This window comes from Echinops telfairi, unplaced genomic scaffold (genome assembly GCF_000313985.2).
Source record: "Echinops telfairi isolate 266 unplaced genomic scaffold, ASM31398v2 ScPeMD7_25;HRSCAF=90, whole genome shotgun sequence".
NCBI classification, from domain to species: Eukaryota; Metazoa; Chordata; class Mammalia; order Afrosoricida; family Tenrecidae; genus Echinops; species Echinops telfairi.
In genome coordinates, this window is record NW_022103922.1 from 24,271,307 (window position 1) to 24,343,395 (window position 72,089).

General features: G+C 38.2%; 1 pseudogene; it reads left to right on the plus strand.

The window, feature by feature from the left end:
• Positions 1 to 19,577: 19,577 nt before the first annotated feature.
• LOC115869386 lies at positions 19,578 to 56,455 on the plus strand (annotated as a pseudogene).
• The last annotated feature ends 15,634 nt before the right edge of the window (positions 56,456 to 72,089 follow it).

Genomic DNA, 72,089 nt, shown 5'->3' on the forward strand with positions numbered 1-72,089 from the left:
ATGTATCCATGTTCTTAACACCATTATGGAAAAGACTGGATATATCCATGTGCTTAACACGATTATGGAAAAGAGTGAATATATCCATGTTCTTAACACCATTATGGAAAGAGTTAAAGTTCAGAACAAAAAGTAGAAAATCCTGAGGGAAAAACTTGAAAGCCCACAGAATATAGAAAGTATCTGAATGTAAGTCTTAAGAGAAAATGTAGGAGTGACAATGTTAGGTTCTATGGAAGTATAAGCCCCTGCTAAAATATTATTCCATTAAAACAAATTCTTAAAGTCATTAATCTGTCCATCAACATTTAACTACAAAACCTTTAGTAAATACAGTCTTTTAAATAGACACACTTAACACAAATAACATTTTTGCTTTTGTATCAAATTGATATTCCTGGTTGTGGTACATAAAAAAGGAACCAGACATTATAATCAACCAAATTAACATTAACCAAAATGGATGAACCTTTCAGGTTTTCGTCTTAAAGCAAAGTGTCGACTGCAATATTATTTCATACATATTTTAGGCCAGAAGTTTTCTACATATACAAAAACATTTACTATTTATCTACATCACAGTAGTTCACAGTAGCTTATTAGTAGTAATCTCAAACTCAGAGATATGATCACCGAGTTCATTGATTGTTAATTGCAAACTATCAGTAGGGTCAATCAACGCAAGCTATCTGAAATGCTAGTGTGGAAGACCACATGCATCTTCCTTGCATGTGTTTATTGCATTCTAGAATAGCATTGTTTTTAAGGTTCATTTTTACCACAAGGTGGAGGAACATCCAATAAAACAAACAAAAAGCAATATTGTAAAAAACTAACAACAACAAAAATGACCAGGTCAAAATGTAGCAATGCCTGTGCTCAGACCATTAAGAGACGAATGCAAGGAGTGATGACCTCGTGGAGTCTGTTGGTGATGAGGTCATAAAATGTGACAAAAAGAGATTGCAGTTTTTATTGTTTCATTGATTTCACCTTTTCCCTTTCGATATGAAGTTGGCTAAAGTACTTTTTATTTTGTTACTCACTGAGTCTAGGGAGTGTGCCTTCTCACAGTGCTAATTATGTTTAGAAATAGTCAAGCAAGCTTTAGCCTGGTGAGAGCTAACCTGAGCTTTGCTTCTTGCAGTAAATCTGGGTTGTAAATAAAAAGTAAAGCATTAATTTCATTAGATAATATATAAACATTAAGAACAGATGGGTGTTCACAAACCAAAGATTCTATTTTCATGAAATTGTCTTTTAAAATATAACATGAAAAGCAAGGCAAATATAGAACATTATTAGGGCCATAGAAATCAAACCGCTTTGAGATTAATTTTCACAAAATTTCCATTTTGTTACATCTGTTCAGGGGTTCTGAGTTTAATCTGTACTCAACCGAAGACATATTCGTGATGTCATGTATTTTATGATGGAAAGGTCGTCATTACAGGCTTTATTGTTTGCTCTTACAAATATTCTAACAAAGAAACAATATTTTCTGTAGCACAGCGTTTATGACGTTTCAGTTCCAGCAGACCGTCACTCGAGATAGTGTGGGGAGGTGAAGACCTGGCGGCAGTGCATGTGGCCTGCTCCCAGCACTCGTGAGCACAGGGCTTGGTGCGCCAGCCCTGGCGTGAGGTCTGCCTCCACAGTGGGAAACATGGGGAAAGCGCTGTAGTGCATGTACCCCAGGAAGTATTTTTCTCCACGTCACATCTAATCCCCAGAACTGCTAATGTAAAGCGGTCTCATCTAGAACCTCACATAGCAGTTGAAAGTTGCTTATCTCTAAGAGCATACCCTCCCTTCACCTCTTATTCTTAAGGAGCGATTTGCACCTCTTGGCCCTTGCTTGCCTGGTACTCCCTTTAAAGTATTCCTCTTGAGAGCTTGGAAGACCCAAGTTTAGTACATTGCCAATTTATTTGATGTGAGCCCTTCATGCAGCAAGAGCTATATAACAATGGAGCTGAGTCCCTGCGTCCCCCACCCTTACCCCTAACTCCTCGGTCTGTCTTCTTTAATTGCACAAGTGGTTCCCCAGGACCTTTCAACTGTGGGGCTGGGCTCCTTGAGATAGAGTCTAAATTTTCAAATATTTTCCCTCCCATTGTTAACTTACACTAAAGTGTATATTTTTAAACTGAGTTAAGATAAAATAGGTATGCAGAGGGCTCTATATGCTTTCCTATACTGAAATCACTGATGAAATATTCTGCCTATTTAATCATGAGAATCATGAGAAAGTCCTTTAATTTTTATGACACGTATTCTTGTGTAAAATGAGAGGAATGGATTTTCCTTCAGATCATACATATTATGCTACTATGATACATGATTCGCTCTTGAAAGAAACTCTGGGGGTGGGGTGTAAAAAAAATGAAAGAAACTCTGTTAAAAAGTTTTAAAACCATCTAAGTAAAATAATCTAATTCAACTGTCAAGGAAAATATACAAATGGAACACTAACCTCATCTTCAGCCTCTGCTGAAAAAGGCAAATGACAAAACAAATGAAGACTTTGGGATAGTACTTCCAAGGCAATTAGACACAGGACAAATGATAGATAATAGATAGATAGATAGATAGATAGATAGATAGATAGATAGATAGATAGATAGATAGATAGATAGATATAGATAGATAGATGATAGATAGATAGATCCCCATAGATATATGATCCATGAAGATGTAGTGGCTGTTAAGCCCAAGGTAAGCCATTCTAAACCACCAGTCTTTTCTCTGTGGGAGAAAGAGGAGCCATTCTCATCCAGTAGAGTTACAGTCTCGAAAACCCATAGGTGCAATTCTATGTTGTCCTATAGGATCACTAAGAGTCAGCATCAACTCAAGGGGGCGAGTGGACACGCGCGCGCGCGCACACACACACACATGCATATATATAATGCACAGTGTATAAAGAAGAGAAATTAGATTCATCTAGGTTAAGTATCATAGAAAGGTCTAAGGATATTAAGATCGAGTATCAATGTTTTGCATCTTGCTATTTTAAAAGGGATGCGTCCTTTTTTAATATTGAGACTGGACATTATTTAAATGATGAAGATGATTAGATACATTACATTTTTATTGCAAATTTATTTTTAATGGATTGTCTAGACATTACTTCTCAATGAACTGAAATGAAAAGCTGCTGGTCACAATCTTGAAGAGCTCTCTGGGCCAAAAATTGAATGACACAAATGAAGTCAAAGAATATGAAAAGGATACATAGGGTCACTGTACCGAATTCATTGGCTGACATTCAAGTACTTCAAGAGGTAATATTTGATCAAGAGATGACAATAATTGATGGTATGAAATAAAGAAGTGCACGTCAAGCTGAAGTCAATGGTGAAAAATGGCTTCCAAGAATTGATGGAAGTAAAATTAAGATGCTTCAATAAACAGATGCAATGCTGGAAAGCCTATTCATCCATGTCAAGAAGTGACAGGAAGTGATCCTTATTCATTCCCATTGGAAAGAAAGGTAATAAAACAGAATTTGGAAAATTTCAAAGTATATCACACATTAGCAAAATTTTGCTGAAGATAATTTTAAAATGGCTGCAGCTCTTTTTCAGGAAACTGCCAAAAGTTCAAACTGCATTCAGAAGAGGATATGGAACAGGCGCTATCATTGCTGGTATCAGATGAATGTTGGCTGAATGTAGAGAATACCAGAAAGATGTTTACCTGTGCTTTGTTTACAACTTAGGAACATTTTAACTATGCAGAAAATAATAAAATACAGACAATGCTGCAATGAATGGCAATTTTAGAAGATATAATTATGCTTAAACAAAGTCAGTATATGAATTAAAATGCAGCTGATTCAACAGAACCGAGGGGTATTGTGTGGTTTAAAATGGAAACAAAATTGAGACAGAAATGTATAATTTTCATCTTACTTATTCAATCTATATGCCGAGGAAAGAATCAAGCACTGCACTCCGTGCAGAAGATTGAGCCCTCAGGACTGGAGGGAGACTGAGGCATGCAAAAGACATAAGCTTGTGGACCAAAGTTGAAGACTATTTGAGGTACTGACTGATGAGGTAAAAGGCTACCATATGGATTGCACTTTCATATGGTTTCTACCCCAACATAAATAGGAATGAAAATCCTTACAATTGAAACATAAATGTCATAATAAATGGTGAAAAAAATGTGAGTTGTCAAAGATTTCCTTCTTTTTAGATCAACCATCAATGGCTTGTAAAGGTGGTCATTTTAATTGCCTCCTACACAGGCAGAAGCTGATGATAAAATAAGGAAGACAAAGGACAGGTGCATTTAACTTGTGGTGTGGGGGAAATATTGGCTATACTCGGGATCATTGTAAGTCAGAATAGATTTGATAGTAGTTTGTTTTGTTTTGAATGAACTGCAGAAGAAAGAATACATCTGTCTTAGGGAAGTACAACTAGAATGATCCTTAGTGGTGGGGACGAGAAAACTTTGAACCATCATTTGGGGCGGATCATCGGGCAGGACCAGTTTCTGGAGAAAGGCATCGTGATTGGTAAATCATTCGGGCAGTGGAAAGAAAGGGAGAAATGGAGATGCTTTGACACAGTGGCTGCAACAATGGTCTCAAATACACTAATGATGCTGAGCATGATATAGGACCAGATTTCTGTTCTGTTACACATCAAATAAATCATAAAATCATGAGTCCGAACTAACTTGAAGGCACCTAGCAACAATAGATATGGTCTCCATCGTACGATTATTAATCTCATGTTACATGTGAAAAACTTCTCATTAAATTTAAAATTGTAGAATTTAAAATATTCCATCTGGAAGTGACCACAGTGATTATCTCATCCTTTTCCCCAACTATTCACTTTATAGACTTACCAACAAAAATAATAGTAATAAAAGTAAACTGTCTAATTATGAATTTAACTGACATTTTTAAGGTCACATGGCTTTATATAGAAATTGTAGCATAGAGCAAATTCCACAATTTAAAATTTTAAACTAAGAAGTCTTAATTTGACTATCTTAAATATTAAACCATAGTTATAAATCTATATTATAGAAAAATTCAACAGCATTAATGCATACCCTAATGCCATTTACATTAAACATTTTAATCTATTTCCCATTAAGTCAGTTGTCCTGAAACTGTAAAAATTTTGATTAAATCAACTGTGTGATGGCTGCCTAAAAAAAAAGAAGAGCTGATACCAGGGGCTCAGGTGGAAATCAAATGTTTTGAGAATGATGATGCCAACAAATGTACAAATGCACTTGACACAATAGATATATGTATGGATTGTAATGAGTTGTATGATCCCTCAATAAAATAATTTTTAAAAATTCATGAACAAGTATAAAGATGAGTACTTCATTACTTGAAAACAAAATTTCTTACCATGAAAATCTAGCTGTCCATATTTATAAAACATTTTTATTTGTATTTTGAATACCTATAATCTACACCCAATCAACCTTTCCCATCATATTTTATGACCTCTCTGGCAATTTCAGCTGCAACCAAACCTGACACCTTCTCTTACTAAATGTAGATCCCAGGCTTTGTCAGCTGAGACCACCAGGCATTCCTGTGGGTTAGAGTTCTCTCTACGATGCTTTCTTGAAGTCATATTTTCCTTGGAGGAGTTCTGGTGATGCAGTGGTTAAAGCACTTAGCTTTAAAGGTTGTCTGAGGTTCGAACTCACCAGTTGTTCAAGAGGAGAAAGGTGTGCCAGTCTGCCAAGATTGATAGCCTTGGAAACCCCCGAGGTCAGGTCTCCTCTGTCCTGTGAGGTCATTATCTGTTGGCTCCACCTGGCAGCAGTGGGTGTGTTTATTTGTTTGTATTTTATTTTTCTGTCTTGACATCTCTCCTTCAAATGTCTCCTCGTGTGTATAAATAATCTTCTCTAAGCAGTTTTGACTAGTCACCCCTAACTGCAATTTCCACATTCTATGAGTTCTTACATGGACTTCCTGATTTATATCACGTTTCTGTGTTGTTGTTTCTTATCACTCATGCCCATGGTATTTTGGCGGGATTCCAATTATCAACAGTCACCAAATATTTCAAGTATATTCTTATCTAGCTTCAATTGCTAGGAGTGCTAATTATCCTGAATTATTGCTTCAGGTCAGTTAAACTCCATGAGATTCAATTGTCCCTTAGGTAGAAAAATAAATGAGGGAACGAATGAATTTAACTACATACAAAATAGTAGGCCCCTTGTAAGCCCACTGCCATTGGATAGATTCTGGTACATAGGAATCCTATTGGACAGAGTAGAACTGCTTCTTAGGATTTCTGAGACTCTAAATCTTCAATGGAGCAGACAGCTTCATCTTTCTCCTGCAGAGCTGCTAGTGGTTTTGAACTGTTGACCTTGCCATTAGCAGACCAATACTGAATACACTATTCCACCAGTGCTCCTTGCCTACACTAACAAAACTGTTAGTTGAATGAAGTTCTTCCTTACTTCTTATCCTGTGACTTTCCCTACATATTAACAGGAAACCCTGTTACACTGCTACACGGTTTTATGTTATTCATTACCAACTCTAATATTGGAGTCTAAACCCTATTCTTTCTTGGTGGAAGTAAATGGTGAATAGAAATATCCAAAAAAATTTAACTTGTTAATTTCAAGAAAGAGACTGTTCAATGTCTGTAAAAGATAGGCAATTTGTGAATTTGAAGCAACAGTAGCAGCTATACATGTTCAAGCATATGAGGCGGACTGGAGCCCTGCCGGGGGTAGTGGACACCTAACCCCAATGAAGGACTAAGGATTTGACTGCTCCCCAAAGGCCTGGGGTTTGAACCAGCCAGTAGCTCAGACAAAGGAAAGACTACAGCATAGGAAACGCTATGGGATAGAAGTACCCTGCCCGATATGGTCCTTATGAGTCTTCACGGATGTGATGAGACACACTAAGATAACTGTCGGGCTAATTCTTTCACCTCCTAGAACTGATAATGATCAATGAAATTGTTTCTAACTTCTCTACATAAAATACAACTGCCCTTTCACATAACACGCATACATAACACACACGCAAATCAATAATTCAATATCTCTTTTCCTTGCTTTATTCTTTTTCTCAGTACTCAGTAACCTCTAAAGTACTCAATATCCCCTAACCTGAAAAACAAATGGACTGTCAATGAGTTGATTCTAACTCATCGTGATGCTATAGGGCAGAGTAGAATTTCCCTTTGGGGTTTCTGAGAGTTTTGCATCTTTACTGGACTATACGCCCTCATTCTTTCTCTCGTCTGGCTACTGATAGGTTCAAACCACTGAGCCTGAGGTTAGTTGCTTAATTTGGGTTTCAAGATCAGCACTCCTTAGTACCCTATAAAGTATCATATTATTAATTAATTCATTTATTATTTTTCTCTCATCAAAATGATGGAGATTTTTCATGGTTTTTTTCTGACCTTCCCTGGTGGGGCACAGTACGTGCACACACAAAACTCTTCTTTAATAAGTGAATTATCAAGGCAATAGTTTCTTCTACATGAGCAATTTCCATGCCGGGGTCCTGCCATTTCCTAGACCATGTTTCCGTGTGTTGTGACTAAGAAAACTCTTTGGAAATGCTTTTGTCCAATGAGAAAGCACTCATTTCCTTGACAGGAAATTTTTCCATAGAAGATTATGCATTTCATGTTTTAGGGTATGTTGGGTAACAGGAGGGTTAGACAAGTGAGGTTAGTTTCATAATAGGCATTGATATTCGCAGGAATGATAATGGTAGAAGCTAGTTGCCATCAGGTTGACCCAGCCTCATGGCTCCGGCCTGTGTGTCCAACGAGGAATGGTCGGTCCATCAGCGTTCAGTGGCTGACTTACTTCTCAGAAGTAACTAGGCAGGCCTTTCCTTGGAAGCAACTCTAGGTAGAATTGAACTGCCGACCTTTCTGTTAACTTCTTAGTTCTTTAACCATATGCACCACTCAGGGTTTGTTCATGGGCACAGACAGAAGCAATTTTCACAGTCGGCCTTATTTTAACTAATTACTCTCGTACTGAAATAGTTAAAAATGGGCCGATCCGTTTTGCTTTTTTTAAAAATTAAGAGATCATTTTATTGACCCTTACAACTCTTTTAAAAAAATTATTTTATTAGGGGCTTATACAACTCTTATCACAATCCATACTTACATCAATTGTGTAAAGCACATTTGTACATTCATTGCCCTCGTCATTCTCAAAACATTTGCTCTCCACTTAAGCCCTGGCATCAGGTCCTCATTTTTTCCCCTCCCTGTTCCCCCCTCCCTCATGTACACCGGTACAGATAGGAACTGGAAACACAGGGAATCCAGGGCAGACAATCCCTTCAGGACCAGTGGTGTGAGTGGTGATACTGGGAGGGTAGAGGGAGAGTGGGTTGGAAAGAGGGAACCGATTACAAGGAACTATATGTGACCTCCTCCCTGGGGGACAGACAACCGAAAGTGAATGGAGGGAGACCGGACAGGGCAAGATATGACAAAATAATTTATAAATTATCTAGTTTTGCTTCTTTTGTCAATGTTAGTCATTTTTTTTCAGGGATGGGCAAAAAATGGCTACTTGATTTTCACTGCTTTCTGTTTTGTTTATTTTGTTTTGCTGTCTATCTTGTGAGCTAAACATGCTTTTGTTTGTTTGTGGTCACAGTTTACATGATTATATACCATAAAACTTGTGTGACTCAGAACCTGTGTAAGGAAGAAAACTGCCAGGGAAGGAAACTCAAATTTCCACTAAAATGAGTGATAGAAAAGTGGAAAGACTGGCCCGTGTGAAAGGTGGAACATTTGTAAGATCCAGAAAAGCAAGATAATTCTGTCAAGTTCCAGTAATCTCAGGTGTGTTGTGTAAATATCTGCATAACATACTTACTGTATATACTGTATAAGCCAAGTTTTTCAGCACATTTTTAATGCAGTTCTTGTGGTAAAATTAGGTGTCTTGACTGATATTCGGGTTGGCTGATACTCAAGTATAAACGGTAATTTTGTACCTTTGTTCATGAAAGTTAAAGTATTTTTTATCTAGCCCTTTAAGAAAAAGATTCAGAGCCCCTGTTGTAGCTATTTGGTGTTAAAAATTCATGTAAGCCCCATTGATAAAATAATATGATGGTGGGGGAGAGTACCAAGCCCCGGGTGGGGGGGTGGGGGCTAGGTAAAAGAAAGACGCAGGCAAGGAGATCAGGAAGTAAAAGTATGTTGGGAAACTGATTATGGAAGCAATTGTACAATTCTATTTGACGAGCTTGAACTATGGAATGGTTAGCATATGCATTAACCCCAAGTAATAACAAATTAAAAGGAAAATCAAACAAACAAACATATATCCAGAAATGGGTTTTGGGCTCACACTAAATCCTAGCTCCAATTTAAGACCAATTCCTTCTTTCATCATGACCCTGCTCAGTACTTGCCCTCAGGAAGAAAACACCGACGACATGGGTGCTCTAGCGAAATGTGGTAGATGGTGCCTGGCTAGTAGATAAAATAGCATCCGGCATCTTAAAGGCTTGTTTCCAAACAAGCAGCCATCTAAGTGAGATGCCAACTAAGTCCACATGGAAAAAGCACACCATCATCAGTCACCAAAGGATATTAAACCATACAATCCAAAGTCAAAGGTGGGACTAGTATCAGAGCCGAAATTGTGAGACCCCTGTACACGGCAGGCTACAGTTGTCAGTGGGAGCCCAAGATTCATGTGTGGAACTGCATAGGAGATAAGTCTATGGAGAACTCCCCTTATCTACAGTTGAGGTATGGGAGGAAAGTGGTTATGAAACAGAGAGATCTGGAGAAAGGAGTAGAGAAGATAAAAGTCATAAATCTGACTTCAACAGTTAAAACTTTGTCAGTAGGTTCCCCTGCAATGCATGCTGGGCCTGTTCTGGTTTCATAAATTGTCTGCATCTTTGCTTTATATCAGTCTGTGTGGATTTTGCTTGTCCATATGAGAATGTATCTCAGAGGTGTCATGTCACCCTCTTGAAGTAGTGTTATATGTTTTTATGTTTTAAGGTATATGAAACCCAGGACTGCAGAACCTATCAAGACAGCAGTAGAATAAGGGTGTCAGGGGAAGAGGGCTCAGTGGGTGGGTGGGTGGGTGGTGTTTGAAGGGGAGAAGATGTCAAGGAGTCCCTATAGTAGAAGAAGTCTTGGAAACTGATGGTGGGAGAAATTGTACAGTTCTGCTTGACATTATTGATCTATGGAATGATATGTTATACATATTTAGAAAGAAAGATAATATTAGTAGCTTCGGTTTCCATTGTACAACACTGAACAAGTAGAACTCTTGTATGCTTTGTACTGTGTGGCACACTTTCCACATGTTATTTTAAATCCTTATAACATTCATTTGAATAATATAATTGTGGCAGTTACCTCATCTGTTGTCAAATTGAGACTCTTAAGAGTGAAGGGGTGGAGTTTAGCCTGTCAATCAGGTCACAGCGTGATGACCTCATTTGGAGACACTAAGCAGATAAATAGCTCTCTAGAAGCAGGACACAAGGTCACTCCCTGGGAGACATTCCTGCTGACAAGACACATGGAGTTAGGCTAGAGCCCTGGAGCTGGATGAACCACATGGAGATCCATGCCAGTGCAGAGATGTCTCCATTACCACTGGGTCCACAAGACTTTCTACCCACTGGCCTGTGATCTTCCTACATTTGGTGTCATTGTATGTATTGCATGAGTCTGATGAGGAATTTATAGATTTGGTATTGGACAGAGGGGCTAATATTGGATTTATGGACTTGAACTGCACTGGGCTAGGATGTTTCTCAATATACAATTGCTCTTTTATATAAAGCTCTTTCTCATACACACATGAGTGTCTATGAATTTGTTTTTCTAGTCTACCCAGACTGATACAATAAATATCACTTGCAAGTGATTATGCCTAAGATAATTTTTTAAGTGTTGTAGCAGAATATCTACATGGACCAATTAGATATTCAAACTGGATTCAGAAGAGGTCTTGGCATGTGGGATATCATTGCAGATATGTCTTGACTGAATGAAAACATCAAAGAATTGTTTATTTGGGCTTTATTAACTCTGCAAAGACATTTGACTATGCAGATCGCAAGGGATTATGGGTAACTTTGCATAAAATGGGAATACCCAAACACATAATTGTAGTCATATGGAATGTGTAACACACCAAGAGACAGCCATTCAAACAGAACAAGGGAATATTTAGGGTTTAAAATTAGGAAAGGTGTGCATCAGAGATGTGTCCTTTCTTTTTTTTTTTTATCAATTTATTGGGGCTCATACAATTCATCACAATACATAGATTAATTGTGTAAAGCACATCTATACATTTGTTGCCCTCATTATTCCCAAAATTCACTTGCCTCTTGGCTTCCCAGAATCAGCTCATTTTCCTTTTTCCCCCCTTCCCTTCCCTTCCTCCTCCCCTCTCCCCCATGCACCCTTAATAATTGATAAATTATTATTGTATCTTATATTACACTGTCCAGCGTCTCCCTTCACCACCCTTTTGCTGCCCGTCCCCCAGAGAGGAGGTTATATGTAAAGGTGGGGAGGGGGAATCATATCCTCGTCAATGAGGGTGGCGCGTGATGGAGACCCAATGCCCATCTCTAGACAACTGGACATACCTTGCAGAGGGGTAGTGGGGAGATGAGTCACTTAGGGTATAGTATAGCAATAATGAAACCCACAACCTTCCTCTAGTTCTTAAACGCTTCCTCCCCCCAACTACCAGGACCCCAATTTTGCCTTGTAGACCTGGTTAGACCAGATGATGCACAGCGGTACAGATGGGAATTGGAAACGCAGGGAATCTAGGACAGATGAACCTCTCAGGACCAGGGGTGACAGTGGCGATACCAGGAGATGTGTCCTTTCAATCTACCTATTCAATCTGTATTCTGAGTAAATTATATACACTGCGTTATTTAAAGAACTGGGCATTAGGATTGGAGGACCACTTAATACAAACCTTAGATATTCATATGACCCAACCTTGAATTGTTCACTAACAAAGACAAAGGAATACAGCCTTTAGTAAGAATTATGCTTCAATATAAAGAACTGGAAAATTCTCACAACCTTAGCTTTTTATTATCTTTACCTATTTTGGACACGTTATCAAGAGGCATCCGTGTCTAGATAAGGACACCCTGACTGGTGATGTAAAGGGTCAGTGGAATAGTAGACCCCCACTGAGATGGAGTAAACCAGTGTTTACACAAAATATGATCCGATCTATCAACGATTGTGAGGATGGCAAAGCCTGGGCAGTGTTGCTTTTTATTGTGCACAGGATCTCTATATTTGGAGCCAACTCATTGCCACCTAACAATACACTATTCATGCAAATAAGACATTTAAAATTGTAATATTACAAAAAGTGAATAAATGTCAAAAAAACGAATAGCTTGGTCACAATCAGATTTTTAATTTCCCCAAACAGATTAGTAATCAACTGTTTATATATAAATACTGAAAATCTAACAAACTCCAAAAAAAGTACTGTTGCAAAAAATAGGAGCAAAAAACAAAATATGGTTACCAAACTCTCAAATAGTTTCTCCTTGTTGTTGTTGTTGATTTCTATCAAGTCTGCTCCAACTCATAGCAAGCCTATCCACAACCAAACACTAATCTGTTCTGCATCGTCCTCACAGTTCTTCTCATGTCGGAGCCCATTGCTGCAGCCATGGTGTCAATCTCTCTCCTTGGGAGCCTTCCTCTTTTGCACTGCCTCTCCACGTTACCAAGCATGCCATTCTTCTCCACAGCACGTAAGATACAGTGTTACCATTCTTGCCTCCAAGGAGAACCTCTGGAAGTACTTCCTCCAAGACAGACTGGTTTTCCCTTTTAGCAGTCCCTGGTACTTTCCATATACTTCTCCAGAACCACAGTTCAAATGCATTGGTTCCTCTATAGTCTTCCTTATAACTTTCATATGCATAGAAGGCTATGGAAAATACCATGGCTTGGGTCTGGGTCACCTGAGTCTTTATAATATCCTTGCTCTTCAATACTCCAAAGAGGCCTGGTGCAGCCAATTTACCTAATGCAACTCGTCTTTTGATTCCTAACTGCTGATTCCATGACCATTGATTATGGATCTAAGCAAGACAAAATCCTTGACAACTTCAATCATTGTCCATTTATCATGATGTTACCTATTTGTCCAGTTGAGAAGATTTTGTTCTTCTTTACATGGAGTTGTAAGCTTTGCTGAAGGCTGCAATCCTTGCCTTTCATCAGCAAGTGCTTCCAGTTCTCCGCACTTTCAGCAAGCAAGGCTGTGTCATCTGCATGCCGCATGTTGTTAATAAGCCTTCCTCCAATCTTCATACGACATTCTTCATATACTCCAGTTTCTCTAATGATTTGTTCAGTATACAGATTGAACAAATATGGTGATAGGATACAGCCCTAGTGCACAGCTTTCCTGACTCTAAAGCATACTTTATTCCCAAGAACTGCCTCTTGATCCATGTACATGTTCTGCATGAGCACAATGAAGTGTTCTGTAACTCCCATTCTTCTAAAGATTATCCATAGTTATCAAGGTTACCCACAATTATCTTCTTGGGATATGGAATTTTGTGATTGTTTGGATTATTGTGCCTACTAGGCCAATGGAACATGGCAGAGTTTTAACAAGTTGCAGTTTGATAGGAACCCAACAAGATAAATTGCTTTCCACAGCCCACCCCCTTCTCACTTCCTCCCTGATGATCAGACCAGCGTGCTGCTGCTTGAGGTAGTTCTTTGCCTCAACTGTGTGCTGCACTACCTGTGGGCCAGCCAACCTGTGGATTGTGTTGCTAGAGCTTGAGGTTCCTTTGAGAACTGGTTCCTCATGCTATTGCTGGCGTGTGCATTGCTTGAGTTTGAGGCTGATGGATCCTGACACCATACATTGTTTGAGTTTGAGATCCCATTGGGGCCTACTTTGCAAAGCTCCTGTGCTACTGATTGTTGCTGACCCACCCTGCTGTCTGCTTGGTCCTGCACCATCCTTACAATTGTTCTTTTGTTTGAGCCCATTGTTTCAATCACTGTGTCAATCTATCTTGCTAGGGCCTTTCTCTGTTTTCTTTGCCTCTTTACCAAGTATGATGTCATTCTCTAGGTCCTGGTCTGTCCTTCTTTCTCTTATGGATAAAGAAAAACTGTAAGTTTTCAGATATGAATCCTTTAATGGAAAAGAATGTACACAAATGTTTTATTTGGTCTATATGAAATTGGAAGCTCATGGTAAATGATTATGATATGCTTATAAGAAAAGTGAGAATCAATGAGAAAAATTTCAATCCTGGTTTTCTATATTATCTTTTTGTGAGGTAGAATTAAACTTTAAAATTAACCCGGCCTCAGAGTCATCACCAATTATTCAATATACAATAGTAATAAATAGTAACAATACTCTGTTGGGAAGCAACACATGTCAACATAGATACACACTGAACACACACAAACACATCTATAGACCACTTTCTCTTTTTAGCATAAAGTAATTTTTTCCCTTTAAGTTTAGACAGCCATTAAGATGAGTTCATTTCCGAGAGAACTACAGCATATACAGTTGTTAGGGTATTGTGTTTACAATTCCTGCTGATTTTCCTGATTGAATTGCTTGCTGTTATTTAGCATTTGCTGAGATGAATAGGCAGGGAGTCAGCTCAGAACATAATATTACATATGAGTCACTGACTAATGATATAGACAGTGCTAGTCTGGTGTGCAATCTAAAATAAAGGAGGCTTATTTGGTGAAAAAAAATCGGAAATTATTTGAATGTAAGGGGTGTCAATAAGATGGTAGTACAGAACACTAATAGCTTATTTCTGTAGGGGTTCCACAATTAATGCAAAATCATGAAAATATATATTTATACCTATTTGTTTTGCCATTCATCTTGCATCGACACAAAGATTGCTAACAGAATAACGAGCCTGTGAATTCCTGGTGGATAGAATTCCCTTTATGTCCTAGTTCCTTTAAGTCCATGTAGCCATTGAGTTTATTGGATAGTAAGTTTTTGTTGAATTAATATTGAATGAATAGAGGACTTAGTTCTAGAAAAAAAATAAGTGAACATGTTGATACTTAGGGGACTTTGTGGCAGATACGGTAGAAATGTAGGTTTTCTGTGGCAGGTGAAACCAAAGGATAAGAAAATATTTCACCAAACCCAGGCAGTACTTTTCCACTCAAAGTCAAATGATCATTTTAAAATTGTATTTAATAAGCACCTTCATGTATAACTCAAACCAACTGCCATCAAGGCAATTCTGACTCAGAATAACCTGCATAGAGTGTCCAAGCCATCAGTCTTTACAGGGGCAGAGGGACTCACTTTTCTCTTGCTCAGCTGCTGGTGACTTTGAACTCACCAACACTTAGAATTCACTGACTTTGTGGGTAGCAGTCCAATGCTTAATTCACAACATGTCACTTTTAGAAGTAGAAATTGGATATCTATTTAATCTTAAGACAATAATTAAAATAAATGCTTGTAATTATAAGAGTAACATATTGATATGCATCTCAGTTGAAAATAACTAAAAGGATAAAGTTCTGGTATATATATTCCCAATCTAATAATCTACATTATGCTTGCTTCTTAAGTAAAAGCTGTGTTCTTAACATTCATGCTTGAACCCTGAAAATAAAATTCAATTGTTATATATAAAGTCTAGGGATTTAAGTTATCTCAGCAAAGCTCTTTCCCCTGTAAAATTCACTTATTGTTATTATAATATTAAAAATATTCTCCCTGACACCAGTAAAGTGTTTTGGATCTTGAGAAAGTACCGTTGCACGCACCAGCTATACATTGCCTTTACCATCTAACGTCTAAGAAAAAGAGGACATGTAACCTTCTGTATATCATATATTGTGCTCTGAAGTTTATTAGTTAGACTACGTGACTCCAAAGAAACCCTGAAAATCACTTTATTCTCCTTTAAAAACATATGTCCTAGTGAATTTCATTAAAAAAAACTAGTGAATTTCATACTTTCTCCTTTTAGGTCTATTGCTAGGTTGAAATTATAGTAATTTTGACACTAGTGTAGGAAGAGAAGGTGCTCTGTTTTCAAAATGGGTTAACCAACTCTGCCAAGTGCAAGCTAGGAGGTTCAAACACACTGACGGCTCTGTGAGAGAAAGATCAAACTAGTACCTGTATCCGTGAAGATTTCTGATCTCAGAAACCCTAAGGCACAGCTCTAGGCTGCTCTAGATGATCACTATAAATCGGAATCAACTTAATGGTTGTGGGTTTGGATTTGGATTTGGTGGGAGAGAGAATCCTTGATGGCACAGTGGTTAAGGGCTTGGTTCCAAACTCTTAGGTCAGTGGTTCAAAGTCACCAACAGTTCTGGGGAAGAAAGATGAATCAGCTTTCTTCCAGAAAGGGGATGGCTTTGGAAACCCTTTGGCATCATACTACTCTGTCCTATAGGGGTGCAGTGAGTCAGAACTGACTCCACAGAGATGGGGAGTGTGGAGGGGGCACCCCATAACACTGAAATTTGTTTCCTATATGGCTTCAACACTCTGTAAAATGTTTAAACATAATGCTGTAGCTATGAATTCAGAACTTTTTAATTTACTTTTATCCACCATAGGAAAAAGGGGAGAAATATTCTAAATAATATAAAGAACTCAGAGTTTGCAAAAACTTGGAGAACAACTTACAACTCAAGATTAGTTCCTTACTCTACAATGAAACAACAAAAATCCGCAAATTTATGAAAGATGACAAGCTACATCCAACTATTTGACTCCTGAACATTTCGGTATTTGTGTCAATTACACTGCCACTTGGTTGTCATGCATGTGGAATGATCATCTTCCAAGTCCTTCAATCCTAGTTTGTTTGCAAAATAAATAAATACATAAAATGTGGTTTCCATTTTTTCCCTGCACATAGTGGTCAGAGCTTAAAAAGTGGTTATTTTAACTTTTCTAATTTTTAAAAATAGTTTCTAAATGAAATTTACATTTCATGGTGTCTATTCTATAAGTCTAAGATCACTGATGTTCATGTATTACTTAGATATTGAATGCTGAAAATCTGAAAAACATAAAAGTACTTCTCAATGTTACCATTAATATGGAGGAGCAGTGAGGTAGAGAATATAAAAATCATGAGAGTCATGCATATGTAGTGCATCTTAAGGTTTTAAGTAGCTCAGAAATCTATCTTCTCAATTATGTGGTACTTAGGGTAGAAATCACATTAACTTTTTTCTTTTCTTGTCTATATGTAAACGGATGGTGACAGAGACGCACTATAAGGGTATTTCAAGCCACTGGGAAATTAGTCTGCAATTCAATATCTGATACCACAGTCCACTGAGTGTATAGGCCACCCAGAGATAATGTGGAGCTTATTGCTTATTAAAGTATATTGCCATTTACTTTGACCCTTGACAAACTCCATTCTTCAAGGTTTTTCCTTTGCCTTTTCTTTTCCCCTTGACAGGTAATGACTTCACAAGATCTATTAGATCTTACATGCATAATGAAACTGCAAAGCTTGCTGTCAGGTACAATAGACTGCAGTTTTTATTTGAGGCCTCAAAGTTGTACTGTGTCAGAGGCACCTGGAAGGTCAGCGAGGACTGTCCCCTGTCTCATTCCTCTGGCAGATATTTGCCAAGTTACTCCGTTCATACATAATGGTTTCCTTTTCCATTTTTTTGTTCCTTCTTCTTCAAGGTCAGTTTCTTGTTATGCAAGTGGGAGGACAAAAATGTTCTCTATTCTAATGGTTTCCATCGTATTCATTAGTATGCACTTTGTAAGTTTCCAGTAATAGAGAATACTAAAAATTGGCTCATTAGTTTTTTCTAATGAAAAGTCATTGTGCTATTAAAGATAAGTTCTCAAAGAATAACAATTTAAAAAGATTAGCCAAATCTATGTCCTTAAAGCATTTTTATATGTCTTCTTCCCCATGTATGTCACTTTTTTACATGATCTGGATGATAGTACAGATATATTATAAATTTCTCTTTGCTAGAAATATTTCCTTTCCACAATTTAGAATACCATTTATGTTTTTTTTTCTCTCTTGTGCTTTATTATTATTATTTTTAAATCAATTTATTGGGGCTCATACAATTCATCACAATACATAGATCAATTGTGTAAAGCACATCTATACATTTGTTGCCCTCATTATTCCCAAAATTTGCTTTCCTCTTGGGTTCCCGGAATCAGCTCATTTTCCTTTTTTCCCCTCCCCCTCCCTTCCTCCTCCCCTCTCCCCCATGCACCCTTGATAATTTATAAATTATTATTGTATCTTATATTACACTGTCTGGTGTCTCCTTTCACCCACCCCTCTGCTGCCCGTCCCCCAGAGAGGAGGTTATATGTAGCTCCCTGTGATCAATTTCCCCTTTCTACACCCCCTTTCCCTTCTGGTATCGCCACTATCACCCCTGGTCCTGAGAGGTTCATCTGTCCTAGATTCCCTGCGTTTCCAATTCCCATCTGTACCGCTGTGCAAAAAAAAAAAAAAAATTTATGATTAATCTTTAATGATCATAGAGTTGCCATTTTGATGCATCTTACTCCATTGGCTATGCTTTCAAATGTTGGACTTTTCCTAATTTAACCATTAATGAATCCATAAATATTTTCATGCATGCGATTTGGAATTTGATTAAATAAATATTGGATGATAAGATCAGCATATATTACAAAAAGTATATCACAACCACAGTTTTCCTAAATGGTTTAACTGATTCATGCTTCAATAACAGTATTTCTGAAACCTAGTTTTTCACACCATTTAGTGTTTTACTGTCTTTAGCTTCAGCCATACATTGGGACAATTCACATGTCTCAATTACTAACGTTTGATATCCTTTCCAATATTTATGAATCATTTGGAAAGTTCTCATTGTGTTAAATCTATTGAAATTTTTTTCTTTTTTCAGTTTTCAGTCTGTTTTAGCTCTCTATTCTGCTTTGAGTACTTGGTTTAATATTAGGCTAATATCTCAGTTAATATAATTCATATGAATTAAGATTTGATATTCTATGATGGAATCCCCTACTCTATTCTTAGTGCATCATAAGTATTCTTGTCTGGCTGAATTAATGTATGAGTTTTTAATCACATTTCTGTACTTACTCCAACTCAGAATCCTTTAACTCCCTCCATCCTCACAAGAAAAATTTAAAAATCTTTGTCATATATATATTAGGTTTTAATTAAGTCTACATTTAAATTTGAGGATATTTATATTGTATCTTATAAACAATAATCACATACATTTACATTTATAGACATTTTCAATCAGTTTACTGATTAATTAATGTACATAGTTTTTGGCATTGAGCTCTTATATAGCTCTTATTTAATTAGTTCCTACAACAAATAGGTTTGTACTATATTGAACAGTATTTAAAATTTTTCTCACTATTGTTGATACTTAGAAATATAATTGGTTTTAGCACAATGATCCACTCTCTAACCAGTTGGTGCAAATGATCAATTCTTAAATTCTATTGCCTGTTCCTGAAAGGAAAGAATGTCAAGACTCTGTCATAAGTACCTTGGAAACATTGACCGGACAGACAAGTACCTGGAGGATGACATCACATTTGGTAAGAGGGGGAGGTGGCAGCGCAAAGGAGGAAGGCCCTCAACTAGATGGCACCCAATGACACCAACACAATTTGAGCAAAGGCTTACAGAAAATTGTATGATATAAAAATAATAAAACATTTCCCTTTTAAAATCTTCACCTCTTTACGGGTTTCATCATTTAGTGTATTATCTAGCGTCTCCCACGCAGTTTCCATTGGACAGTATTAGGCATCTTTGGTAACCAATATCAGAAGAAAAATGATTCATTTCCTCACTATCTATGATTGGAACTGTTCCTTTGCCATCTCTAAAAATATTTGGTTGGTATTATTTATTCCTTAAATATTTATAAGGCTAAAATCAATTAATCTGAGGTCATATTGTGGGAAAGTTTTTAATACTAGACAAAATGTATGTGGTAAATGTAGACTTATCTTGATATGCTATTTATTATTGTATAACTTTTGATGTGTCTTCCTAGAAATGTGTGTATTTAATTACATTTAAAATTTTTATAACATAATTGCTCATAATGTAGTATAAACATCTTTTCAGTGTCTATTGAGCATGTCATGTTTTTTTATATTCATTATATTATTTATTTAAAACTTTTTTCTTACTCTTTCATGTCTCTTGCTCTTATTTTCATGATCACTCTCACCGAGATTTATCCATTTCATCGCTCATTTTTAAATAGTTTTATTGGCATATAATTCACAGATAATACAATTCAATAGTTCAATCATATTAAGATGCATTTTACAGTCATCACCACAATAACTTTTAGAACATTTTCTTCTTTCTTATACTCACTGTTAGTTCCTCATGGTCCTCTCTCCCCCAAGCCCCACCCCAATGTCCGTGCCATGCTCCTAGGTAATTATTAATTTAGTTTAACTATCAGGGATTTCTATCACAGAAAATCATACAATACAAAAACAAGAAACAATCAAAAGCCAACAGCAATGACAAAACAAAACAGAGAAAAACCTCGATTGAAAAGAAAGCAGAAAATAATGGGAACATCTTTAAAATAGATGAAAATGGAGATCGGATGATAAGCGTTACATTTGACTCCTACCATAATGGACTTTAGAATGCTCTCTGTCTGAGAGCACAACTATTCACATCCCTAGACTGTGGTTAGAGGAGGTCCACCACATGCTTAATTCATGTGTGGAGCCTGCGAATGGATTTTGTGTTGTCCATAGTTTTTAGAAAGCCTGGTATTCAGAATTTAAGCACTGATGCCATCCATCCTTTGGATTTGGATTTTATTTACAATCTTCGGATCACACAGGCTGGTAGACTTCTGATATGTGGACTTAGTAGATGCTTCACTTAAATGGCTCCTTGTTTGAAGACAAAGCTCTAAGACCCCAGACATTACTCTTTCTGAGAGCCAGGGACCCTCTGATTTCTTTATTACACTTTTCTATAGCACCCATATGTGCAGTGAACTCATCATAATGATAAGTATCAAGTAGGACCATGTTGTTCTACCCTGTTTCCCCGAAAATAAGACAGTGTCTTATATTAATATTTGCTCCCAAAGATGCGCTAGGTCTTATTTTCAGGGGATGCCTTATTTTCCATGAAGAAGAATACGGTACACATTTATTGTTTATTAAAAGAGACCTCGCACTTCCTGTCTGCTCCGGCTGCGCTGTGGCCAACAATGAGCTGTGCGGCAGCGCCCCCCAATACGGTCCAGAGTCCAGAGTTATGATAGCTTCAAGGGGCCTTATTTTGGGAGGGATGCCTGATATTTCAGCGAGAGGCAAAACTGTAAGTAGGTCTTATTTTGGGGGGATGTCTTACTTTTGGGAAAACAGGGTAGATTAAGACTGTAATGGCATGCAAGCCTCAAATCTATTCATATACCTACAGTTTATATATGTCGCTGATTCATTTTAGAGACATCATTATCATTTTATAATAGAGAACATTATAAAGCACACCCATGAGGCATAAGGAATTTCTGTCGATAGCATCATTAATTTAGTGACTGGTATAGAATTTGAAATTTGTTGAGAAAAGAAAATTATACATGCATAGGCCAGTTTTTCAAATGATAATATATGAATTGTTCATTTGTATAGATTAACAGCTTAAGTGACAAGACACTATTTATAAGAAAAATGAGAGTTGGAGATATAACAAAACTTTCAATAATATTCATTAACAAAGGCTTAATCATGCCTGCCCAGCTAGCACACGTCATAAAAAGCAAATAGAGCATTAAAATAGTAAATATATGGTAGTCTAGGCCCACCATTCATTAAGAATCCTTAAAGCAAGGGATTCAAATCAAAGTCCAATTCCACTCAACAAAATGATCTCCAGGTTCATCAAAGCCATCAAGTGTTTCATCGCTGTGTCTAAAGGAAGCCTGGCTTCCCATTGTGTGTAGGTGCCAGAATTTCCTTTTCCGTTGTTCTATTGATGGACATTTGGACTGTTTCCAACTTCCCGCTATTGTGAACTGTGATGCCATGAACATAGGAGAGCATACACCTGTTAGTGTCCTGTCTTTATTTCTTGGGGGTATATGCCAGCAGAGGCATTGCTAGGTTGTCTGGTATTTCTATTCCCAGTTGTTTCATTGTTGTTGTTGTTAGCTGCCATTAAGTGTGTTCCTACCTGTAGTGACCTTATGCACAACCGAGTGAAACACTGTCTTGCCATCCTAAAGCACTCTGACCTGACTTCTTCCTAAACAGATTTGTTTGCCCTTTTAGCAATCAATGGTGTTTTCAACATTCTTCTCCAGAACCACATTTCAAGTCCATTGATTCTTATAGGACCTTCCTTATTCAATGTCCAATTTCTATGTGCATATGAGGCAAGAGAAAATATCATGGCTTGGGTCAGGCATACCTTAGTCTGTAAAGTAATACCTTTGCTCTTCAGTACTCTAAAGAGGTTTTCGTTGTAGCTGATTTTTACGCGTCATTTGATCTCTTCACTGCTGCTTCAATGAGCTCTGATTGTGGATCTAAGCAAGACAAAACCCCTGTCAATTTCAACCTTTTCTCCATCTCTCCGGACGTTAACGTTAGTCCAGGTGGGCAGATTTGGGTCTTCTTTATACTGAGTCATAATCCACACCGAAGGCCACATCCTCAATCCTCATGAGCCAATGTTTCAAGGGCCCTCACTTTCAGCAAGCAAGGTCATGTCACCTGCATAACACAGGTCATTGTGAAGCCTATCTTCCATCTCTACAGTACAGTGTTCTTCATATAAGCCAGCTCCTCTGATCATTAACTTAACATACAGATGGAATAGATATAATGAAAGATATAACACTGTTGCACACTCCCTGGTGGGGTAGTGATTACACATGGGGCGGAAATCCACATGTTGGGCAGATAGAAACCACCTGCCACTCTGCTTGAGAAAGATGGGGCTTTCTACTCTCCTCTCTACTCCCCTGCTTTCAACTCTGCTTGGTAAGATGGGGCTTTCAACTCTGCTTGAGAAAGATGGGGTTTTCTACTCTCTCCCTTCTCAGAAAGCCACAGGGGTCAATATGAGTGAGCATTGACTCAATGACGATGAGTTTTTTCATTGTTGCTGTTGCTAATCCATGCAGTATTCCCTTGTTCTGTTAGCTCAACTGCCTCTTGACCCATGTAGAAGTTACACATGAGCACAATGATATGCTTTCAATTTCCTACTCTTCTCAAGGTTATGTATAGTTTGTTATGATCCAAACAGTCAAATGGCATTTGACTCTCTGGTATTCTTTGCTTTGAGTCAAGATGCATTTGACATCAGAAATGATATCCCTTCTTTCAGGTCCTCTTTTGAATCTGGCCTGGTGCTGCAATGGTTGTTGGATGATATCCAACAATATTTTACTGACATGTGATATCAATGATATTGTTCCATAATTTGAGCATTCTTTTGAGTCCTTTTTCTTTAGAATGGGTACAAATATGGACATCTTTCAGTCAGTTAGTCGGTTAGCTGTCTCGAAAATTTAGGGGGATAGGCAAGTGAGGGCTTCCAGTGCTTCATCAGTTTGTTAAAATATTTCAATTTTCATTCCATCAATTCTTGGAGTCTTGTTTCTGGCTAATTTTTTCAGTGTAGCTTGAAATTCTTCCTTCAATATCATTGGTTCTTGCTCATATGCTACCTCCTGAAATAGTAGAATGTCAATTAGTTCTTTTTGTACTATGATTCTATGTATTCTTTTCATCTTTTGATGCTTCCTGCATATTTTAATATTTTGTCCATAGAATCTTTAAATATTGCAACTCAAGGCTAGACTTTTATTTTGAGTTCTTTTTCAACAACACATAAGGCAACTGTACTCATGGACTTCTCCAGATAGAGTACACAGATATCCAATTGACTATATATGCATGAAGAAACAATGAAGAAGCTCAGTAGCAGCAGCTAAAGCCAAATTAGTGACTGTCGAATAGACCCATCAATTGCTCATCTGTAACTTCAGGATAAAGGTGAAGAAAATTAAAATAAACCTATGAGAATCTAAACACGAGTCAACCACACATGAATTTTAAGAACATCTCAACAACAGATTTGACACATTGAACAACAATGACAGAAGATATAAGCTATGGGAGGACACTCAGAATATCATTCATGAACAAAGCAAAAGGTCATTAAAAGGACCAGGGATCAAAGTGAAAATCAGAAGAGACTGAAAGCTACTCTTAACCATACCGTAGTTGAAGCAAAAGGAAGAAATGATGACGTCAGAGAGTTGAACAGAGAATTTCAAAGGGCAGCTCGAGAAGAACAAACCCACGTATTATATGAAATGGGTAAGATGTGGGATTCAGAAACCAAAAGGAAAGAGCATGCTCAGCATATCCTGAACTGAAAGAACTCAAGAAAAATTCAAGTCAGGTATTTTAGGAAGCACCATACCACTTTCCACAATGAGTGCACATGTTTAAAAGCCCACCAGCAGTGTTTTAGCCCTTCTTAATAAAAGTATTAACCTTGGGTCTCATTCATTATTTTTATTGAGAAGTCTCTTTTATTAACTTATTTTTGCGTATTATTTTTTTTCCTCCTAGCTTACTCAGGTTAAATTTCCTGTAGTACTTATTTTTAACATTTCTTTTTATATTACTGATCTCTAGCATTATTATTCTAAGACACAAATTTAAGGCCTAAATATTCACTTTAGACATAGATTAAATTGTATGTCACACAGTTTGATGTATCATATTTTTATTTGTGTTACCAATTTGACTTCTAATATCCCTGGTGGAGTAGTGGATTACATGTTGCGCAATTTATCGCAGGGTCAGTAGCTAGAAACTGCCACCCACTCCACAGGAGAAACATTAGGCTTTCAATACTCATAAAGATTTGCATTCTGGGAAACCACAGGGGTAGTTCTACTCTGTCTGTGTGAGACCAGGATGACTAGTGAAACAAAACCAGAGACACTTAGATATGAATAAGAAAGAGCTTTATATCAACAAGCAATTGTATATTGAGAAAACATTGCAGCCCAGTCCAGATCAAGTCCATAAATCTGCAGTCCAGATCAAGGCCCTAAGTCTGATATTAGTACCCATGTCTGATACTAGTCCATAAATCCTTCTTCAGACTCATTCAGCCACATGCAATGATGCTAAATGCAGGAAGATCACAGGCCAGTCTTATGGATCCAGTGGCAGTGGAAGTAACAGCGCTGGCCTGCAACCCTCCAGCTCTCTGGGTGTGGCTCCCCATAGCATTTCAACAGGGAAGAGAGAGAGTATGGCCCACTTCCAGGGAGAAAGAGAGGAGTTTCCCAGAGTCTTCATGAGACGGACATGCCTTAAAGGAGGCATCATCAGGCTTTGACCTGATTGACAGACTAGACTCCACCCCTTCACTCTTAATATCCTCAAGTTGACAAGAGATTATGATCCAATCTTGTGGTTTATCACGCCAAACCCAAATTATGTTCAAGACAGTTTCTCTGTTTCTATTCTAGATTCACCCTGAATGGGGAATTCTAAAAGCATTGCTCCCTCACTTGGTTTCCTTTTATTCTTACATTTTGGTTCCCTTAATCTTGACTTTGGTATTAGGTTGACAGTGTCATCGCATAGCCCTTTTCTTTTGCTCCTCTTTTCAGCTTCTCCATTGGCCTCAATGTGGAGGCACTTCCAAATGATCTAGCCTGCCATTATCCATAGTGGGAATGCTCAGATATTTGTAAGTGTACAAAATACAAAAACTAATCAAGAATTCAAGCTTCCTATTTTTCAGGAACTCGAATGTATGCTTTATCTCATTTAAATGCTATAACAGTTTTATGAGGAAGATATTTAATCCTCTTAAAGACATGGAAAATCACATAACCCATTGGGGTAAGCAGGCCTATAAAACGTTTTTTGACCTAAGAAAGCTTATTCAGCATCTCTATTTCTGAGTTCCTGTCCTCCCTTTAATTCCTTTCTATTTGCCTTTCTGCCTATTTCCTCCTTTCCTCTCCTCCTCCTCCCTTTCCCTCTTTGCCCTTCCTTTCTGTGTGGCTATTGGTAAGACATTGCTATTGGTACTAGGGGGCAGCAGTGAAGAAAAACAAACAAAATCCATTTTAACTCCTTTGTAGCTTATAGTCAGCCTGGAGAGAGACAGATAATACACAGAATGAATCCGAAAGCTATATAGCATCTAACACAATGATAACTACTGTGGACAAAAGCAAAGCAAGTGAGGGGAGATAAAAATAATGCTACAGGGATGACAAATGCAATTAAAAGTGAGGTCAGAGAGAAAATGTCTCCACTAAGAATTGACTTCAGCAAACATCTAAAGTACAAGAGCTGAGTCATTCTCAATTTTAACTGAAGATACAATATTCTAGGGAGAACAAAGAGTCGATGGAAATGCCCTAAGGTAAGTAGAATACTTGAGTAATCTGAGAAATAATAATAATTAAAAATAATAATAAATTATAGTGTGGCTAACCAAAAATGAATGAATAAATAAATAATTTTTAAAAATCAATTCACCATCCTTGAGTAGACTTTGACTCATAGAGACCTTACAGAACAGAGTAGAACTGGCCCTGTGGGTTTCTGAGACTCTAACTCTTTATTTAAGTAGAAAATTTCATCTTTCTATCTCAGAGTGATTGCTGGGTTTGAACCTCCATGCATGGGGGTTTGCATTACCCACAGTTACCCATAAGCACAAGCTACTATGTTACTGTATATGAGTGAAAATGAGAATAGTAATAAATGAAGCAAAAGATAATGACACTGCACAATATTTTTAAGACCTAGGATATGCAAATGGATCTCAATGGATTACTTTCATCTACTGAGAAGAGTGCAGGAGCTCATTTCAGACGTAGTTCTAATGTTAGAAATATTCCTGAGAGTCTCTATTTAGTCTCTCCCGGGGTTTCCTAAACCTGCACACTACTCTTGATTTAACTTTACAAAGTTTCTTCAGACTGCAAGGCTCACGATAATCTAAGTGTTTATTGTCCAGCCTTTACTTCCTCACTTGGACTGTGCATATATTAATGTAACAAAACATTTGCCAATGGATTGATTGGGATAAATGATAAATATTATTATTTGTGCCAAATAATTTTAGTTCCCATATGCCTGAACCTACAGAGGAAACCCTCATAAGGTGATCTGTGTAAAGCATTGCATTTAGAAGATGGTCTTGTTTAGAGACTGGGTTAGGGACAATATTGTCATAGTTGATATCCGTATATATTCACCTAATATTCAGCTACAATCAGAAGATCTCTACCATTAGGGGTGAAGCAAAATTCTGTAAAATTCTCTAGTATGACTGCAGAGAGTTACAAGTAATATCATTTTCACCCTCAAAATGAAAATACTCTCAGTTACCATAAAAACCTTGCTTTTGTTGCTACTGAGCTTTTTAAATGCATCAAAGTGATGAGGATGCTCGGAAAGCAACTAAATTCCAACAAGTGACGGTCCTTTCCCTGGAGAGCAGAGACCGTAACTAGTCCAACCTTTAAGAAACATATTCACAAGCTCCGTTTTCTTCGGAACAATCTTTAATATAATAGGCATTCAGCTGAAGACTGGGAGGAGAAAAAGAAATCAGAATGGTATTTTCCTTGGGCATTAAAGCCCTTTAGTGAATGCAAGGCAGGACCTTCCAATAATGAGGCAGTGTGGAAGAGACCAAGAAACCCCACTGAGGTAGGGGGGCGCCATGTGAGAGCCAGGGGGGATGCTGGGAGAAAGGCATTCTATGCCTTTCAGGCTGGGCTGGGGCAGAAGCCATAAAAATCAGTTGGGGATTGGACTGGGGATCAAAGAAAACTTCCTGGAGATTGAAAACAAAACCCAAACCCCTTAGCATTAAGAAGGTTTCAAAAACTGGTGGCTTGGCTGTAAAGAAACAGAAGTTTCTAGAATGTTCCCTGTCCTCAGCTTTTAAAGTTTTATCTCCTTTCTCAGACCTTCTGAAGCCAGTGGTCATCTGAATTAAATAAAAGTTGCGACAAACTCAGACAGAGGCCAACTCAGATCACAGTGACTGAGCACCTGCAGTGTCATCTCTCGGAATGGAATTCACTGCCACTGAGTGGATGCGACCAAGGGAGGCACCGACCTGGCAGAACTGCTTTTGAGGGTTTCCATGAATTCTTTACAGGCATTGAAAGCCTCATCTTTCTCCTGTGGAGCGACGGGTGGTTTTGAACTGCTGATATCTCAGTTAGCAGCTCAAGACATCATCCTTATGCCACTGGGCTTTTTTTTAGGGATAAGCCTTGCTTACTTCAGTATTTTGCTCTAAATGTGGAATGCATGTTGGAAAGTTGTGAGGTGCAAAAGCTTTGGGGACTTTGTGAAAACACATTTGGGGGCTTTAATTATTAGACTACTCCACCCTTTGACTGATGGAAAACAGTTGATTTCATTGTGCTAAGCAATTGGCAAGCAGTGTAAATGATGAAGAGGAAAAATAGAACTCATAATGCCAACACTGACTGATTTAAAAGAACATACAGTTACTTAGTTCACAGGGTACATGTTGGCTCAGCGGAGTGTGTTTCTGAACTTGCTACTGTTTCTCCCCTTCAGTGGCCATTTGCCCGGGAGGAACAGCACATAATGGAAATTTAACTTTTTTCAGAACTTGATATTCTTAATGAATAACCTAACACAAAACTTCTACATTGATGCCCAGTCGCCTCCGTCTTCTGCCTACTCTCTGTGTTGCAAAGTAGAGCGGTGCTCCAGGGAGTTTGTGTTTCTTTTTAAAATTAAAAAAAATCATTTTATTGGAGGCTCATACAACTCTTACCACTACTAAAAAGGAGTAGGGGGTGGGGGAGACATCATAGCGGGGGAACAGGGCACTAACCCACCCAAGGGGAGAGTGGTGTTTATATTTCCACAGGGAAAGAGGGACCAGACTTCAACCCGGTCCTCCAAGATGCGAATGCAACATGCCGCCGTGAAGCAGGAATCCACGGGCGTTTTAAGGACTGCATTTTGGAAAGTAGTTTGCCAGGCCTTTCTCCCGATACTTCTGGGTAAATTCAACTAGCAACCTTTGACTTCGTAGCTGCACACCCATTTAGTGTGATAGATGCTGAAAAATCTGCCCTATGGTACAAGAGGTCACATCCTGTTTCTAATTAGTATTACCTAGCTAAAAAAGAAAGACTTTATTGTGCAATGAGTCTCATTACTAAAGGTATCTTTTGTACATTTGAAGCTATAACTTCTCTCTTTCATTATCCGTATGACAGATAGGTAGATAAATAGCCATATATTTTAGTATTTTGCTTCTTATCTTTTTCGAGGACTTATATTTGTTCACAATGGCCATTGGATAAAATATGAATTAATTAAAAATTTGACCTTGCTTAAGAATGTTACCAGATTACACAGGTACTTCAGGATCTGGCTCTGGTGATGCTATAACAATAAAGAGAGATACATTTGAGAAACTGAAGATACACCAGTCTGAGTATTGCCCAGATGTGACTCAGAGATAACTGGTAAGTGAATGTCTCCAGATTTCATCATGTGGTAAAGGAGATTATTTCTCACTGATGTAGTAGTAGAACCACATTTGTTCCTCGGCAAAGCCTTGAGTCTCTTCCTTCTTAAAGGCAATTATAGAAGTGATTGTAACTTGGGATAAATACCTAAGTTTACACTTTTTAATTTTTATATTGAGATTCTTGGTCAATTCTCTGGAGAGGTGCTTTGATTGCCTCCTTTCAAAAAGGGCATTTGTATTGAAACCATTCCACTTCAATGAATAAGATATTTTTAAAAGAGTACAACATATATAATTAAATGGGGGATTCACATCTAATTAAAAATACATCTGCAAGGATGTTTCTGTTCTTTTCTAAATGTTGCCCCTCTTTACTTGAGGATTCATTAATTTCAGGTGACTTAGGAGTAAGTAGGTGATTAGAAAGTGCTGGTAGGATGTGGAAATGTTTTTCTACTTTGTTTTCATTTTTCAAAATTCTAACAAGCTGGGGCTGAGATCGATGAGAACTGCCCACCGCTAAGGTCAGCGTAGTCTAATTAGTTTTGCTACATTGCCACTGTAATTTTGCCTGACATGACATTGAGGGGAGACTCAGAGGCAGTCAGCATCTAACAGCCATGATGAGCATTAGTTACACCCAGTGACAGAGTAATTAGCAACTGGCTGTGCCACTTTAGATGAAAGGAGAGAAAGCTGTGATGCCCAGGCCCCTTATCAAAATATCAATGACTGGCCCTCCCCACTGAAAATTTCTGATTCATGAAAAGCTTGCAATAAAGAAATTCTGTGTGACTCGCTGGTTGAGCTCCTCCTGAACTCCCTGCTACTCCGGGTGATGGTGTGATCTAGTAGTGAATCAAATGCTGCACTATCAGAGTCCTTGTCTGCTCTCACACAGCAGCAACCACCTTCACTGGGGGGAGTAGAAGAGCGCTGTGCTTGTGACCAACTGAACAACAACTCCAGGGACCGATTTCCTTTTCTTAAAGATAAATAAATAAATAAAACGCCATCTTCCATATTTCTCTTTCTCTCTCTCTTACTCTCTCGCTCCCTCTCCCCATATAAAAGCTCTGTTATAATGAGAAGCACCCTGTTTTGTGAGATATATGTATTGTATCTTACTCTCTGTAATTATCAACTCTCTGAGAGAGACAGAGATAGATGAGAAAGGAGAAGAATGTATCTCAGGTGGATACGTTTTCTAATTTTAAATTTCAAACAAGCCAAGTCTGTTATTTTCTACAACCCAACCAAGCAGATGTATTGACCTATGCTGGTAGTCACCAACATATGCACTTGAGTAGGTTTGCATTTCCAATAAGCAGTGGTTTATGCAGCTACTCTTAGATTTCTGTTTGTTCTTCTTGTTTTCCAACATTGCGGCTATTTCATCTTCGCTTTTGTCTTGACCTCAAATGCTTTGCTTCAGCTTCTCTCTAAACCGACATAAAGCCTGCAGTAATGTTGAAATCCTCTGACATATTGAGGCTGAAATAGGGATTGTTTCAGTGCCTCACTGTTATAAAAGCATTGAGTGAAATTCAGTTCTATGCAAAAACTGCTTAGCGCTCTGAGTGGATGCTGAAGACTTGTTGCCGTTGTCCTGCCTGGGTGCCTTGCAGTCTGTTCCGACTCATAAGGACATTACGTACAACATGACGAATATGCCCACTTGGAAGTCATCCTCATGACTCTTGTCTGAGCCCATTGTTGCAGCCACTGCCTCCATCCATCCCCCGGAGGGTCTTCCCATTTTCCACAGGAAGAGGCTCTTCTGATCAAGTCTAAAGAGTGTGTTGGTTGTACTTCTTCAAAGATAGGTATGTTTGTTCTTCTGACCTTCCATAACATTTTCAATATTTCTTGCCAACATCATAATTCAAGTGTATCAATTGTTCTACAGTAGAACCCCGGTACTTGACCGCACCAGTACTCAACATAATGAGATTTTGAGGCTAAATGTTGATAAAATTTTGCATCAAAGCTCAAACAAAACATCGGAATCCAACCCGGCACACGTGATTTCTGTAAGCAAAAGCAGTTCGTGTTTCGGTCACTCGGTGTTAGTTGGCGTTGTTAGTACGCGTTGTTTAAACCTTTTGCGGCAGTGTTGTAAGCGTTTTGCTATAATTTTCTCAGTTTTTGTGGCTTTTTATACTGTTTTTAGTTTAAAAAACCATGGGTCCTAATGAAGAGGTTGTTTTTTTTTGAAAAGAATCATCATCAAAAGGCACTGGTTAACCGTGTATCAATATTGTTGATGATAATTTAGTAAACCCTTTTAGAAAAGTTAAGGAAACGCCAAGAGCAGACGCATTAGACAGATTTTTTTTCTTTTTCTTTTTTCTTTTTAGAGAAAGCCAGCCAGGTTCTAGTGAAAAAAGGCAAATAAAGGGAAAACTCCTGAAAAGCAGCTACCACTTGATCTTATGGAAGGGGATTCCCCTTCCAAACAAGGCCTCTCTCTCCATCCCTCTGCTCCTCAGATCCAGATCCTCAAGGTATGGGTCATACTGTAATTGTTAAAAACTTTTAGAGTTTTGTGTTTCTTATTTAAATTATATTACTTAACCCTGAACTTATTTACTTTGAAATTTCTGTGTAGCGTTTTGTATAAAAAGGCATGGTTAGGGTAAAAACTTGGTGGTTGAGAATGGATTAATCCATTTTCAGTTATTTCTAATGGGAAAAATTGATTCTGAACTTGGCTGCATTGCACATGGATGCTCCTTCTAGAACAGATTATTGTCGAGGTCTGAGCTTCTACTGCATTGTTTTGGTCTTCATCATCCAATTTTCACATGCATGTGAGGTGACGGAAAATACCAAGGGGATTGGGTCAAGTTCACCTTGTCCTCAACGTGACGTCCTTGCTCTTTGGCATTAACCAGGTCTCGTTCAGCAGATTCCCACGTGCCAGATGTCTTTGGATTTTTTGACTGTTGTTTCCATGAGCATTGATTGTGGAACTAACAAAATGGAATCCTTAATCATATTGATTGTTTTTCTTCTCCTTACCATGGTGTTGTCTGTTGCTCTAGCTGTGTGGCTCTTTGTTTTCTTTACCTTGAGTGCAATCCACGGTGTAGGCTGCAGTATTTGGTCTTGCTCTGCAAGTGCTTCAAGTCCTTCTTGCTTCCAGTAAGCAAAGCTGTGTCACCTGCAAACCACAAGCTGTTTCTAAGCCTTCTTCCAAGCCCAATGCCAAGTTCTTCTTCCCATATTCTAGCATCTCACATAGTTCCCTTTACAGATTCTTTATATAAAGAAAATTACTTTTCTTTACAATACAGCATTGTGGTATTGTCATATATGAAAAGTAAAATTGTTTTGTAGCCTATTTTCTTTGATGAGATTACAAAATGATTAAGATATGTGGGCTGCCTTTTGCCAGGAATACCCCCACCTTTGGAAAGGAATACCCATCCTTCTGCATTTGCAACAATCAATCATGCTGAACTCTAGGGCTTAGGTAAGGTTACCTTACTTTTGTTGAATACAAAGAGGTTGCCATACATTTTTCAGCCTACAAATTCAATAAGCACGATGAAAGACTACAAACCTGATACATTCCTTTCCTGATTTTAAACCATGGAATATTCCATTGCTCTTTTCAAAGAAGGTCCACATGCAGGTTTTGCATTAGCACAATGAAGTGTTGGGAACTTGAGAGTGGACAATTTTATGGGCTCTCAAGGATAGAAGTTTGGTCTAAACAAGATTCTTCCTATTACTTTTTGTGCGTCTCTTCCTTTCCTGGTAGTATTACATTGCAATGAAAAGGGGAGTGAGAACAGTGGGTGGTAGACAAGGAAAAGGACTAGAAATAATCAAAAGCAAAACAAAAGCGAGATGTTTGGTGACATCGAAAATCTGCTTACAATCTCTGCCTAAGGGATGTTTATGTGTGGTCCATGTGATAATGAAGGCATCCTGAGATTAATGATAAACTAAAAATGTCCAGCATTCTGTGATGAAACAAATCTCACATCTTTGTGGGATTCCAGGAGGGTTCACTTGATCATAGAGGTTATCTTGGACCTTGACTATAGATTGCATATTTTCTGCACAGCCCACTGAATGTGATGAAGAGGTGATGAAAATGAATGAGAGGAGAGACAATCTTTTGCTGAGGGTTCAAATTTATATGTAACCAGAGTGATGTGTCCATGACTTACCCAAAATATAAAGAACAAGTGTTTTTAAATCACCCCTGGGTTTCTCCGGGAGGGCAGCAGAATCACTGTCTCTCAATCCTGCATTTGATTTCTCTTCTGTAATATAGACGCATCCTGAGTGATTTACCGGGTGTTTTTCATCTCTTATTTCCAGGATTGTCTGACAGGTGAAGGCGAGGGAGTCTGTCAAAGCATAACATTCAAGAGGTCAGTTTGAGACAGGGCCAAATTCATTCTTCTGACAAAGATGTAACAAGACAGAATGGATTCTTCATGGTCCCTAGCAGATATCTCTAGAGTACAACATATTAGACATCTTTAAAAGAGATGTTGAAGAAGAAATCAGAGATATAAGAAGGAAGGCTCTCTAATGTAAATACTTGATTGTGCAATTTATAAAGAAAAGAAATGTGAAATCTGTGCTTAAAGTAAATACTTATTATTCATACCAGATATTGTTTCTTCTGCTAAATATATATATATATAACCACAACAGGTATTATAATTGAAATAGATGATAACCATAAAATAAATTCATAAGGACACTATGAGTGGTCAGATGGCTTCCTGGGAAAAGACTATCCTCTACATCCTAATTCTGCTCTAATAATTCTGGGGGGCCCTGCGAAGGTTACTTGATCACTTGTAAACCCACAGACCTCCTAAAAAACAATGCAAACCAGTGATTCAAAAGAAGCATAGCTATTCTGATAATGGGGTAAACATTCAAAATTAAACCTCCATGAAAAGGTCACAGGTAACTGTATGGAAAGCATCCTTGTGTAAAATACCACACAAGTAACAAGCTGTGTCAGACGATTCTATACAATGGTTCACAGATGTTAATTGCATGACACCAGTTTGTAATATAGCAGAAGAGCTCTGATCTGGGAATAGAACAGAAAACCGTGCAGGTGCCTATTTTAGGAAAGATATTTCAATCTCTTATAATCTTCTTGTCTTATCCATCCATCCATTCAAATAAGAGAAGGGATATTTATGTTTGCCAGTAAATGGATGGTGTAGTTCCTAGCTCCAAGAATGGAGAATGCACCCGGCGAAAGCTATTTTTCTTCCTCTCCCATGAAGTTCTCTGTAAAATTCTACCCCACTATAGCATCGCAGTATTGCCGCACATTAAAACAATAAAAATAATAGTCAGATTGTTTTTGCAGCCTATTTTCTTTGATGTGATTATGAAATGATTAGGTTACATAGACTGCTGTTTGCAAGGAATATGCCTCCTTCTGCATTTCCAACACTCAATCGGGCTGAACTCCAGGGCTGAGGGACCTTCTGAGGCTACCTTACTTTTGTTGTACACAACGAGCTCGGCAACCATGGAAACAGTCTTGAATGCTCATTTCACACATTTCTTCCCCAGTGTGTTAATCAGCACCCGCCAGAAAATAACATCGTGTCTGCTCACTTTTAAAAGGAAAGTACTCTAGCGCTTCTTACTACTTGTATGGTGTTCTTAAAGAGAGAAAGGGGGCAGAGTGTGTGATAGATTTCATATTGATTCAACATTTCCCAGACAGCGAGGAGACACTGACATTCAGACAGGCTATTTGGAGGCTGGCACCGGTTTCAGCTGAAGTGGTGGGTGTTTTGTTTATTTGATCTGAAAGTGCTCTTTGGGGTGATTTCACATAGTGGGATCCTGCATTACCTTTCATTCTCTGGCAGGTGAATCAGGTGATGCACTGTGTATAATAAGACTGAGAAAGACGACGTTAGCAGTCAGTGGTACGTATTTTTACTGACTGCATACGGTTCATGATGGGAAACCAGAATGAAAGAGAAGGCCGCGGGCTGAGAAACAGAAAGAAAAAAGCCTTTACTATAAAAGTAGTGCAGCCAAATAAATAGTGAACCATAGATTGCCCCAGATAAGGAAACTATATTCCATGTGTTATGATATTCATATATATATGTCTATCTATATCTATATAGATAGATATCTATCTTTCAATAACATAATGAGTTTTACCTGAGCTTGAACCTACTCTGGGCCCCCCAGGTGCTGCAGGGCTTATGCAGTTGGCTACAGGCCCACCGGTAGCCTATCTGAGGGAGCAAGAGGTGGCACAGTGCTTTTGTCAAGATGATCATCTTGGAAACTCAGTGGGGAAGCTCTGCTCAGTCCTAAAGGGTTTCTTTGGGTTGAAATCCGCTTGGCCCTTTTGTGAATGTGATTATACTAGGTGTACCCTGCTTCATTTTCTTAATATTATGTTGTTGATATTCATTTTCATATTGCAGCCATAGCTTTTCCCTTCAGCTGTTGTGTGGTTTGCACATAATACTATAGCATCTCTTCTTATTCATTCAGCCTATGTAATAACTAAGTACTTTTCAGGTTGGGGGTCACTGTGAACAATCCTGTTGCAAGAACTTTTGCACATATTTTCTTGGGCAACAGTCAGTCACCAGTCTCTTGAGAGTGTAAATCTGGTAGCTGGATTTGCTGGACCCTAAAATACGTGCATGCATCTTCAAATGAATTAGCTGATATCAAGCTGTTTTCCTTGAGTGCTGAATCAATTTACACTCATTCCAGGAATGCATGAGAATGCTCACTGCTTCATCTACTTGCTAATAATATGGTTGAGGACCTAAAATTATTTTAGGAGTCCAGTTTAGATCCACTCAACTCAACCAGAATCTCCAAGGGAGGAGCCCTAGAACTCGCTTCTGAAGCTGCCAGCTGTGCTCATGCTAATCTGTTCAGATAAGTTCTGAAATCCCAATCCTCAGACTTGAATTTCAGTGCCAATTTCTTGCTAATAAAAGAAAAACATCCTAGGGGGGCAGCAAAAGGATCATGGAAAAGTATTATTATATTTTCATATCCCACACTCTTTTAAAGCACCCCTTTTATAAACACAGGGTTGGTATGAATCAAAACTATCTGGATGGTAGTGAATTATTTTTGTTGTTTTACGTTTTTTGTGTGAAAGTATATACCTTATTTATTTCATGTTTTTGAAGTTTCTAAAGACACACACAAAATATGTATTCAAACAAAATCCAAATCAACCCGCTTCTTCCTAGAAAAATGTAGCGCGTAGACACTGTAGAAACATATGCTTTATGTATTTCACAATGGAAAGATTGAATGTGAAATTCCACTATGCAATCTGTAATGAAAACTGGAAAGAAACCAGGGTTATTTATGCTTTTCATTTTTAAAAGCAACAAATGAAGGCTGACGTGCATGGCATTTAAAGTCCACTAATTGTATTTCCTACTGAACGTATTTTGTTTTGTAGCTTCAGGAATAGGGGACCTATAACGAAGGAGAACATTCCTTGATGCAGCTTGCTAAATTCACGCGTGGACTCCGGCAGTCGCAGACACAAGCCCCATATTGATGAGCTGCACGTCGCCCGTAGCAGAGCATTGCTGCCTGCTGCTGTGCCGCCTTTATTCACAGCCTCGGCCGGCCGGCAGCCCACACAACAAGCCTGATTATTTGCTTTTTGTTATTTTGTTTTCCGTGAGGTTAGCAAAATCATCCCGTTGTCACCATCTCTATTGGAACTCTGGGATACAAAATAGAGCAATGGGCTTCTTTGAACATGCGAGCTGTGCTGTTTGGGGTACCAGCACCTCTTTCATTGACTGGTTCATTTACTATATTGTGGGAAAAAGTGCTGTTCAGGCAACTGCGATTTGAAAGGAAGCCTTTTATCTGTCAGCAAGAAGCAAGTTCGCTTAGGCACCATCTCACAGGGGATTCAAAGAGAAATGTCCAGTGTGGCTGAATGTTTGTTACCTTTAGCTTCCAGAGAGCCTGTCTAGGAGAAGGATGGCCAGAGCAGTTTGTGTGGTGTGTGGGAGGGGAGAACTTTTGTTTTCATTTCAATCGACACACCTTGCCGGGTTCTGGGCCCCTGGCTTGTGATGCCTGCCCTCCTCACTCACCTGAATCTACGCTACAGAGGCACAAACAGAGCAGCGTTAAACAGTAGTCCACGTAGGAGAGAACTTTTACAACCAGTTTGGGTTTACATGTTATTATAGAACCGGCTTCGCCCATTTTGGGGGGAACCAGATTACGTTTTCATTTCCACATGGTTAGATAAGGAATACACAAGGATGCACGTTGATTTCAGAAATCTTTCCAATATAGGTTCTCTTCATATCCCGAGGCTGATTCTATTACTTACACTCCTGGCAAGTTCCACAGTAGTCAGGCAGCTTGGAGACCGCTGCATGGTGATGGAATAAATACCATATCCTGTTGAATAAAGAAAATGAAGAAGTACAGAATGTTTAGCTTAGGAAGCAGCTGCTTTCAAAACAATAGTCATCATCTGTGTATTAACCATTCTACTATATTTTATCCCTAGATAAAATAAACATGATTATTTGGGACCCATTTTCTTCCAGCGACTAAGCAGGGAATGGCCCCTAAATGGAGCACCAGTACCACAAGGCAGAAATGACAGAGAGAATCAACTTGACTGCAAAGAAAACGTCATGTTTCATAGAAAAAATGGAAGGAGTAGTGGACTTGATGTAACAGCTTGTCCTCATAACACAGTGGTTCTCAACCTTCCTCATGCCGTGACCCTTTAATACAGTTCCTCATGTGGTGGTGACCCCCCAATATAAAATTACTTTTGTTGCTACTTCATAACTGTAATTTTGCTACAGTTATGACTCATCATGTAAATATCTGATATATTTTCATTGTTCCAAATTGAACATAATTAAAGCATCGTGATGAATCACAAAAACAATATGCAATTCTATATTGTGAACTATTTATTTCTGATAACAAACAAATAAAATTTTGTCTTCAGGCATGTTGTAGCATGGGTAACAGTCTTAAACCGGGTACCCATATGGGGGCGTATTTATATGTGGGCGGACCTGCCTGGAGACAGATAGAGGAGCGGTGTCTCGGTTCCTAAGACCATCGGAAATATGTGTTTTCCAATGGTCTTAGGTGACCCCTGTGAAAGGATCATTTGACCCCCAAAGAGGTCACGACCCGTAGGTTGAGAACCACTGTCTTAACAGCTATATTCATGGGGATCACTACCTTCTACTGAAAGCATCTAGAAATACAGGACCATGAATGCTCTATTCCCAAATTCCATGCCCATCAAGTGGATTCAACTCATCTATAGAAGACCCTACCTAAGAAGTTTCTGAGGCTGTATCTCTCTGTTGTAACAGATAGCCTCATCTTTAGCCTGTAGAATTAAGGGTGGGTTTGAACTCGCCACCTTATGATTTGCAGTCCAACACTTACCCTTGGCTACTGTAGTAGAAGTGTGAAAACAAACCCCACTGAGACAGAGAAAGGATGGTGTCTGCCTTGCTGTTGTCTGTCTTGATGAGTTCTCTCCTAGGTTTTGAAATGATAAATTGACAGTGCCCAAGTGGAATGGGGTGGCCAAGAATTCACAAGTTTATTCAGGATATAAGGGACTATTAGAGGTCCTGGGCACCAAATTAAGAAGTAAATGAGAGGAAAGGAAGGAAGGCTCACATCTCGGAGCCTCAGTTTTCCTTAAGTGACCCCTTGGAAAGTAGGCTTAGAGGTATGGGTCATAGGAGTTGATAGGGTTAGGTACATCTGCTTAAAGCATTGTCTTCTAGTTCTTGTGCATAAAGTCCTGCATGATATGATAAGAAACAAAAACCAAAGCAAACAAACACAAAAATAGAAAGCAGAACAGAAGGATGTCTTCTTGCCAGAGGCATTGATTTTACTCATTTTGAATAAAAAAGTTATAGTTGATTTGAAGCAAAGTCTTAATACCTGAAATGTGGCGACTTATTTATTATGGCTCGTCCAGTCACAGCCTTCATCTTCATCATCATGATGGGTTTGGGTTAGAAGGTAGAAGATGCTGATTAGGTTATATGATTTAGCTCAGAGTGATTGTTAACAGAGTTAACCCTCATAACCGTCCTGCTGAGTATAGAAGGAGCCGTCTCAGAAACAGGAAGCTCACAGCAGCAAGTGAGAAAATCCAGGAGTGCATCATGTGATGTGGACCCCGAGATCCCTGCTCATTGAATCTCCTTAATCCAGGAGGCAGCTTTGGCACTAGAGGAGGGACCGAATAAAAGCAACAGCAGAGCCACGTCTCAGAGGATGAAACAGACCGTGGACTTTCCGGCCTAAAGAGCAAATAAAGCTGATTACCTTTGTCCAGGATCTGGTTTGTGGCGTGAGGTGCTCTGAGGCCTCAGTTGAAGAATGTGAATTTGCTGTCCAATGGAGTCGGAGCTCAGTGCCTTTGGTTAAGGCATGTAGCAGAATAACAGGCTCTTTGGACATTTATTACAGCCCTGAAAGAGGTTTACAACATAACCCTAGAGGGAAAATTCCAGGCCAAGTGACTGAGGACCAGAGAAAGATAGGCCTGCCTTTGGGTATAGCAGAAGAGACTCACCTGAAATTCCCCAAGAAGCCCTCTAAGCATGAGCATCATTTATGAGTTCTACGTGACCACCACAATGAATTATCAAACCTGGGTGGATGGTAGAGTTATGGCAAAGACATTGGTTGTCTGACTAGGTAAAATGGATGGAGAGGGGGACGGGTCTGGCCTAGCTTCACAGGAATTGGCCTTGGACAGCTGATGCTGGTGATGGTGCTTATCCTCCGTAGTGGTGACTCGTTGGGCTTCCCCTACAAGGTCAGCAGTATGAAACCACCAGCCGCTCCGTGGGAAAAAGACCCGGCTTTCAGCTTCCTTTAAGAGCTACAGACTCGGAAACCTGCAAGGGCAGCTCTACCCTCTTCTATAGGATCCCTGTGAGTCCCAATCAACGTGATGGTAGCAGATTTGGTTGGTTTAGAGTGTACCTGGAGAAGGTCTGACAAGGCACCCACCTTTCTTCTATTTATGAACGTGATACTTTTTATTAAACCTCAGTTATACAGTTTTGGCTGCTGCTGTATAAAAACAACATCTATAAATTTCTTAAAACAGGTAAGTAAAATATAGTAATTTGGGCAGGGCAGGTATTGTTTTGATTAGAAAAGGAACATTAAAAAAAAATGTTCTACATCCATTAGCAACATACTAGAGAAAGAAACTAAGTGGGATTCTAGGGTAAGTAGCTGAAGGAAAATCAGGGCCCTGGTGCTGTACAGGAATCCCTACATTCATAAAATACAGCATGAGAGAAAGGAATAGCTTTGTCAGGCCTTCACTTTCCTTTTTATCCTTTGCTTTCGCAGATTTGAACTTTAAATTTGCATTACAAAGTCTGTAATTGGGAGTCCAACTTGCAAATGTGAGCTGCTATCCACTTTAATTTCCATGAAAACTAAATTCAATCTGTGGGAAGAGTCTGGAGAGATGTCTTAAAATCTATACATGGTTTCTTAGTTGTAAAAAAGATTTTTGCATAGCTTTTAAGATACTCATAAGATGGAAAAAAACATTTAAAATAGATTATTTTCATACAGTTATAGGCATATTTCCCACTGACTCGTTGACATTTCTAGATAGACATTAAAGATCATGAAACTCAAATTATTCTAATGACAAGTGACCTTAACAAGGTCTTGTCAAGGTGAAGCATGCTTAAGCATAAACAGCAATGACTTGGGGTAAAATATGAGGCTCCAAAAAGATCTTATCCTGAGAGACCAGGACTAGCTTCCTTCTCTGTGGTCGGAAACAGCCTCAGCATTCATCGCATCCACGCTATCCTGCTATAAGTGGCATGCCCATTTCAGGAGCAGTGGGAACGTAGGTGTGTGGTTTGTTGGACTGCTAACTGCAAGGTCAGCAGGTTGAAACTGTCAGGCAGTCCCCAGGAGAGAGTTGAGGCTTTCTGCTACCATGGAGATTTACAGGTTTGAAAATCAAAGAAGTTCAACTGTGTCCTGAAGGGTGGCTATGAGTCAAAATCCACTCAGTGACAATGGGAATTGCCATCTCTTCTGGGTACTGGTGAAATTTGCTTTGCTAACTGTTCCTTAAGAGCTCAGAGAGTTTTGTCCAATGATCTTTTGATCATCAATTTGCCTCATTTCTACAAAAAGGTAACTATTCCTTTCTAATAATGTTATTGTGAGAAGGCAATGAAATACGAGCAGGTTCAAAAATCACTAGAAAAATTCCATTTAGTTGTCCTATCCTTTTTTTCTCCACAAATTTTTAATGCTTCCTTATAATGCAGGTGATGTTCAGTCCAGTGCAAAGGTTCTCAACCTGTGGGTCACAACCCCTTTGGAGGTCGAAAGACCTTTTCACAGGGGTCGCCCAATTCATAACAGTAGCAAAGTTACTGTTATGAAGTAGCAACAAAACTAGTTTTATAGTTGTGGGGTCACCACCACATGAGGAACTGTATTAAAGGATCACGGCATTAGAAAGGTTGAGCACCTCTGGTCTAGTGCATTGTGGTTATTAAGAGACAAAAAAAAATCTATTATTAAAACAGAAGCATCCAGTCCTATATTGATATTACCAATTATTATGTATTACTATTTAATTTAGATGTACACATTTTTATGTATTATGAATTTAGATGTACCAATTATTATGTATTACTATTGAAATTAGATGTACAATGCCTTGCCTTGTCACTCAGGTGATGATCATTTTTCTCAGAGGTTGTATGGAACATGCAGTAGGTCATCGGAGAAGGCAAATGAGATAGTTCAGAAGTTTCCAACCTTTATTTTATTGCAGAATGCCTTGATATCAGCTTTGTTGAGGCTATTTAAGGACACCCCCAAGTGGAATTTCCCAGGCATAGTCTTTCTTACCATTCTCAATAAATTGCTGTGACGATTTTATTTATTTTTGTTCATTGTCTGTTCTCCTCCAAAGACTTCAAAAACAGAATTATCCTCAAAGTAAACATAATCCTCTAAATCACCATGCAAAGTATGTAAAGTTGCAAGTATTTCATTAAAATTCTAATTAAATTAAAAAGAAGATCAACAACCAACTTAAACGTACTGTGACTACTGATGGGAGAAGAGACTGGAGTCCCTAAGCTTTGCATTCGCTGTTGAAGAGAGGGGAGGGAGACAATGAGGCAGACCGAAAGAGGCTGGAATCAACCAAGAGTGTGACAAAGAGCGAAACAAAGCAAAACCTCTTTTGCTTAGGAGTCATGGTTTGCATTTGTATAACATTTGCTGTTTTCAAAGCACTATTTCGTCTGCTATGTCATTTAATTTCATATTACCGTGGACCTCTAGAGTTAGCATGACCTCCTTTTCTAGCTAAGGGAGCTTCACAACCTAGTATAAAGTTATTTGTACGAGCCACAGTTATCTGAGTGTTGGAAAAATCAGAAGTAGGTCTGGTTGCATAAATATGTGTATAATTGTGTCTAGAGATACTAGTTTCTTATTTAAGGCCAGGACTGTATTGAATGGGGGTTGCTGCTGTTTGATAAGTGCCTGGTCAGTATCGGACCGCTCAAACCACAAGGTCAGTGACTGAGAGGCACCACCCACTGTTTCAGTGCCCATGGAGGAAAGATGAGGCGTTCTGCCCTGTAAGGATTTATCGGCACAGAAACCACCTAGAGCCGTGGTTCTAACCTGTCGAATGCCACAACCCTTTCATACAGTTCCTCATGTGGTGACCACCCCCCCACCATACAATTATTCATCACTGTCATTTTGCTACTGTTATGAACCGGGCGACCCCTGTGAAAGGGTCATTCGACCCCCAAAGGGGTCGCGACCCACAGGTGAGAACCGTTGATTTAAGGGCATATGTAGAATTCATTCAAACCGATTTTCCCTTTGTGTACCTCTTTTGTAAAACCCCAATTTCATGACAAAAGCATATATAAACAGATTCATGCTATAAAATTCTATGACATATTTTAGAAGCAACTAAATTTAATTGGCCCATGCTTGATGGTTTAAGACCTAATAGTCACCTCTTCTCCCTGAGATGTTCTTGGATAAATTAGGTTCTTTTGTCTTCTCACTCATGAGTGCTAAATAATAAAGAAATAAAATTCTCAGTAAGAGTAAATGAACTGAGAGGAGGGGAGCAATATTCTGACTTCAAAGAATTTTCTGGGCAATTGTGGAAATTTAAGCGAGGTTCATCCAGTTACAGTCATAGACCAAACACGGAACTATCATATTTTGTAATTTAAATAATTTAGCATAGAATTGTCTTAAATGGATACTCTTCTGTATATCCACAATAATTATGATCACATTCAAGATATTTAACATCAGTTTCTCATATATCATTCTGTTATCATATTTCCAAAAGGAAAATATCAATATTTTACATTTAATTATTTTCTTCCAAAGTTTTCTAAGGATTTCAGCCTTTGGTATGGATGAAAACTCACTGTAAAGTAAACCAAACTCCTTACAACTGGGCCAGTAGGCGCCATCATGACAAACAGAAAAGGTGGAAGTTCATCTTGCTTGGACACACAATCGTGTCGCCAGAAGCAGTCAAGAGATCCCAGGACAATGCCTTGCATTGGGCAAATCTCCTGCACAAAACCTCTTTTAAATGCTGAAAACAGATTACTTTGAAAACTAAGGTGCACCTGACCCCAAACATGGTATTTTTAACAGCCTCAGATGAATGTGAAAGTTGGACATTGCATACGGAAACTGAAGCAGAATTGATGCATTTGAATTATGGTGTTGGTGAAGAATATTGAAAGTACTATTTATTGCCAAAAAAAAAATCTCTCTTGGGATAAGTACAGTCAGAATGCTTCTGAGAGTCAAGGAGGGAGAGATTTAATCTCACTGTGGCATGCTAGAAGGACATCACGCTTAATTGAGAAGAGGGCAGTACCCTTGACAAGATGGGTTGACCCAGTGGCTGCAACAATAGGCTCCAACATAAGAACACTGGTGAGGATGGAGCAAGACTGGGCGTGTTCATTCTGATGTGTATGGTCGCTGTGAGTTGGGGTGACAATATGGCACCTGACAACAACAAGAAGAATGTTTTCCAGTAAAATTATCCAACAATTTATAACATCTCTTCAATGTCTGTAATTTTTTTGAACTTAAAACTTAGTGGAAATTTTAAGTTTGCAATATAAAGAAAGTACCTATAGTTTTGCATTTCAATGTTTGCAAGATGGACATATCTATTTGAGCAGATCCCAGATCAAAATACGCGACATCATCAACTATCCCCCAATTGACCCGCTTGTCCCTGCTTCAAAGCTTGTTGACAGAAATAGGCACTATTCTGACATATTCTTTTTTTTTTAATCATTTTATTGGGGGTTCTTACAACTCTTGTTATAATCCATACATTAATTGTATCCAACATATTAGTACATATATTCCATCGTTCTTTCTAGACATTTACTTTCCATTGAGCCCTTGGGATCAGCTCCTCTTTTTTCCCTCCCCCATCCCCTCCCCCGCTGTTAATATTATTTTTTAAATCATTTTATTGGGGGCTCATACAACTCTTATCACAATCCATACATACATCAATTGTGTAAAGCACATTTGTACAGTCATTGCCCTCATCACTCTCCACTTTCTTATGCTTCAGTTTTTTCTTCTTCTTGATTTGATATACATAGAAGTAAGTGTTCTATATTTTTGTATCAATCTTTTGTGAAATTGCCATGTTGTTGCTTTTATGAATCATTTACTGTTTAATTTAATTTTGCTTTATAGTATTTTGTTACCTTCATGTACCAGGATTTGATTTATTTGTGGTTGAGAAATATGATGAACAGTCCTGAGAAGAGCATTCTCCCAGCCGTATTTTTGTTCACACTTGTACCGGTGTTTTTGATACAAACGTTCCTGTGGACTTGCAGGTCTGTTGCCGTGGTCAGCTGTCACTGACGAGGTTCTGACTCATCCCGACGCCGTAGAACGCAGAAGGAAACACTGCCTGGCCCCGTGCATTCCTCCCCATTGGTGCTCCCTTGGAGCCCATTGTTGCAGCCACGGTGTCCTTCCATCTCCTTGAGGGTCTTCTCTTTGTCACTGACAATCTCCTTCACTAAGCAAAAGGACCTGTTTTTCAGAGATGAGTCTGTCTCCTCCAGATACCATGTCCAAAGTACGTGAGGTGGTGTCCCCAATCCTCACTTCTAAAGAGCACTTTATCTGTATTCCTTCCATGAGAGATTCACTTGCTCTCTTGGGGCAGCCCATGGCCATTTCAATATCTGTGGCAGTCAATGTCAGGATGAAGAGTGTAGGGGTGGAGTCTAGGCTGTCAATCTGGAGATAGCCAATGAGACTTCTGAGTGGGCATGGCCTTCTGAGAATTCTAGGAAATCTGGTACTTCCTCCTTGGAGGCGGAAGACACCTCTCTCTCTCTAAGAACATAATCCAAATGCTGTATTTCCGCTGCGCGCTTCCTTATTCTTCGTCCTGCTTGGTAGAGGATTCAAACTGTGCAGCCTAGTGAATATTGGTAAAAGCTTTCAGTTTTCCACACAGTCGTTTCACTGTACACTTGCATTACCAGTATAAGAACACAGTTTATGTGAGCAGTAAATGAGAATTCCATGTATGTTCAATTCTCACGTCCCCCTGGTATTGTCAGTCTTTTGTTGCTTTTTTTGCTCTGTTGTGTAGTAGCGTCTCACTGTGTTCTAATGTACATATCTGCAATTGGTCTTATTGAGTGTTATTCACATACATGGTGGCAACCAGAATACTATATTTTGTGACATATCTATTTAAGCCTTTATCCATTTTTAAAATTAACTTATATCTTTTTATCACTGAGTTGTATAAGCTCATATTCCATTAGGACCCTTTTAGTCTAACTCAACTATACTGTGCCTCTTCTTCACTCTTTAAATATTGTTTTTATGGACAGACTTTTTAATATTAATAAAATCCACTTTATCAATTGTTTCCTCCCTGGTTGAGTGGGTCTGTATTTTATTAAACATATTTGACTTACATAGGTCAGACATTGTTTTGCTTTATGTTCAAGAAACTCCATTGTTTTACCTATGTTTGAAATTTGAAGTCTTAGTGCAATTTTTTTTGCCTTTTTAAATATACAGTGTGAGGTAGGGGTTATTAATCACTTCTTATATTCAGGCTATACAGAGTGGATAGTAAACTTCATAGCAGCAAACTATGTAGCAGTAAATTTTGTTCCTTTTTTATAACTTGAAATTTTCAAACATGCATAGTTTGCCATTGTGATAATGGTCCTGTTCAACTCAGTGTTTTGCTTCCTGCTTCTGTTTCTCTGTTTCTAGCCAAGAGACACACTTGCCTACATTAGCTCCTAGATATTTCAGAAAACCTGAAATGTGGTTTACCTCTTTTCCTGTTTCCATATTTCTCACTGAGCTCTGTCTTGCCCATTTATCCATCTTTGCCTTTGCTTTACAAAAAGGCTTTACTTCAGCAAGAGAATTGTTTCATAGTACAGATAGTATGGATTTTGAGAATAATCATGTTTTCAGAGTTTTCTAATGAGGAGCAGAAATGGTCACTTCCGAACCCTCCTCAGCTGCTGCTAAGACGAATGTCCTGATTAACACCTTTCCAAGTTGGATTGGAGGTGAAAGTCATCCCATTTGGCAAAACCTCATCCCATTTGCTGACATCTTCATTAACCTTGCTGATAAGGAAACCATTTCACAATACAAATTTTTCAAGGCTGGAGATTTTATCTTCACAGTCACCTAACAATACTAATTCAAAGTATGACCATTCAGGTTCAATTGCCTAGATAATTTCACTCTGCCCTATCCTTTTATTTCTCTTGTTTAAAAGGTTGACAAAAAGAAACCAATTACTTCACACTCACTAGTAAAAGTTTATTTCTAAAATCACATTTCACATTTCTGAACAGGAGGAGCAGAAATATAGATTAAAGTGAATAAATATGTCATTATAGCAAGGGGGAAACAAGGTGGTAAAAATCGGTAAAGGAAAAGTCATGTAGTCCTGTTTGGAGTCTTATTAAACATAATAAGTAAAAATCTTAGAAATGTATCACTTTCATTCTAGGCACTCACCTTTTCCTTTAGTACACTATTTTTAAAATTAAAGAAACACTGCTAGTATTTTCCTATTTTATAATCATTTAACTGAAAACAGCATCAATAACTTTGGGATTTATGTATTATATGCCATTCCCTTAGCTGCATGAAAGTCTCTTGTGTCCAGTATTTTTTCTTCAATATCATTTCTTCAGTTAGTAAGTGGAATTAAGTGGAATTTTCCCATGGGTTCTAAGATCTTCAGTAACATCTCAGTAATATGCAGGTACATCCGAGAAAGAGTGTCTTTCCAGAGGTGGGGGAACCTTCTTTGACACAGTCTCAATTTCCAGGGCAACATACTCCTCCTCCGACTCATCTGAAGCTACAATGTAGGATGCTGCTGTTGAAAGCAGAGTTGAGCAGAGAGATGCAGTCACAGTGTTCTCAGTTTGGGGATACAGCTGGTGCCAAATAACCTTAGGATTAGAGATAAATAGCTCTGACTGATTATTAAGAAAATGATGATCTTTTCATATTTAAAACCTTTCCTTGAAAGCTATGACTCTCTATATTACATTTTTACTAATAGCTTTTTTATCTTTTCTCTCTCATGGTTTACCATTCCCACCTTTATTTTTCCCAAGCCTCATTTTCTTCTCTCTCTGCAGTCCTTTCCATAACGGTAGTGGTCTTCCTTTCCCAACAGTGAGTAAGCTTTATTCCATAGTTACCACACTTCATGATGAAATGAGGGATTATTTGTTAGTCTTTTTTAGATTGAACAATGATTTTCAAGAACACTCTTTGACTTGTTTTCTTTATGAAATACGAAAATTCGATTTCGCATAAATACAGAAAAAGAAATGCCTAGTTTGCAGAGCATATCTGAGTATGCAGTATTAGACAACTCAAGGTTAGGTAAAGTACTGGAAAGGTCAGGTAAATTTATGATTTATTTTAACTTACTCCAGGTATAATGAATAGTTTTAGTCCTTTTTAATATTTAAAAAGATTTTCATTGTAACTATATAGGTTAGTCTTAAGAGGCTTTGTCTAAGAATTGTGAATCAACATTTTATCATAATACACACATATGTATGTATGTTCAGAACAGAACTAGCTTAGTGGAGAAATGCAAGATAGTGAATGTCTTTTAGGAGACTCATACTTGAGATGAGGGGCCAAAGTGTGGTGGAGATTCCATACAAGAACACAGAGAAGTGGCGCGTAGTCATTAGAATTAAAGAATATCTCTCAGGAATACCTAAAAACATAAAATAAAATAAACAAAGAAACCGATGTCTTTCATTGAACAATTGGGCCAGATCCTGAGATTTGAATCCCTGGAGCCATGGTGGGCAGATCAGGGTAGGAAATCAGGGTAGATTGGGTTGTCATTTGTTTCCCATAAGATGCAGCAGAATAGCAAAGAATCAGCTGATGGTGTGGCCCTGGAATCCATTGTTAGCTGAAGAAGCCAGTAAGAGACCTCGCCCGATGTAGGATTGATCCACTCACTCATCCCAGGTAGAACTTATCCATCTTGGGCATTAAGGTGATGACGTCACCATATACATTTCAAGCTTTGGGAGGCTGAATACTAAAGAGGGAAGTTGTGTGCTCAAGAATTTACTTGTCAGAAAAGATTCACAAATCCATTCACCATAAATAATTACTGGACTTTCATGTAAAGAGTATTTTGAGAACCTTTTGTGTCTTAAACATATGTTAATAATTTTCTTTTAATTCAGATATCTTTGGGAGTGTTGAGACTTCTGAAACATGCCATATTAGTGATGTGGGGAAATATCATAATACAAATGACAGAGAAAGTGTAGGATATATTTTTGGTTTGGCATTTGGCAGGAAAACATATCAAGGCTTTTTCTGTAACTATTAAGTATCTTAATTTTTAAAATATTGTGTTTTATACACTTATGCTGCTAGATTGTTATAGAGTGCATGTGCAACCTTATTATAAGACTACTAATTTGTCTCTCTTGTTCATCTAGCCCCAAACTCCTGAACATGTGTGCAATATAACATGCATATTATGTCCAATCCTTCTCTTTTCCATCATCCTAAAACCGTCAGGCTTCTCTGTGAGCTTTTTCCAATAGATGGTTTTATTTTCAGGTTTGACCTTCTTTAATGAATATCCTTCCCCATTAATTTATTCTTATCCTGGACAACTTATATAAGATCATCCCCCATCCCCACCCATACACACAGACACGTTCAGTGTCACTGTGGAATCAGATGTCTTGATTTTTGTTAAGCTATTGTATTGAATTATCTGGGACAAAACTCTGATAACACAAATGTAAGAAAAGATTCATTATCCCTGCTTTTAAATAGAATAACATGAAACAAAATAACTTTTATAATGAATCACACAGTGACACAGGACAGGTATTTTAGTGGATGTGCGATATCATGAATTATACTTTTGATAATAAGTATACCACAAATTTCATTTTTCATACCTTGTACTTTGGGGGAGTAACTATGTGCTTCAAATCAAATCATAGAACCTGAAGTTTTGTAGGCACCTACAATCCAAGTCTAAATTCTCAAAATCTTATGATATATTTTCCTAGGATGTGTAAAATTGAGATGACAACTATCATGGTTGCAGATGTACCTTTACATTTAATTCAACAGTGATAGAAAATAATTTAAATGAACTGACAGTTTTTAAAAATCATGTTGCTATTGATTTAATAAATGAACTTTAATAGGTATCTGTTGGTCTAATAGAGTGTTCATTCCTACTTTTGGATTTCAGAGTATAGGAAAAGCTTGTATTCTCTGTATCTATGGTTATTATAAAATAAATCCCAAGAAAAAAGGGATGATTCCCTCATAATATCTCAGGGTAATGACTTGATATCTTACAAGTGGGGGGAAATCTTTATTAGAAAGCAGTTTTATAAATAGTTTCAAACCTTAGTGTCTCTGCAAAGCTCAGTAGAAGCTCCTAAGAATAGCACCTGGACATTAATGTGTGAATAACCATGTGTGTTTGTGGTTGTGTGTGAGAGGGAATCGTGTGTGTGTGTGTGTGTGTGTGTGTGTGTGTGTGTGTGTGTGTGTAGGTGACTGGTGAAAAGAAGAGAGTTCCTTATTCGATGCATATTTACTGTTTAAGACACTAGCATATTAAGAAGGGGAAATAGAAAGTTAAGTGAAAAGGTATTGCTCCAAAATCAGAGACCTGAATTTCAAGAAAACAGCAAATGGGATGCCACTGTTCCTGGATGTATTCTCTGTCTGGATAGAAGATTCACATAGGAAGCAGGATGGCCAGCTGTGCTGCACTTCCCCGAAGAACGCTGAGAGGTCCCCACCCCCCCAACACTTTTTCATTCATACAAAGATAAGTCTGAAGGGGAAGTCCAGAACTGTAGACTAAATGGGGAAAGTTCCCCCACTGAAATTCCTTTAGAATCCTTGAAGAATGAATCGGTACCTAATTACAGAGTAGAAAACAAAAACAAACGTTCTTGGGAAAACTTCCTTGTTTGGTCTTTTTCCTCACCAATGCAGTTTCTGATTTTCTTAAAATTTCTTCATCATAAACCCTCAAAATCACCCTGTCCCTTTTAAAAACGTCTATCAGGATTTCCTGTTGAGGAGCCCCCAGACCAGTCATGAGTTTCTGAAGTAGCCTCTCTCTCCTCTTGAATTCCACTGACCCAGCAGACAGCCAGCATGTCCTTGTTTAAAGGGACCTTTTGTATTTTGAAGGCATCCTACAGGGTCATTGAGTAAACTTCTCTGCAGCCACCCACTGGTTGCAGAGACAATTCACCTTCATATATGTTTTCGTATTTTTAACAATTTATCTTCATATATGTTTTCCACCTAAAAAGCAGGTTTAAATGAACATATTGGGGAAATCTATTTCTATCCCTCTGTATTACGTTGGGGCCAAAAAATATTGAAGTTTAGATTAAGTAATGCCTCTTTTGTGAGTTTATAAGTAGAAAATAATTGCTATATTAAATATCTGGGAAATATTAATATCTGAAAACATAACCATTAAATAATAGAATTTTCTATTAATAGAACTTTAAAATATGCATTTAATATCTTTCAAAGTTAAGTACACTGGCAAATCTTTCTTTTGAGGAATATGACCCAGTAGGCTGCCACAATTTAAGCGTATACACATACTTTTCCTATTATGTATATCGAGGAGGCCTAATGGCACTGTTGGTTGTGGTTAGACTGTTAACCACAAGGTCAGTAGTTCAAACCCCCAGAGTTCAAATCCACATGGTGGGAGAAAGATGACACTATTGTTATAAAAATCTATAACCTTGGAAATCTTAGCATGAGCTTGATTTGGCTATGAGTTTGATTTGTTTTTGTTGTTTATTATATATGTTACATATCCTATAATTTTAATTTTTGGTGTTTATGTACCCCAATTATAGGACTACAAGAGCAGTCTCCCAGGACATTTGTCTAATCCCAATTTGCGGATTGAGAACTGTGAGATACAATTGTGATCTGCTTTATACCAAGTCACAGGTTATTAGTGTCTCAACCAAAATAGCATCTCAGTTTTCTAAACACAACTCCTCTGTCCATTGACCCATATTACCAACTAAAAGAGTGTAGAATAGCCTTCAAGCTATGTCACCTAGGCACGGATATGCATATTTGCCACATGTGTCTATTTGTATTTGTTTCTTATAAAATAAATACTGGGAAATATAATCTAATAAAAATATAATGATCCTAGACGTTACGGCTCTCTTGTGCAGAGAGAGGGTCCCTAAGAGTTGAGATTGACTCTATGGTACTGAACAACAACCACAATATTTGTTGGCTACATTTTGGGTGGAGATATTGATCTAGTTTTATTTTTAAAATTAATTTTAAGGTGATTGATCTATTTCCTGTCTTTGCTTTTTTTGGCAAAAAAAGTTTAATGGCTGAAATGGAAGATAGTAGTCCAGAGAGGGAGAAGAGAAACCAAGGAGTGGGAAAAGGGTAAAGTAATGGGAGATTTGATTACTATCTGAAACTGTTGAATGCAAAGTTGATTTTCTGAACGGTCAATCCCCACCAAATTTAAAATGAAAGAAAACCTTTTTTTTTTAATTCTATGAGCCTCTAAAGAAAACTTCCTCTGAAGGGAAATAATTATCTGCGGTTTTCAAACTTTCTAGGCCAGTCGTTATAGTAATGAAATTGCTTGTTAGGCCTCCAAAAATTCAAACCTGTTGAGCACTGCCATTGAGTCCACGGTGAACCATAGTGACATCATGGGACAGTGTCGAAGTGCTCCTGACGAGTTTCTGAGCCTGTAGCTTGACAGGGAAGATCGCCCACTGTTCTCATGGAGTGGCTGCTGGTTTCCCACTGCTGACCTCTCCCATGTCAGCCCAACGCATAACCATTTCTCCCCTGGATACGGTTCCCAACGGATGTCATGTTCTGACACATGTAAACCAGGTGTATAAACTGTATCCTTCTTCTTCCAATCTCACAGCTAAGGTAACAATGTCCGAGAAAGAAATGTCAAGTACTTGTGAAAAAAAAATTTAATCATCTTATTAGGGGCTCATAAAACTCTTATCACAATCCATACATACATCAATTGTGTCAAGCACGTTTGTACATTCATTGCCCTCATCATTCTCAAAACATTTGCTCTCCACTTAAGCCCCTGCCATCAGCTCCTCATTTTCCCCCTCTTTCCCTGCTGCCCCCTCTCTGAAAATTTTAAGAGATAAATCTAACACTATAATGTAAAAGAAACCTCAGTGATATGATTATGAAATCACTAAGTATATGATTGATTACATACAGTGTAGAAATTCTAGTTCTAAGAAGCTTATTTCTATTTTAAAATTCTTGTTGTTGTTGTTAGGTTACCTAGAGTTGGTTTGGACCCAGGAGGTGCCTAGCTACAGCAGACAAGAACACCAGCTGGCTGGGTGCTCTGTTCATCTCACCCTGTTCCTATGTTTGAGCCCATGCTGCAGCCACTGTGCCAATCCATCTTCTTGAGGACCCTCCTCTTTTTCACTGATTGTCTACCAAGCCTGATCTCTTCTCCAGAACCTGGTCCCACTAGAGAACATTATCAGTGTGTATAATACAAAGTCTAATCATCCTTGCTTACAAGGAGAATTCCAGCTCGATTTCCTCCAAGCCAGAAGTGTTCATTCTTCTGGAAATCCACTGTACATTCAATGCTCTTGACCAACACTACAATTCAAATGCATCGATTCTTCTTTAGTCTTCTTTATTCATGATCCAGCTTTGCATGTGTATGAGTGCATGAAGACACCGTTGAGTCAGGTGCACCTTGGGCCTCAAAGTGACTTCTTTGCTTTGTTTTCTTTTTAATACTTTAAAGAGGGTTTTGCAGCTGCTTTGGGCCACCTGGTAAAACATATGCCTGCTTCTTGGATGGGTGTTGATTAATATCTTTGTTGTTTGACACTGTCAAGTCAGATCTGTCTCCAAGTGGCCCGATGCACAACAGAGCAATACAACACACTGCCAGTCTTACACCACCCTCACCACTCTTTTGTTTGCCCATTATTGCAGACACTGTGCTAATTGATGTTGTTGAAGAGCTGCCTCTTTTTCCCTCTAGAAAGATTATTGTGGATCAAAGTAAAATAAATCCCTCGATAGTTTCAATATTCTGTTTATTATGTTGATATTTATTGGACCAGTGTGAAGGTTTTAATTTTTTATGTGGAAGGGCAGTCTTTTCCTTAGTGTCTCGCATTCTAGTAACTTTCGGCTAGCGAGGTCATATTCTCTACACATTGCTGTCTGTTAATGAGTTTTCCTCCAAAACTGATATCATATTCTTCTTCATATAGAACAGCTCTTTGGATTACTTGTTCCACTCTAGTATTAATGTCACAGTTCCCAGCATCACAGCAACATTCAAGCTCCAATCATATGATGAACTAAAAGACAAGCCGTGGAAAATTCTCTCTATAGAACTAAAATTTCCACCCTTTTGTGGCAAATGTCATATGACGGTTTCCTATTTTAGCACAGCAATCCCCAGGTCCTCCCACTGTTAAAATAGTGTAGCCTGAACCACAGCATAAGTTATTGCTAGAAGTGCCAAAGTGTGCCTGCTGAAGAAATAAAAATGGCTGGTCAGAAAAACTAATAACCAGGACAGATATTAAGGGAAAAGAACAGAGTGAGATGATAGTGTATACTTCCAGCTTATATCTGAAAATATGAAGTTCGTAAGGAAAGGAAAGAAGTAGAGATGCGAATAATTTGCTAGATGAACACATATCTATAAAGCAAAAGGTTATTGCTCCTATAATTACAAGATTTTAGCATAAATAAAACATTCTAATTTGCAATAGAAAATAGAACCTTTATGAACAAGATCTTTCCAAGTTTGCTTTCCGTTGTATTCTACTCTTATTGGAAACAAATGAATTACATAATAGATAAACATTTTTAATCCCCAACAGTTAGAAGACATATAAAATAATCTATACATTTCAAAATAGATTTTTAGCTCAATTTAGGACATAGTTTTTATAGAGGTCAAGCCTAAAAATCTGTTTTCTGGATTTCTCACCATTGTACACTAATGATTGAATTCTATGCAAGGCACTTCAATTGTGATCATATATGTGAAATTACTTGAACAACACAGAATGCAAAATATGTAGTGGTCATTATACCTGTATTATTGTTGCATAGATGATAGGCCACATGTAACCCTTTAGTTAGTTGAGTTATGTTAAAACATACTATGACATATGATAGACCTTGAACTTTTAAAAAGACAACTTAATTTAGTTGTTAGATTATATTGGACATTATGTATGTTTGTGCTTATTTACATAATAAGTTTCAAAGTGCAGAAATGTCATTTTTATGAATGCATATGCCTGAAAATAATTAAATTAGGGACCTGAAACCTTAATTCAAATAAAATACTGAATTATGGCAGAAGACTCTTTAATGCTTTAAGTTGATGAATGAGTGTTTATGATGCTTAAGGTTAATTACTATCTTTACAAACCATCACATTTTTTTAAGAGAAGTACTCTGTAGGGATAATTCATCACCAGCCATTCAGCATCATCACAGATTGACAGGAGGGAACATGAAGTTGGTGACAGGAAACTAATGATATTGATTTGGCTCTTCTAATAATGGCCATCCCACCCATTTCAGCATCAAGTACTCTCTTGAAACAGTTCTCAATTAATTCATTTGCTCATTCATTCATTCATTCATTCGCTTCTTTGTTTCTTGTTAATAGACGTGATTTTTGAGGCACCGTATACTTTCATGTATTACTAGAAGGCACATAAGAATTATGAATTGTGTCATCTGAGCCCATTGCCAGGCACCAAGAGGGCTAAGAGATCAACCTGGAAGTTTAATTGGGATCTTACTCATCTAATAGAAAATGGGATTTTTGATTCTAGAAGTTTTGAACCATTTCTACAGGAGAAGGTTAAAATCAATGGAAAGACTGGAAATCTCAGAAATGTTGTTCCTATTGAATTAAATTACAGTAGTTTCTGAGAAACAGTTCTCTAAAAGGTAGATAAAGATACCTTAACAAGAAATACCTAAAGAACAGTCTTCATGATTGGCTATGGGTGGATAAGGAGACACAGGAGCCTTCCATATTTCCAGATTAGTCAAAATGCAGATGGGTGGGGATCTGAGGACTAAGTGGAGCTTTGCATATGGGGCATTGCTTGTTATTGTACCGTATGAGTGAGAGAAACATTGAGAAAAGGATTCAGTACTGAATAAAAGACATACTGATTTTTTTAAAAAAAATTGTTTCATGTCTCTTAAAATATCATAAACCAGAGCCTAGAGCTATATAGATTGTGTGAAAATTTATCAACTAATCACTCACAGTAGAGTCCAAATCCTTTCACTCACCATGATAGTAAGCAGTTTGTTAGAAAGGGAGCAATCCCAGAATGAGATAGCATTGCAGAGTTGAAATAGAGGTGATTCTTTTTGACTATGGTAGCAGTTGGCTAAAGCATAGGAAAATGGATTGTTATCATTGTGGTGTTCACATGTAGAATCGTAAGAGTTCATTGATCCATCTGTCTGCCTTGGCATCCAGAATGCCTATCAGTGACTCCAAAGTAGGGGTTTGTACCACTCGGAGATTATACAAGTCAATATAATGGCATGCATTCTATTAAGTTCCTGCTATCGAAAACAAGAATGTGAACCATCACTGAATGACATAGAATGACACATTTCATGTCTAAATTAAACTAAATATATATGTAAGGGAAAGAGGACAGTATTGAAAACCCACCTCTGTCCTGTCCCATAGGGTTGCTCTGAGTTGGAATTGACTTGATGGCAGCGAGTGAGTGATTGGGAAGCTGTTCTCAATGTCCTTAGTAAGAGTACATAATAAAAAGTAAACATGGAAAACAAGTCTATACTGTCAAAATACATGAAAATCTTATTTACATAAATATAACTCAGGGGTCCAGAATAAATATTGAATGTCTTATAACACTGTCAAATTGTCAAGTTGAATCCTGTACATATTTTTAACTATCCATTCATTTTTCAAATTCATTGTTGAGTCGCTGCTGTGAACTGGTCTTCGTAGAAAATGCTAGGAGTATAGCAGTAAAGCAGTTAGTCTCTACTCTCACATAACCTGGGCTCTAGTTGTGGGTAGTGTGAGGTGTTAGACAAAACATTCAGACTATATAAGAATAAAATCCCTATTTTTATACTGCAAAACATAGAGTAATTATATGTAGTAAATATTATTGTTTTTTTAATGTCACAAACACCTCTGTGCCCATCTCTCGGTGTGCATTGGCCACAGGCGTCTGTGTCTGTAGCTCTAACTCTGTTGATTTTGTAGCGCCTTCCCCATGTTGACCACCATAGACCAATCAGTGTCTCACTGCTCGGGAGGAGATTCTGGCTCACAGAGATCCCACAGGGCAGGATAAAACCTGTCTGTAGAATAGCCTGGACTATCATTTTTTATGGGAGCAGACAGCCTCATCCTTCTCCTGCAAAGCCGCTGGAAGGTTGGAATGACCAAGCTTTCTCTCAGTAGCATTCCAAGGTTGAACACACTGAACCATGAGGTCTCCTTTAACTATCCCTGGTGAGTCATCTTCTCAAAGCTACTTCTTCGGAAGAAAGGCTAGTGATGGCAGTTTCGTTGGACTTCGAAGTAGGGCCTGTATTCAGTTGAACTCTGAAGGGATGCTAATTAATGATAAGTGGATACTTTGTGGTTATAGTTATGATTTCTTCCAGAAAAGTGATAAGAACAAAGCTTTATTTTTCGAATTTATTTTCTTTTATAAAAGCATAGTTTATTTATGTGTACCAAGTACTATAAAGCCAAAATCATTTTATTATTCAGTAGTGTTTATGGTACAATATATAGCTCAATAAATTCAACATATGCAAAGTTGATGAGAAAGAGAAAGTACATTTTTGTGTATTTAATTTGGAAGGTAGATATTTGGCCATAAAACTTACACTAAATTCAAAAAAACAAAGTACAATAAGTCATGCCTTTTTTTTAATTGGCTAAATCTCAATTGTTTACTTGGTAGAGACAGTGAAGTTAAATCGTATAAAAAAATCAGGACAAAGTTAGTTTCCATTTAATATTAGATAGGAGAGTAAAAAATGCCATTTTAATTCAACGATTACTCTTGCAAATCTGGTGTTATCAGAAATGTTATTTTAAAAGACAATTAATTCTCTATTTAGAACACGAAAATGAAGTGAATAAATAGAAAAGAACTGAATTAGAAGAAGCAAAAAGTATAAGTAAACATCTGGTGAATAATGTGAGGGCAGGTGTTATAAAATAACCATTAAGGGCTTTGATAATCTTTATTGTACCAAATTGAAGAATGACACACTGTGATTCTATCCCATTGTCCTGGTTTGATTCACAGGGTTCAAAAGAACTAATGCATATTGTAGCTGCTACTGCTCCCAGTGGCAATCTTAGGTACTACCGAGCACTACAGATGAGGAATAGCTGTAGAGTGAATAAAATATCAACAACAAAACCTTTCCAAATGAGTGCTAGACAAGTAGGCCATACGTAGCATGGCCCTGTGTCATAAAAACAAACATTCATGAGAAGGAAGCAAGAAATATTGGGAGGAAGTTTTTTACAGTGGTTGGAACCTAGATTCAATTTATATTCATCATTTAGATTCATAGCGTGACACACATAGTTTAGTGTTTGACAATTAACCCAAAGGCTTGTGATTTGAATCTATCCCATGTCCCCATGCTAGAAAGACCTGGTGTGATCTACTTCGGAGAAATAAGGAAACCCCAGGTAGCCCTGTGTCTACTCTGAAAGACTTGAATCACCATCGGTTGGAATCAACCTGAGGACAATTAAAGTTTTTTAAAGAGAGAGAAATAGCCAATAGGCCTCCAGGATACTGCTATTTCTGCTTAGAGTTTGGGATTCAGGCACTTTCTAGGGTGCAAGGATTAAAGAGCCTTGACTGCTAAAGAAAGGTCGGCAGTTTGAAGCCACTAATCACTCTGGTGAAAGCTGTGGTGAGCACCTTTCGTGAAGAGTCCCAGCAGGGGAACCCACAGGACAGGACGGCCCCATCGTGTCCAACAGGGTTACTCTGAGTCAGACAGGTTGAAACTGGTCATGAAATGATGCTAACAAAGGATTTGCATTAAAATATATTTATTTTAAAAATATTTTAATACAAATGGTATCAAAGACAGACCTCAAATGTAATAACGTTTGGTGGACAACAACACAGGGTACTTCTGCTTTGTGTCCTATTTGTGAAATTTCTGATTGTGAAAGATGTAATTTTTAGTAATTTAATTATAAATCAGGTTTGACCTGACATTGGACAACCAAAACCAAATGGTAAAATCAATAGTGTTTTCTGTTTTCGTTTGCTTTTTTGGGCCCTAGTATCAGTCATTCATAAACTCTGATTGCAATTTTATCCACAATGGTTGAAAAATCTTGTTTCTTATCAGTCGACTTATTTACAACTTTATAAATATCTAGTTGTCCACTGCATTTCATTAATTTCCCTTTGTATCCAGTCAAGATGAAACACAGTCATTTATATAATTAACTTTATATTACAGAAAGCTCCAACTAACCTCACCGCCACCACTCCTTTCCGACGCAACGCAGCCAGACAAAGCAGGTAGAACTGGCCCGCTGTTTCCAAGACTGTGAATCTTCACAGGAGTAGCGATCCCCACCCTTCTCTCTTAGACTACATAGATACTAGAAACTTAAATTAATAAAAATTTGTAACAAACAGAATAATTGTGCTCTCGTGACAAGAAGTTTCCATTAAGAATTCACTTTGTAGGGAAAAAAGGTTTCTTTTAGTAAAATATGTTGAATGTATAATTCAGTCTATTCATCTCATTTTTTTACAATGATGACTAAGGGAGAGTATATAATTAAACGATGATAAAAATCCAAATCCAAATCCAAATGGTTTCCCTTCTTCTTCTTTTCCTTTTCTATTTACTTTGAAAGCAAGCTGGATTTGGACCCAGTTGAAGGCAGGTGAAGTTATGGTACGTTCATCCTGGACTCTGGACAAGAGAATGGACAGTCTTACTTTTGCTTTAAGTAGGCATTTTTCCTCTAATATAGTTTGATGGTGAAAATGTCTTCTTCATTTGAAAATATCAGGCATTAGACCTAGAATAGGGCAGTTTTTTCTGTGCTCAACCGATTAAAGAATTTACCCACAGGACCCTGTTGATATTTGGAATGCTATGGTCTCTGTAGAGTATTTGACTTTTAATACACAAACCTACACGTTCCTTCTCCTCTGCTGTAGTGTACCTTGTAATGCTACATAATCACATGATTCTTAGAGTATTGTCATTATTTGAGTATATGTCCATTTCTCTGCAAAAATGTTATCTGTTCATTCTTGAACTGGTCTTAGTGTACTAAAGGTAGTTATGAAAAGGAAGTGCATTTTTCTTCTGAGGTATGAGCTACTCTGGACATATTTAAAAGGTAAATCTTTACCTATCTAAATTAAATCAGGAGGAATTTCTCAAAGAGAACATATTTCCAGTTCTCAGTTTGACAGTATATGCTTTGCCAGTACATTGAGAAGTAGTAGATTGTAGTGGTTGGCATAGAAAGCTGGGGGCTTAAAGGCTGTTTGAAATCTCTTACATTCCTTTAAAGGATAGCTGCTGACACCATGGTTAAAGCACTTGGCTGTCAATTGAAAGATAAGCCGTTCTAGCCCACCAATTGCTAAGTGGGAGAACTGCTAGTGAGTAGTTCTACCCTGTCTTGTAGACTCGCTCAGACAAGTGGCAAGAAGGATGTTTTTTACAGGACCCCCGGTAGGGCGATGGTTAGAGTGCTGGGCTGCAAACCCAATGGGCAGTGGTCGCTTTGCTGGACAAAAGATGCTGCAATCTCCTTCAGCGAAGAGATGGCTTTGGAAACCCTATGAGGCAGCTCTTTTCAACTGCACAAATTTTACTATAAGGTCACTATGGGGCCATTATGAGTCAGAACTGAATTAACAGCAGTGGGTTGGTATATTCTTTTAGGGAGTACTCGGGTGGTGAAATGAGTCCACTTTTCTGCTCATTAAATAGTTTGCACGGTGCAACCACCCAGACTGCCTCAGGAGAAAGAGCCGATGATATACTTCCCCAACCTAGCCTTGGAAAAGCCAACGGGGGTCAGTTTTACTCCAACACTCTTGGGATCTCCATAAATCTAAAACAACTCCATAAGTCTAAAACAATGGCACTTTTGGGATATTTAGTGATGAATTACCTATTTGAATAGTCATTAAATGGTATTTGCATGAGAAACGAAATAATATCTCCAGAAAGAATTGGAATAGTCATGTCAATGTCAATAGAAAGCCATGTCAAATAAAGAATAAATTACAGTTCTGTTCATTATCTGTGGGCTTTTATAACAAAAATTGACAAAACTAAATGGCCAGAATGTAATTATACATCTCACACTCTCAAAGAAGGTAGAAAATTGTGCTAAATTACCTAGTGGTGTACCAGGGCATCACTTTGACACTGAGCTCTAAGATTTGTGGTAAAAGGAGAATCATAAGGCTATCTGAGTGTGTTTGGTTTAAATGAATTTTTTAACATAGAACTGGTCCTAAATATATTTTCCTAAGGTAGCATCATTTTATTTTAAAAATTATACAGTTAGAAATGTTGTTGATATCAGTTGTGCAACTTGTTCTTATCAGAGCAGTTTTGGGTTCTGTAGTTTCTTTGTTCTCTACTTGGGTAAATCAGGGTATTTTGTCCTGTGTTATCAAAGGTGTCCAAGCTTGTCCTCATAAATTGTATGTACAGTTTGATAAGGCCACTGATGTTGATCACTGGGTTACGTTATTAAGATGTGTGAAGTAGGTAAAGGAGAAAATGATCACAGAGGAGATAGCGTTCTTTGAAAAATTGTGGTTAAAATAAAAGGAATCAATGTGCTAAATCATATCGCAGACTTCTTTGAGAAACTTAGATAGCAAATGCTGCTTTGGATAGGCTACAAAAAGAATGGGGAATCTTTGAGCCCAGGAAAAGGAAGTCTCTCCGCCCACCCCACCCCCCACCCCCCACCACCAGAGAAATAGATATCAAGAAAATAATCTAATGAAAAACAAATGTGATGCAACTTACGCTGAAATAGTTCACTGTGAGAGAGGGCAGCACTGTCACTGTGGCTGAACTGAAAAGCATGTTGATGTATCTGCTAGTGAATGTTAGCCATACAGTTGTTCATAACTGCAACTGATGAATAGATGCAAAGCGATGGAAGGAAGAGACTAGAAAACACACATTTTACACTTTGCCTTTGGAATTACATCTTGTTATAGCACTCTGGAAACTATAGAACTGTAAAGGTCATCAAGGAGAAAACAGGGACAAACATAGGGCCCTATTGCAGGGCATACACACACTAGCAAATATAACAAAGAAAACTCAAACCAAAGACAAAGTAGATGACTGAGACTCACTAAAAAAGACACGTATGTGCATCAAAAGATTTCATCAAAAGAATAAAAATTGAACATATGAACTGAGAAAAAAATCTTTAATAATGGACAAGGGACTAACTAAAATCTATAGCATATTGTAAGACTTCAATCAAAATAAGTACAGTTAAAATTGAGCAAAACACATGAACAGACAGTTCACCAAAAATTACATTTAAATGATTAACAAGCACATGAAAAAATGCTCAAGTCAAGAGCTATCTGGGAGATGCAAATCAAAGCAAAGAAGAGATCTCGCCTCTCACTGACAATGACAGCCCAATTAAAAAAAAAAGACAAAACAGAAATCAACAAATGCTGTAGAGGGTACTGAGAGACAGAAACATTCATACACTACTTGCAGGCCTGTAAACACATCCACACTTTGTAGGAAGTGTTATGTCCCTTACATTTCAGGCTTCATCTCCAGCAAAGGTATTGCTAGATCACATGGGATTTACATTCCCATTTATTTTAGGTAGCACCATACCATGAACATACATTTACACTCCCATGTTCGTGGAAGTATTTTCATAATAGTGAGAAGTTGAAGACGTCTCAAAAGCCCATCAGAAGAAGAATGGCTAAAGAAAGTGTGGTTCACACGAAGAATGGAATTCTCCACATCATCAAAGACCATTGATGAAACTATGAAGCACTTCATCACTACATGGATGGACCTGGAAAACATTATGCTAAGTAAAGCTTGTCAATCACAAAAGGATACATATTCTAGAAGACTATTAATATAAGGATTAGGAAGTCATGTGGACATTGTTTCCAATCTCTCGCTTTTGAGATTGCGATTCAATTGGCAATTTAAGGCTGTCATTTACTTGCTATTTTCATACTGAAGGTTTTTGCAACATGTCTTGGTCCTGAAGACATGTTCTGTCTTAGTGAATGAACATTATCAAAAGAAAAAAAATTATCTTCTCAGAATTTTGCCTAAAAATTCAGACCAAAACTCACATTGTAATAATTGAGGATATCTGCCACTAAATAGGTTAGTGGTATTTATATTATCTAATAAATGGATAAGCTCCCAGAAGTACAATGCCTTTGCTGTTGTAATTAGCTGCCATTGAGTTAGCTGCAAGTCCTGGTGACTTAGGTATAGCTGAATGAAATGTTCCTGGGCCATCTTCATCATCATTACTGTATTGGAATCAATTGTCCCTATCTCACTGAGAGTATCTTTTGTTTTTGTTAACCTTCTAAGTTACCAACTGCCATGTCCTTTCCTGATAACATGTCTAGAATAAGTATTATAAGGGAACATTTCTACATACCTATGCATGTATGCTATAAATACATCCAATGATCTAGTCAAGCCTATAGGAAACAAAATTCTGGAAACTTCTTAACGAAACTCAAGGAAGAAATGTGTCCCTGGGCTTGATTCAAGATCACAGTTTAAGAGACATCCAGGTCAACTCGTGTACTAGTTGACAATGGCAATGCCCTACATTCTACTTTAGTGACTAGTGACTGAGTTCCTAAAAGCTGGTATGTAACTGTCTAAAATGCAACTATTGGTTTTTACCTCTTCTGAAGCAAAGATTTTCAAAGAGTCGAGTAAACAATTAATCCAAAGGATTAATAGATCACATGAACGTCAGTCTCTACTACTCTAAGACTAGATGAGCTTTCGGTGTTCAGCTATCACGACCAACTGTGTTCCTTAATATTCTCTTCTTGATCTCTAAGTTCTAATATCCATGGCCATGGCTACACAGAAATCACCGATGAAATTCATGATCAAAGGAGTTATGTTGGAAGTTAGTAAGTTGTTATATCAGGGAGAAATGCTCAGGATACCTGTTCACCAGTACATGTTACAAAATTTTTCGGGTCTACTAGCAATTGCCCAAAGGGGCATACTACTCCACTGGACGCCTCAACCAGAAGGCATTCTGCTCAAGCTCCATGGTCAGCAAACCCAGTTCCCTGACTTAAAGTGTCCAGAAGTACCCAGATCCAGGAATCTTCAGCCCAAAGGCCCTCAGCTCCACTTCCATGGGTCAGCAAACCCAGCTTCCTCAATAAATGCCAAGAAGCACTCCATTCTTCAAGCCAGCCTCTTGCACAAAAGCACTCAGCTTTAAACGCACCACGGGTTGGGAAGTCCACCACTCTCTTCCATGCTCTGACTCCTGGGTCTGCTGCTGCTCCTCTGGTGTGATAGCTGTCTTCTGGATTCGGAGGTGCACTACACTGGGATCTTGGGTCCAGATGACATGCTCCCATCCTGGCTCTTGAAGGTCATGAGATCCCTCCTATGTCTTATCAGCAGGCTCATTTTGTATACACAGTTGGATGATACTTCAGAGAATCCTGTTCACAATTACTCAGAGGTTATTGCTATCCGTATCTTCCCCCAACTTCTGGCCAGACCCCTGCTAGGAAAGATCATTTGCTGGTAGTTAGAGACTTTAGCTAGAAGAGCCCCATTACATACTTTGCTTCCTCTGCATCAACCTCTCTGATTAGAAGGTCCTGCATCAACCTCTCTGAACTGAAGGTCCTGAACAGAGAAGGAGAAAAAAAAAGTAGAGCAAAATTAAAAGTCATAAAAAGGACCAGACGTACATGGTCTGGTACACACTAGATATCACATTTAGATATCTTCCATTCCAAAAACTAACACTCTCCCCCACCTCCGCCCCCTTGGGGATCAACATTCAACTTAACAATAGAGAGCCCTATACACTAAATAATACCAGGAAGGAAAGTACTTGTTGATCCAATTGATCATAAGTGACCAAGAGTAAAACATATGTCAGAAGGCATGAAGGGGCTAGAGAGAAGACCAGTGGAGATAGGAATCCCAGAAGGGGATAGAAAAGGTATTTTTATATTGAAGATATTGCAATCAATGTCAAAAAATAAAAAATGAATAAATTGGTGAAAACTAATTTGCTCTTTAACAGTCAAACAAACTACAATTTTTAAAGTTCATAAATAAAAGAGTATCCATAGGGTGGGATTTGTGTAGCCTTGCATTTTATTGTTGTCTTGGTTCCCTCCCCCACAATTTTTCCAATTGTCAATAAAGTTTTTGTACACATCCTGACAAAATAAGGAGACACATGATACAGTCTTGCTATCTTTGATTCTAAGAAGCAGTGTGACTTCATTGCATCTAACTGTTGATGTTAATTTCACATGAAATTTTACATAACATCTTATATTATCATCTGAGTTGGTGAGTCAAAATAGAACTTAGTATTAATTAAATGTCATCCTTATTTAAGCTGAACTATCCTGTGGCTGTCCTTTCTTTCCATAATGGCTTAGCACCCTGTTTGTTGTTCAGAGTGTGGTATTCAGTTCAGCATCTGTGTCTATTAGCGTCATTTAAGACACAAGCATTTCCCTTCAAAATTAGGAAACTTGATCACTTAAGATGCCATTCAAATGTCTTGACATATATATTTTTTCATTTATCCCATTCCTTGAATGGCGAGTCCAAAATAGGAATCCAGTTTCAGCTTGGTAGGCTCTAATTGACTTATCTTTTGTTGCACACAGTCTTCCTTCTTAAAAGGCCTACCTTGTTTGATAACATTCTTACCAATTACAGCCCCCCTTTGTACTAAGGCATTGTTTCCAGAAGGTCCCTGTTTCAAAATGCAAATCGACCATCTGGCCAGCCTTTCCTGCATTAGCGCACACCATCACAACAGAACACACGATGGGTCATATTCGATGTGATGTGGCCGACACAGAGCTCATGGACCCTGGCTCAGAGAGAGCGGTTAGAAAGCGTCCACGTAGAGGGGGCTTTGGAGAATTGCCGGACAGTGTGAGGCGTGTGGCGGGGGAACTGAAGAGAACGCTTGCAAGTGTTTCATCCAAGGACTAGACTGGCGGTGATAGCTCCGCATAGACCCAGGATGCCCGCGGTGTGTTCTGAGAACCTGAAAACATACCTTTTTAGCTTTATTTCTTTTGTCAGGTGCTATCCAGGCAAATCAGTACCAATCAGAGTCACCCTGAGCAGAGTCAGTACTGCCGGGTCCTTTGAGGCCCAGGTGACCATTGCTCTATTTGAGGCCATTGCTGTAGCCTCTGTGTCAATCCAGCTCTTAGAGAATCTTCCTTTGCTTTGCTGACCTTCTATTTTACCAGCATATACCCTTCTCCAGGGACTTGTCCCTCTGGATAACAAAGCCTAAGGATGAGCCTTGCTTCTAGGACCCATCCTGACTCTACGCCTTTACCTTAAAGAGGAGGAATCCAGGGTCTGCCAATAGGTGAAGGGTCCCCCAAATCCCTTCGAGTCAGCTTGTCATCTTTGACCCCAGAAACCCACAGGGCCAGCATTTATCTAGAGACTTCGCTTTCACAATGTCCACACGTGGATTTTACTTTCTCAATTAGCATTGACAAACCCCAAGCAAACGCACTGCCACTGAGTCAATTCTGACTCATGGTGGCCTGTAGGGCCCAGCAGAACTTTCCCTGTGGGTTTCTGAGGGGGAAAATCTTTTACCAGCCGAAAGTGTAACCCTCCATGCCACCAGGGCTCCTTTTCAGTTAGCATCTCTCTTTTAAATATCCTCCGACTTCTCTCCAGAGTGGTCAACAGCATTAGGGTTGTCTCTGTAGGCACTCTTGTCCCAAGTCACCTCCTCAGTCCTGGTAGAGTTTAGGTCAGACTTCAGAAGCTTGAAATCCCTAGGGGTCGTCCCTGGGTGGTGCAGATTGATCAATCACTCCACTGTGAATGGAAAGGTTGGTGGGCGGAGTCCACTCGGAGGAAACTCAGAACAGAGATCCAGTTCTGAAAAATCAGATACCGGAAACCACATGGACAGATCATGTGTCATGGAATCAACTACAACCGCACTCCTATCAGAAAGTTCCCAGCCATCCTGTCCAGGAGGCTGTGGGATTAAGCGTTTCCCAAAATTGCTCCTGACTTTCCTAGCCCAAATCTTGGAGAAATGTTCTATCCCTGTCGTGAATGCCATCATTTCTTGAGTTTTCACTTTTGATTAAATAAATGCCTTAGTGATTAAAAGAGTTCTAATCGAGAGTCTTTTTTCTTTTTTTTTTTGCGGCAGGGTGGGGGGGGGTGACAGTGAAGCTTTTTGCCTAAAAATTCTAAACACATTTTATTATTTTCTAATATTTGAACAGCTGCAGCATATTCATACCTGAAGAGAACACTTGTGGTTTGAGTTTTGAGAGTGTGACACATGTAATTTAATGGAAGAAAAGCAGTAAACCTCAGAGATTCTGATATATCTTTATAAAAAAGGAAACAAAATTTTGGAATTTTCCTCCATAAACCTCATTTCAAATATTTGATTTAATTGTCCATACTCAGTTTTGAAATGAAAAACTTTCCACCTGTGGAAGATTTGAAAACTTGGAGACATTTATTATGTTATTAAGAAGACAATAGTAGCCTGCTCCACTGAAATCTCCCGAGCTGTAAAGAAGCTTTATGAACCTCGTAGGCTTTTACATCTCTGTTCAGGGGTTGCTACTAGCAAACTCAGCACTTCTCTCACCCCTTTCTGCAGTGTCCTCAGCACTCCGAGAGAAGCTACTCACTAGGGTAGTTCCCACATTTCCCCTTTTAATCTGAGAACCCAGCTCAGAGGTTTGCAAGTGAATGAGTGACTTTGGCAGGATATTGGAGCAGCAGGAGAAAAGGTGGTGTTATTCTTGGGAGGCTGTGGTGGAGAGGCTCTGGAACACAGTTAAGATTCCAAATGGCTTTCTCAGTGGGTACTGGAGAACGCACTGGACTGCTGCAGACGGAGATAATTAACCGGCATTTCCCAGGGATTGTCCAGAATTGCCACAGCTTCTTGGAGAGCTGCTAAACCCTATGATAAAGTCATTCACACCTGGAATACAGTGAGTGCTTTCTGTTCTGGCTAAATGCATTGCCTGCACATGTGAATAACCATGATCTCTATGTAGCTATTCGTGTTAAGATTCTGATTATGTTGTTTAGTGTTATATCAAATACACACTACCATTCCATGTTTTAATGATTTTTTAATATTTAATCATTTTGGAGTTGCTAATCACTCTCCAATAATTGGCCCTTCACATTTTTTCTACTTTGAGTGTCAGCAAAAATGCTGAAACTCACAAAAAGCAAGCATTTGGGTTTTTTTAGTATTTTCCTGATTATTTCCTTAATGGATGTCCAAAAATAATGGATGAGGGTAAGGAATAGAATCACTCTATAAATAATTTAAAATATATTGCTGATATTTTCACAGAAAGATTATGCAGATTAAATTCTCATTAGCAATATTTGACTGCGATCATTGCTTCACTCAACATTACTATTAAAGACTGTGCTCATCTTGTCAGACAGTATACTCAGATGTGTAGTTTAGAAAAGATAGCCAGCCACCTGTTGTGCTTTGTGCAAAGTAGATGCTCATTAGATGCCCGATGACTACTGATAATAGGAAGCTTGTCAGGGGCTTCACAGAGGAAAGCCTGGATTTTCAAAGTGACATAATGGCTATTTTGCACTCAGGAGTTCCAAAATGCAACCAAAAATATCCTTCTCCGATGGAAAGCTGATGACTCCCATTGGATATTTCCATTTTGGAAGCATTTTACCACTAAAAGATCTAAAATTACCAAGACCATTGACAAGTTAGAGAAGCAGCCTGTCCTTGGGCCCTAACTAGGAGAATTACTTCATAGAGCATGAAGTGCAGCTGGTAACCAATAAAGCATTAATGGCACACAATCTTCCTTTACATTATGAATCATAAACCACATATAAACACATATCAATGAGTGTGAGGATGGTGCAGGACTGGACAATATTTCATTCTGTTGTACAAAGGATAGCTATGAGTTGGAAAAATTCAACACCTAACAACAGTCAATTTTAAGTAAAATGCTTACTGTTTGGTATAAATATGCAACGATTATTAAATAAAAAAGAACCAACAGGCTTACTTAAATAAATTAAGTGCTCATTAACAAGAAAATTTTCTGACCTTGAACAGAACCTTGACCTTGAAGGCAGAACCACAGGTAGTGACACTTATACAACGAGATGCTTTAAAGTTCTGCATCATACAAATCTTGTCACTACATCACTTCTTTTAAATATATCTAAACAAAACTTATGACATCACGTACAATATTATGTATAAAATAACAGGGTCCTTAAATATACACCAACCAATGCAATGCTTTAGTGTATTTGTAACTAACTCACACTATCTTCTTCCTCCCTGATGTCTTATTCTGCATCAAAACTTTGAATTTTGCAGAGCCAAGCTCTTGGCCTATGTGGTCACAGTTTCCTTTATTGAGAGGGCTATAAATTGTAGCTCCTCTCAAGCACCTGATAGATGAAGGCCGGAGAGAGTGGAAACAAAATGATGTATACTTTTGCCAGAACTCTGCTAACTCTTGCTTTTTCTCCTCACCCAAAAAGGCAGTTTGATAGATGATAGATAGCTAATATAATAACTAGATAGGCAATGGGTAAACACACAGATAGCAAGAGGGGAAGAGAGGGAGGATAGAAGGAGAAGGAAGAATCAATGAAAATGTGTCACTCCGTCTAAAGTTTCCTTTACGGCTTGCATTATGTTTTGAGGAAGCCAATGACTTCACTTTCTCGCTGTTCTCATCCCTTCTCATTTACCTTTGGTTTAATTTACTTTGAAGTTTTTCTTGAGTTTCCTGTGCAATAAGTTAAACACACTCCTTAGCAAGAGTGGACTGAGATTTCCCCCTTCAACCTGCCTTATTTTCATTTCATTTTTTTGTATCAGAAACTTGTGAAATATTAATTTAGCAAAATAAGTTCTTAGAAATTCCTTATAACCTATGAGGTTCTCATTTGAAATGATGCATTTGAAGCAAATTGATTTGTTTTATAGAAATACACCCAGGATAAACCATATAATCTTCAAGACCCAGTTACATGGCAAGAAAGGTAGGGACATTTGTTAAGTAATTATTAAGATACGGAGAGCAACGGGAGCAAACCATTAAAGCCAAGATGGACCCTTATACTGTTTGCACACACGTGAAGTGGGTCCTTATATTATCTAAAAGCAAACTATACAAAACAGAACATAAAGTCAAAGTGTTCAAATATGAAGGAAACCTAAGCAAATGTTTCATAAGATCAAAGCCAAAATTGTGTTTCTTTGTTCCATTCATTTAAATATTTAAACATTTGGTGTTTGCTAGCCACCAGGCATAAGCTACGATGTGTGCTAGAGAAGTGAAAGTATCTCTATCCTATTGAGCAGCATGTTGGTGAGGTTTTCACTAGAGCTGTGCTGGCAGATTGCACTGGTCGTTTCTTTTCTTTGAGGGGCTCCTGTACACCAGAGGATCTTCAGGAGCAGCATCACCTACCCCAAAAATTGTGACCATAAAATTATATATATGCAAATATGCCTGTACCAAAGGCCAAAATCACTGAACAATTACTATCAAAACTACTTTATTTTCAGACTTCACTTTGCAAAAACAAAAGTCCTGGTTTGTGTTTTAAAACTTAGACTCCCTGAGTTTCCTTTCAGAGATTATGACAGAGGAGGTCTTGATGAAGCCCAAGAATCGACATTTAATAAATCCCTCTCGTGATTCTGATATAGGCTATCTAACTTCATATAGTCTTAGAGAAGTACAAAGCGAATGCTTCTTAGAGTTGAGCAAGTTTTGACTTCGTCTCACTTGCTTGGGGCATGTTGTCAGGAAAGGCCAGTCCCTGAAGAAGTTCATCATGACTGAGAAAGTAGAGGATTGGCTAAAAGGAGGAAAACCCGCCATGAAATTGACAGAGTTTTGGAAAAATGGATCTAAGGATAGCAACCATTGTGAGAATGGCCTAGGGCCAGGCAGTGTTCCATTCTATTGTGCATAGGCTTGTGAGAGATGGAGCCAACTCAACAGCACCCAAGATTTGCACTTAGAGAAAGACTGGTCTGTTGATCAATCAGTACAAATAGAGCTCCTGCATTAGATTGAATAGGGCTTAACAATGTTTAGATGCTTTGTCATATTTACTTTGGACAACACACACACTAAGGCCTCTAGATTAATGTTCAAGTCTCCAATTCAATTTGCTTCTGTAGACACAGACACAATCTGCTTTGCAATTAGGTAAGCACCCACCTGGCAGAGAGAAAATTTGGAGGCCATAAAATAAAACAGGTAAAGATTTTTCTTTGTCAACAGGGCTGCCCAAAATAATGATCAGTTAATGAAAGTACTATAGAACCGAGCGTTTATAACTCATTCAAGGTGAATTGGAGTGG